The sequence below is a fragment of the Pongo pygmaeus genome, chromosome 2, assembly GCF_028885625.2.
Source record: "Pongo pygmaeus isolate AG05252 chromosome 2, NHGRI_mPonPyg2-v2.0_pri, whole genome shotgun sequence".
In the NCBI taxonomy this organism is placed as follows: domain Eukaryota; kingdom Metazoa; phylum Chordata; class Mammalia; order Primates; family Hominidae; genus Pongo; species Pongo pygmaeus.
The window spans coordinates 126840740-126912828 of NC_085930.1; the positions used below are offsets into that span (position 1 = coordinate 126840740).

Below are 72089 nucleotides of genomic sequence, written 5' to 3' on the forward strand. Positions count from 1 at the left end.
AGTTACAGGTGATACTATAGTTCTTGGATTATTAGGTGGTGAGTTCATAGATGTTATATTATGTAAAAAATAATACCTAAATTTAATATATAAGCCATGGATTCAGTTTAAACTAATTCTTCTCAACTAAAAGAGAGAGAGGGAGAGAGAGACAGAGACAGAGAGGCAGAATATGAATGCAGCAATTGTGTCTCAAAGGTATTGAAGTTTAGATATATTTATTAATTTACTTGGTGTTGTTTTACTTAAGACAAGAAAGACAGCACAGCTGTATAGAGAGCAGTAACAAAATAAAAAGGGTGGTTAAAAATATGTATTTCAAGGTATTCATTAATTTATATGGTCTTTTATATTTGCACATAGAGTCACTTTGAAAACTAGTGATACACAAAAAGTTGAGACATGACTGTTTCAAACTTTTCAACTCTGCTGCTTCCTGGTTGTTTCTTGAACACCTTTCCTAAACTCTATCTGATTTAGTTGCTTCATTTGAAAATGGAGACTATAATCCCTACCTTACAGGGTGATGGTAAGAAATTAAGGTAACACATGCACAGTTCCTGGGACACAGCATGGGCTGAGCAAATAGGAGTTGTTTTTAGCATGTTATTGCAACAGAATGTCCAGCCTAACATTCCTGATGCCCCAGAATTGGAAAATTAACCAAAGACTGAAGATTAAAAGGTATGAAATAAAATGGGATGGGACACTAGCCTCATAATCCAAATGAACCTGAAAAGAATTGGAGGCCCGATACTCCTTCTAGGGCTTATTAAGTGTGGGCAGCCAGACTGGTTTTGCTAATCTGCATTCCCCAGGATCCCTTCCCTGGTCAAGGACATTCAATCCATCACTGATTCAACAAATATCCATTGACCTATTCTGTGACAGGTACTGTATTAGGTGCCCAGGATCCAGCAGTGAATAAATAAGACACAGACATAATCAAAAGACTAGGATAAGGGCAAAAGAACTTTTAGACTTTAGGCAGATCTTTAGCTTAGTAGGATGGGCCATGGTTTTTCTCTGTGAGATAGGGGAGGGATACTTCCCTCTCTTCTGAGTAGAGAAAAGGCGGGGGGCATCAAGAGAGTAGTCCATAAAGATAGGGGTGCCAGCAAAAGGGGAAGTGGATTAGATGTCTGATTTAGTTGAATACACTCAGCTGTCCTAGATATAAGCTTATAGTAACTGAAAGTAACCATATAATTATGTAATCTTCCTGGAGTATTGTTACAGGACAGTAAAGTGATTGGGAAAAAATATACAAAATACAATATTGCATGGTTTAGTAAACCCATTATATCATTGTCAACATCATCATTGTTGTCATTATTATTGTCATAATCTTCCTCTTTACCAAGACCATTAATTTGGGGGGGGCACCTCTTGCCGAAAGGAAGGTAATATGAAGTTTAGGGAAACTGAAGAAAAATTCTTGTTTGGAAAATACAAGTTTTGCAGTTGCATGTGAAGATGGCCCCTGGCTCAGCCTGCCTTCTAGTATCTAGCTCCCTGAGGAGAGTTCTCAGGTCACTGCAGCAATACACAGGGGGAACCAGGGTTCATATTTCAGGCCAGTTTGAAAACATATCTGCAAGGATTTAGCCAGGGGATTAACGCCCTCCACAGAGCTGGTGTGACTTCTCTGGCAAGAACACAGATGGGTAAACAAGTATAAATTCCATTTTTTCATGAAGAGGGGATTAGGAATCTGCACGAAATAGCTTTCTTCTCAAAACAACATATGTTTGGATCTTGTCCTTGTTTCTCGAAGGGAATCTTGGGCCATTGGGAAATGAAGCTGTTGGAACACAATGGTCAGAATTTGGCTAGCATTCAGAAGCTGCCTCTTCAGTGGCCTGGCTGGGTCCAGGTGGGCTCTCTTATTGGGTTCCTCAGAGATGGCATTCTCTAAAGACTCAGAGATGGGTGCAAGACATAAACACTTTAGCATGAGGTATCATGGAGTCCTGTTAGAATTATGGAAGCTGCTTTCTGGCTGAGGAAAATTGGGTTCAAATACCACATCTGGCTTTTCTGGATTCTTACCTGCCATCTTAAGCAAGAAAGAAAATCTTTCCATTGCTCAAGCTTTGCCATGCTCATTTGGAGAGTTTTGATTGGTGTCTGTGGGATTATACATAAAGTTAAAGACAATTTGGATGGCCTCCCAAAATAACAAGAAATGAGGGAAAGAAGTCAGAGAATCCCAAAATAAATTTCTCTGTTATTTGCTCGTATAAAAGGAGCATGGGTTCTGTAGTCAACATCGTTTCTCTTAGGCACTTGTCTTTGTGATTTTGCAAGTAAACGTCCCAACTTATATCCATCCCTATTGAATTCATCTTCTATTTTTACCCTTGCTCGTTCCTCAAGTTTCAATTGGAATGTGTTTATTAAGTGGTAGAATTGGTGTACACAAATATACACACAAACAAACACACAATTTTATATACTCTCACCCCAGCCAGTGTTAAAAAAAAAGAAAAAGCATAAAACAATTTTCTGGAATCTTACTGCTCAAATCAACCCCGCAGAAGGATGATACCATCAATTTTGTACGGAAGCCATATAGTGAGTGAAGACCAGCTGCCTGAGCAATTAAAAATAAGTAAAATATCAAATTTGAAAGCCACTATACCCGCATTTCTTAAACTTTTTGGTCTCAGAACACCTTTACACTTTAAAAAATTATTGAGTACCCTCAAGGGCTCATATTGATGTGTGATATAGCTCTCTATAGCTATAATATTGGGAAAAAAGCAAAAAATTTAAAAGATTTATTATCAGTATATTTAAAATAATAAACTCATATCTTAATATAAATATTTTTATTAAAAACACTTTTATTTTCGAAAACCAAGAAAATATACTGAGAAGAGTAGCATTGTTTTACATTTTGTAAACCTCTTTAAACTCTAGCTTACTGGAAGACATCTGGAATCAAACATCTGCTTTTGCATTTAATCTGTTGGAATATATTGGTTTGGTTGAAATATATGAAACAATCAGGCACACAGATGCTTAAATTGGCAAAGACAGGGACTTGTGGAATCCCTAAAACCATTTTAGTAACCCTCAGGGATTCTTAGACTGTACTTTGAGAACTGCTGCTCGGTCTAACACCCAGGATTGTGAAAGATTCTGACTAGAATGCAGAGGACTCACCTCTTCAAAACAAAGATGTGCCCACTGGGCCCCTTCGCACAGCAGGCTGCACACAGAAGGGAATTCTAAGGAAGTACAGAAAGCAGTCTCAGGGCCAGGCATGGTGACTCACATCTGTAATCCCAGCACTTAAGAGACTGAGGTATGAGGATTTCTTAAGGTCGGGAGTTCAAGACTAGCCTGAGCAATATAGCAAGACTGTCTCTATAAATATAAAAAATTAAAAAATATTAGCTGGGTATGGTGGTGTATACCTGTAGTCCCAGCCACTCTAGAGGCTTAGTTGGGAGGATCATTTCAGCTCAGGCACCCTGAGCAACATCCTGGGTGACAGAATACATGAAGTGCTTAAAAATAGTGCTGAGAGGCACACAATAAATGGCTGAAATTTGCATTTTTAATTCAATGATAATAAGGCTAATACTTATGAAATGAAACAATAATAACAACTATCCTTTATTTAATAATATGCAGGGTAAGGTCTGTGGGCTTTACATGTATTATTAACAAATGTAGTCTTTGCAAAAACTCTGTAAAAGAGAGCATTAGTTTCCTAGGGCTGCTCTTAACAATGTACCGCAAATAGAGTGGCTTAAAACAATAGAAATTTCTCACAGTTTTGGAGGCCACAAGTCCAAAATCAAGGTGTTGGCAGGGGCATGCTTTCTCTGAGGGCTCTAGGGGAGAATCTGTTCCACGCCTCTCTCTTAGCTTGGTGTTGCTGACAGTCTTTGGTATTCCTTGGCTTGTAGATGGATGACTCCACCCTCTCCCTCCATTGACAAATGGCATTCTCCCTGTGTTTCTCTTCTTCTTACAAGCACACCAATCATATTGAATGATGTCATCTGCTCTAATAATATCTGCAATTACCATGTTTCTAAATAGGGTCACATTCTTAGGTTCTGGGAAGGATCTGAATTTTGAGGGGACACTATCCAATTCAATAGAGTTAGATATTATTTTATCCTCATTTTATAGATGAGTAAGCCATGCACAGAGAGGTTAAGCAATCTGCCCAAGATTACACAGCTAGTAAGTGACAGAGCTGGGGTACAAGCCGAGGCAACCAGACTCCCGAATCCATGTTCTTAGTCAATGTGCCATACTTAAGGAAAACAATTAAATACGTAAACTATGATATGTTACAGGATTTCACCTATTTTTAAGGGCAAATATTTTCTTCAGATGAAACATGATAGAAGTCCATGTTGTAAATCTGAAAAATATAGAGTTCTCTAGTTGAATTTGTTGCAGAAGGGCCCTAAAAATATCCAGAACGCTGAGGAGCATGCCTTAAAAACCACTTTATTAGTTTCTTCTTGTTGCTGTAACAAATTACAAGAAACATAGTCACTTAAAACAACACAAATTTATTGTCTTGCAGTTCTGGAGGTTGGAAATCCAAAACAGGTTCCACTGGTGTTGGCAGGCTCTAGAGGGAATCTGTTCCCGTGACTTTTCTGAGGTCTACAGGCCATCTGTATCCCTTGGCCTGTGGCGTCTTCCTCCATCTTCAAAGCTAGCAGTATAGCCTCTTCAGATCTCTCTTTGACTCTGAATCTTCATCTTCCCTCTTCCGTCTCTTAAAGACTCTTGTGATTACATTGGGCTCACTTGGAGAAAAGGAATATCTCATCTCAATTTAATCACATCTGTAGAATCTCCTTTGCCAAGGAAGGTAACATGTTCACAGGTTTCAGGGATTAGGACAGATGCCGTTTTTCTGCCTACCACAACCATTGGCCAGATAAGAAGAGGAGAGGGCAATCAGGAGGTGTGGAGTGTTGGCAGGAACTCACTGAGCAGAGGAGAGTCTGAGGTAGATCTTACAGATGGGGAAGCTTTCCATGATGTGGAGAGGATTCCAGGAAGGCTAAGCAGCATGAGAAAAGGCATAGCAGATAAACTGAGTCTGGCATGAGCACATTGGGTGGCAGGGAGATGGGTCTAAACCGAAGAAAAGAGATGTGAGTTGGAAAATTATGGAAACTGTGCAAAAGTTGGGTTCAATTCTTCTTCAACCATGAAACGTGGAGGGTAGTGCCTTCTTTTTAACAAGCAACATTTCAGTATAATTTGTGAATGGTCTGTGCTGGAAATTAGGAATGGATTAGCTAAGCTAAGATTCTATCACAGAGCTTTTTTCTTTTTCTGACTGGCATCTTTCTATCTGTCTTTGCTGATTCCTTTAACCCTTTTTTGCTTTAGTTCTTTCAAACTGAGTTTTAGCTTTGTAGCAGACACTGTCAGTACCCCCAATGCACACTTTCCTCCACCCTGCATCTGTTTGCCTTCAAAATGCCAGCAATTTTTTTTTCTAACATCTTTCTCTCGCCCCAAAGATTGCTTTGTGCACCTGCCAGGTGGTCAAAAATTTTGAAGGATTCACCACTCCTCCACTTCACAGCAGCTCTCTCCCAATGACTGAGGGGAGTTGACATATAAATTATATTTCTGTTTTACCCCTTCATTGGGATAACTGAAGCATGAGTCCTACACTGGCTCCCTGAGTTACTCAGCAACTCCTGCTCCAGTTGCCCCCAGTGGTAACTTGACTGATATTGAACCCTCTGCTGGCTCCTTCCCTTCCTTGTCTCACTTCCCTACTCCCCTACAGGTGTTTGCTGCAATCGACTCCCAGGTGAACTAGTTGCCCTGTGGATCCATATCACATGGGGCGTGAACTATGTCTTTGGGGAGACATACAAAACAGGCTTTCATCAACCCCCAATTCAACCCCTCTAAAGGGTTAAAAGAAGTAAAGGGAGAAAGTGTTCACTAGGAAAAGGTAAGAGAAGAGTTATGTGCAAACAGGAAGGGGTAAAAAATGTGATAGGAGGGACTATTGCATGTAAAGTGGTTGTAATTAGAAATATCCTGGAAAATAAATCTTGGTCCATTGTCAGGGGCAGAGTATAGCATAGAAAATATGGTCTGTAGAATCACTGGGAAGAAAGGTCCAGCCAAGAAGACTGGGCCCCTGTAGTAGACATGTTTGCAGTTCTTAACCAACCCCAATAACCTTGCAGTCTGAGTGTTAGCAAGAGGGTCAGTTGAGACCTGACTTGCCCGTGATTCAGATAGTCCAACCCTATTATGGAAGGACATGGTGCCAGAAAGTCCAGTTTCCTATGAAACTAATCACCTAGGGAATGCCTTGAGGAAGATCCAACATGAGTGCCCGCCTCTCAGATACTGGGAATGCCTTTTTTTTTTTTTTCTCACAGGGATTTTGGGAAGTATTGCCCTGGCAAATACACTATTGACAATTTCCTCAACCCCTGGAAGAATCCTCTGAACTAAGGCTTATTCCACAAGCCTCTCCTTTCATTGGTTGAAGATCAAGTGATTTATTATCAAGCAATGTATTGCTGTTTGAACAGAAACTCAAAATTACCTTTTGAATTTGTTGACGTCAGTTTTAGATAAATATTCAGGGTCTGGAAAATAATGTTGACTTCTTTGTTATACTTTGGTTATAATTCTTATTTCTGTTATCCTTTGCATTTAATAACACTGGATTAAATTGAATGTTTAAATGAATTAGAGGAAATTTGGGACCCTTTGACAAACTCCTTTTACATATTCTGAACTTTAAGAGGTGAAGTAAGAGAAAAGATTGGAAAGATTCTGAGAAAAGCGTTGGTGGGTGCTGGGAAGTAGGAATGGATACTACTGATGAGCAGGCTGAGGCCTCTCTAGAGGGGTTTGCTCTTCACTCTGGTGAATGTAAGCTAATAGTGATCAACTGAATATTTTTGAACATGGGACTGATGCAGTCACTATGATGAATAAAGGCCCTCTAAATATTTTATTTTTCTTCCATGATTTCTTTGTCATTCAGAGAGATCATACAGGATAGATTAGATTGAACCATCTGAGATTAGGTTTGACCATTTTTGTAGGCTAACCAGTCAAATATTGGCAATTTCATGTGATTTCACCTAATGTCTTCTAAGCGAAGTAACTAGAACTGGTTTAAAACTTCTAGTTGTGAAATGGACTCTAGAATATTTTCTTCTTCCTGTCCATTGGCAGCTGCAGAGGCCTGCCAGTTGGAAGATGGGCAACACCCAGGGTGGGAGCCCCCAGGGACTACGAATATTATCACATCCTTGCCTCCTGCCTGGTGGAGTCAGTTTTCAGGCCAATATTAGAGGACCCCTGCTGAGCTGGGGCTTCTTCCAAAGCCAGCTTTTCAGTGGGAGGAAGTGTCAGCATGTGGAGCTACCTTTTTCTAACTTCCAAGAAAGAGGAAGGTCAGCTGGCATCTTCAAAAGACTGTTGCTATTCTGTGGAGTCACTTAGACACATCACAAGCTTTTTGGCCTATGGTGAGCCCCTGTGAAAAGGAAAATAGACTGATCTGTCAAATACTTTATGGAAGTGTGAGAAAAGGAGAGAGGAGGATGGATGGAAAGAGGGAAAGAGGAGAAGAGAAAGCATGAGGAGGGGCCTCGATATTGAGAGAGAATTGAAATTGAAGCTTAGAAATGGAAAACTACTTTTCTACACATGTGCTTCCATGCAAATCTTCCATGGAGAAATTGAGGGTGGCAAAATGTCCAAATCCCAAACAAGAAATATAATCTGTTAAAAAATTTACTTTTTTTTTTGTTCTGTGGATTTATTGTTATTTTAAAAAATCCTAAAAATGTCTAAAATGTGTCATCTGGATTGAAAAAAATAAAACAGTATTTAATCAATTGTTGAGCAATAATTTAGAAAGACCATTGCACTTCTGAACTAGTTTTCTCTCTCTAGCTAGCTGTATAGCTTTGTTCCCCTCTCCCATTTTCTCCCTTTCTGGCCTCAGTTATTTTAATCAGCTACATGACCAGTCATGTAGGCTAATTGTTGAAGGCAGTAGGGTCTGAGAAAAAGCTGGATAGGCAGAACTTTGACCTCTCACCCCATGTCACTTGGATCATGTCAGTGCCAGAAACTTTGTCTCATTTAAAAAAAATTGTCTATCTTTCCACTTAATAAAGCTAGAGTCCTTTCGATGAAGCCCTTCCCTGTCCTGTCTGCAGTTCACCTAAGAAACCTCCAGACTTCTCCATGTTTCCAAGAACCTCTATCAGATTGCTTACTTAAGATTCCATGAGCCATTATCATACCTCCTTCAGTCAAGACTTGTCATCATTGATGGTAAAAAACAGAAAATAAGTGTGTCCTCTAAAAAAAGACATTTTCTTTTTTTTCTCCCTGATAGTATCTTGGTAGATATGGCCTGATTCAGTATTTGAATGTAATGGTTGGCCTGAAAATAAGACTTCAGACAAAAATAAATGAGATTGATGGAAATACATCATCAGTGCACAAAATCCAAGGCATCTGGTAGAATTCTATTACCCATTTTTTCCACTTGGGGAGAAAGATTAGTTTCTGCTGCTTTCTGTAAGTGCAGCAGAGGGAAGGTTGTGGTTTTGGTTGAGAAAGCACTCTTATTATCCACCTCTATTTTTAGAAGTTTTAGACGTCTCTCTTATTGACTTGGATTTATAATTTAGACCTGTAACCTTTAGAAAAATTAGGCCTTCCCCTTGAAATTTCTCATGCATGCTTTTAGTCCAGAGGAGAATTTTTTTGAAAGTTTAGCAAAACTTTCCTTATCATCAGGGTTATAGAGCTACTCAAAGAGAAAAGAGTGCTATTTTATCCATAATGTCTTGGGATACTCCCTAGATTCCCACTCCCTACCCAAAATTCATGGTATCCCTGAGGATCTGTGGGTCACTAAGGATCCACAGTATATGAATTCAAGAGTTGGAGAAGTTCTGAGTAGTACATACTGAACATTCACTCATCCAACTTATATTACTTGGTGTCTATTTTCTGTTTAGAGGTCATATTTGGAGTCTATAGGGTGGGGGTCGGAGGTGCTTATGTGAGACATAACAGAGATGGACTCTTTGGAACAATTGAGAGTAGCTTTAGTAGATGCTGCTGGCCCCATAGAGTGTTACACTCCTCCTCTTGCTGCTCTAGGTATTACCTGTGAAGAGCTTGCTGTGGTCTGAAGTTTGTGTCCCCTCAAAATTTATAGGTTGAGATGTAATTACCAAGTGTAGTAGTATTAAGAGGTGGTGCCTTTGGGAGGTGGTTAGGTCATGAGGGCCCCACCCTCGTGAATGGGAGTAGTATCCTCATAAAAGAAGCCTGAGAGAGGTTGTTTGCCCTTTACTCCATATGCAGATGCAGCAAGAAGGTGTCATCTATGAGGAATGGGCCCTCAACAAACCTAGAACCTGATGGCATGTTTATCTTGGACTTCCTGGTCTTCAGAACTGTGAGCAATGCATTTCTGTTGTTAAAAAATTTACCCAGTCTATGGTATTTTGTTATAGCAGCCTGAATGGACTAAGATAGGGCTGAAAGCTGGACCCTTCTACACAGACTTGTCCTCTACCATGAGGCCTATATTTCTAGGAGATGCTGAAAGGTATGCTGCCCTCCCGAGGAGTAGCCACAGCTGATAACTGACTGAAATAGGGCACAAAAGTCCAATCCCATTTCCTCAAGATGGGACAGCTCACGGTGCTGCTCATTCTGTAGAGTTTCTTGTGCTCAGGCTGAGATTGAATTTCTTGTTCAGCTTCTTCACCTGCCCTATCCTGCTCCTCTTACTCTCTTATGGTTGGTTTTCTTCTGGGGGCACTAAATCACCTGCATAAGAATCCCCATCTTAGGTTCTTGTAGAGAACCTGATTTAAGATAGTAATATTTGCTTTGTCAATTAATGTTGGCTTTGTTCTATATGCAGTGTATATTCTTTGTTAAAAATAAGAAAATCTAACTGTTAAATAAGAACAAAATAAATAGCTCTGGACTCTAGAAGTGACCTTTGTTGACCTTTGCAAATATCCCTTTATACAGAAATATTTATGTAGTAACCATTACATTGATGGCCCTGAGTAGACTATATCGCCCATATTTATGCCCTTGTTTAGTCCTTTCCCATTTTGTCTCTTGCTTTGGTCATGTGATTTGTTTTTATCAATGGGATCCCAGCAAACATTATGCAAGCAGAGGCATGGCAAGAGCTTGCATATCAGGGTTTGTATTGACTTTACTTTCTTATTTTCTGTATATTTGATGCCCTGGTATTTGGGGACTTGATCCTGGAGAGAACGTCCATTCCAGGGCTAGCTAATTCCTAGAAATAACAAATGACTCCCCTGTGACAGTGTCTTTGATATACAAACCAAGTAGCCCAGAGCCCACACCCCTAATCATCTTCTTTATCTCTCACATACCAATCCAATATTCCTTCTATCCTAAATCACCCCAGGGCCAGGTATCAGACAACTAGCAAGCACCCCTATAACCAAGAGTTCTCTGAAATGATTAAAACTCTCTAGTCTTAAGCTTACTCAGCATGCCTACCCTGCCCCTTCCATTCCTTCTTGTGAAAACCCCAACAAAGGGTCTCAGTCATTCTAGTCCTTCTCCCAGTTCTGCTTCCTAACTGACCTTAGTGCTTCCCTCTTTGGACCAGCACATCAGGCCATGCCTCCTGTTTCTAGAGGTCTGTGCTTATGAACTTCCTCCTTTGTGGCAGCTATTTCCTTGTCTGCCTTACCATATCTGATTAAAACAAATCCTGGGTACATATTTAGAGCAGAGTTTGTTTTCTTGGAACACTCCCTCTTTAAAGCCAGTCCCCATGCATAAAGAATTTCTAGTAAGTGTCCTGAATGATGAGTGAGACCCTGGAGAATGAGAAGCCCCGTAGGAGGCTCTACACCAGGTGAGCTCCTAGCTGAATGCAGATGCATGAGGAATCTCAGCTGTACTACATGGGGCAGAGCTGCACATTAGAGCACAGTAAACCCACAGAATTGTGAGAAATAATGTCATTGTTGTTTTAAGTCACTGAGGTTTGGACTTCTTGTTGTGCAGTAGAAGATTATTGAAACAATGTAGCAGGAAAGGAACCTTATGGTGCCAGGTCTGCCTTTCATTCCACAGGTATGCAGCATATCTCCCTCCGCACTACCCTACCATCCCAGGGAAGGAAAGCTTCTCATTTCATTGATAAAATTCTATGGCATTCATAGGCCCATGTTTCCCACTGGGCCAGGTTGCTGTATTTAAAAGGTGGTTCCCAGGTAGTTACCTTCATTGGCTCTCCTCATTCCATGCAGTGAGATCAATAAGCCAGGGCCCAACTCTCCTCTCTCTCTATGCATGGCTAAACAGAATTTTTGGTTTTGGCTGTGGTGATGTGGCAGAGGTCCCACTTAGGCTCCCAGTTCACCTTTAACTGTCTTTATGGACGTTTCAGACAGTGACCCAGCTAATAAACTGGTACTCTGTTTACTATTTGGATTTGTTCCTTGGATTGCGTTACCTTAGGAATGCTAACAAATAGGAAAACTTAGCAGGGCAAAAGCCAGGCGTTCCTGAGTTTTCTGACCCCAAATACTGAATACCATCAAAACCTCTCCACATTTTTACCTTTTACACTTTACATCTACCAAAATAAACTCGTAATTTCTGTAACCTTCTTTTTCATAACAAATATGCTGCAACTATATCTTCATGTGTATAAAAAATCTTCAGTGTAATTTTCAATGGCAAATGACATTCTATTATATAGATATAGAGTGATTCATTTAACTGACATGATTTTTAAAATTTAAGTTCTTTTTTTTTTCACTATTATAAAAAATACTGTGCTGAATATTCTTAAAGCCGAATGCTTATGCACATTCTTAAATATTTTCTTAGGATACATTCATAGAAGTAGAATTTTGAATCAAAAGCTTATGTGAATTTTTAAAGCATTTAGTAAATATTGCCAAGCCTACCCCCACCACCATCCATCACCACAAAAGACTGGACCACTTTGTACTCTTAGCAGTGGATGAATATGACCATTTTCTATCATCCTCACCATCACTGATATTTTTATTTTTACCATTTTTATAAGAAAGATGCTATCTCAATGTTTTAATTTCTATTTATTTGATTACAATGAGGCTAGTTTTTATATGTATATTTGTCATTTTGCTTCTTAATCTGTGACGTGACTATTGACAAAATATTTTAAAATATTTTAAAATATTTTAATTTCCATGTAGTATCATTTATCCAGAAAACTACATCCAATTGGCTATCAGTTTTGTGAATTATGGGAGAAATATGGACAACTCTTATTTGACCTGGTTGGAAGCAGAAAATTAATGTCCAAGTATATTTGTTGAACACATATTTGACTTGATGGTGGAAATCCAATGTGAATAAGCCACAGTTCCTATACTCAAGTCCTCTGCAGGCTAGGAAGGAAAAATCCTTAATGATATTTTTTAATTTAAAAACTATTATTTTATTTTGATAAGAACATTTAAATGAAATCTACCCTCTTAACCAAATTTTAAGTGTATAATACATTATTGTTCACTATAGATACAATGTTGTACAGAATATCTCCAGAGTTTACTTATTTTGCTTGACTGAACTTTATTCTGATTTATTAGTAACTCTCCATTTCCTCCTCTCCCTAGAATGTTGTTCTTTAAATTCCATTTTGATTCAAGACATGACTAGGGTTTAATACATAATTTTCCAGTTGTTTGGAGAAGTACTAAACCTAGAAAAATACCAGAAAAAAGTATTGATTTGGTCCCAGAATTGCCACAAGGGTATTGTGAACACCTGAGACATTTTTTCACAACTTTCTGCACCCAGCATGCATGATTCAGTTCTTTGGATCTAGGCCTTTGGTTCCAAGTATGGAAAGACCTCTGCAGTGGGATTTGTAGTATATGCGGTAAATCCGAAAACTTTTTTTTTTTTAGCTCTTCCTACAGCAGAGCTAAGAAGCCATACTGAGCACAATGTCTGAGTTGCTTTCATCTTTTCTTCTTCCATGTAATCTCTTCCTTCTTAGTCTTTTAGACAGCTCTATTTTCAGCTTTGCATCTGCAGAGTGAACCAGAGATCTCTGGAGGCCAGCAGTCATGTTCGATTTTGTGTGAGCGAGGACTAATTGTACATTTGAACATTGTTCTCATGGGGCATTTGCTTCTTATTTTAATAATAAAGCTTGCAGTGATTATAACTACTCCACAAAGGCAAATTTCATTCAGATTGCCCCTCAAATAAACATCATGGTACTAACAGTAGTTTAGTATGCTTTAGATAAGGATTTTGAAAAAAAAAATTCTGTCTTCTCTGTCATTCCTTTGTGTCTGCAAGAAATAAGAATGCAACACAGAAAACAAAGCATACTGAATTAGTTTTCTGATGGTATCGATAAGGGACCTTTTGTGGGTAGGTGTGCTTGGCATTTGTGACAATTCCTTGAATACCTCCAATAGCTCTAATTTGAAGCTCATGATTTCTTATGGCTCTCCTGTCCATAGATTTATTTAAAGCCTCTTTGTTTTTAGCTCACACCAAATTTCTGGTAATGAATTAGTTATGTTCCCACTTTCACATTTCAATATAATTTAGTATTTTCTTAAATTATTCACTAATAACTTTGTTTCTCCTTTTTAAAGAACTGTTATTTTTCCTGAACAGGAAGTATCTCTTACTTTAATTTCTTATTTCTCTTCTGAAAAGCAGTCCACTCCTTGCCAAATAAATGTGAGTTCTGAGGATTGGTAGGCATCTTTCTTGGAAGCTCTTCCCAGCCAAGTAGAAAGTCTCTCATGGGACCCAGTTTTATAGTTAGTTCTCTTCTCTACATTTAGTATGAGGCTCTCAAAAGCAAACTTTGGAACTTATTTTTTGCAGCTCTGCTTGAGCAAAGAGTATGTTTTTGGCTGGTCTTACCAGAGGATGCAGTTCAAACACAATAATTTTTGAAGACTTTTCAGGCTGTCAAGCTTCTTCCCATCTTTTGACTTCTAAAGAGCTACATCTGGGCTCTGAAAGTAGTTCAGAACAGTGCCTGAAAAAGAATAGCTTTAATAGTCAAAAGGGAAAAATATGTAAGGAACAAGTTAAAGAATGGGTAAAATCTTCATGTTTTTGCTCTTTAACCCATATAAACTAATGAGAATGCATTGTCAACATGTCATGTTTATCCTCTTGGTGTTGGCCCTCTTGTCGTTGAAGATTGCTTCATGAAAATAGTGGAGAGGACTTAGGAGATTGCCTCTACCTGCTGGCTGTGGAACAGGACACTGCCCTCCTCTGAAGACATTGTACACCATGATTCCATTCTCTTCCAACTCCACATTTCAAAATGTGCCTAGTAGACCTTTCAGGTTTTCTGAATGCTATTCTTGGAAGAATCATAATGGATGCTAAAAATAAATAAATTGTCTCTAAAAGAATCAAGTAAAGAGCTTGTAACAAAAGCAAAAGCCATCACCATTACCAATTTTGAGTCATTACTATGCATTAAGTCCTGTGTTTATTAAGACTATTACATCCATTGACTCATATAATCAACTCACCCAAATGCTAGAAGATTGGCGAGTTTTATTATTCTAGTTTTATAGGAGGGGAAACTGAAGCTTAGCAAGATTAATAAATTTTGGCCAAAGATCTACACAGATAAGTAGTAGAGCCAGAATTTAAACTCAGGTTAGACTAACTTCCAACTGCATACTGCATAATGATGTTTTCACCATGCTAGGAGCTAAGGACCATGGAATTTTACAATTGGAGGGAAACTCCTCTACCTCTCTCATTTTACAAGTGGGAGACCTGAGACCTGGTCTGGTTCTGGTGAGGGTCCTCTTCTGGATGCAGGCTTTTAACTTCTAGTTTTATCCTCACATTGCACTAGCATGAGAGAGTGTGCTAGTACTCTGGCCTCTTCTTACAAAGGCACTAATCTCATTCGTGAAGGTTCCACTGTTATGATCTAAATGTCTCCCAAAGATTCCACCTGCTAATGCTATCACATTGGTGATTATATTTCAACATATAAATGTTGGAGGCACACAAACATTCAGTTCATAACAGAGATCTTCTCACAGCATAGCGGTTTGCTTCTTTCAAGCCAGCAGCCAAGAAAATCTCACTTCAGTCTGCTGTAGGTAACATGGCATGATCATGGGAGTGATATTTCATCACCTTTGCCATGGTCTGTTGACTAGAAGCTAGCCAGTATTCATTCAATGGGGTTTTCTTCAAGGGCATAATTCATTTAGGGTCATGTTAGAATTCTGCTTTCCCAAGACAGAAGAAAAGTTCAGAGAGGATGAATGTAGCAGATGATATCAAACTGAAAGTGACAGAATGTTCATATAGGTGTGCATTCAGGAATTACCTGGTGTCATGGGTCTTAGCTGTGGCTGAACATTAGCATCACCGAAGGAACTTTAAACAAATAACCCCATCCCTGGAGAGTCTGATTTAATTAGTCTAGGTTAAGACCTGGGCATCACATTAAAAAAAAAAATCTCCCCACATAACTCAAATACATCCAGGGTTGAGAAACCTGATCTAGTCCAACTACCTTGTTTTTTAGATGAGGAAGTTGAAGCTTCATTGTTTTTTAGATGAGGAAGTTGAAGGAGAAGAGAGAGTGTTCTAAGAAAATAAACTCTGTTCTAAAAACCAGGTAGGTTATGTCTTCTTGAAATACATGCATCCAGCTACTTGCAGGAGTAGGGTAAGACCCAGTTGTTTTAGTTAAGGTCAGGTCTTCCTAGCATTGGACAAACATGTGAAACCTTGTAGAGGTTGTCCAATTTGCTGTGTGATTCTTTATGATCAAAAAATCTCTAAATTTTAGGTTTGACTGAAGTTATGTTAAATTCTCTCCTTTGATGTATAGTCAACTTCTTATTACCAATATGATTTTCCCAGATTGAGTTTTCCAGATTTAGGAGAAAAGTATTTTCCATTGTGGTTTAAACCTCACATTATTTGATCCTTATATAGGATGCTATTTATTTTCTGACATGGATGAAATGGGAACATGAACTGTGTCATTTAGAAGGGTGGTCGAACTCTTTGGGTAAAACATAATTAATCCGAAAGGATAAACTAAAACTAAACCACCTGTTGGGCTGATGGGTCCTGATCTAGTGATCAGTAGACAAGGCCTTTTTTGGGGGTTTGGCCACACATTAAAAAAATGAGTTCTTTACTTTTCCATGCCATTCACTCATTCTCTACCAATATAGAATCCCAGCCGGTAGAGAAAGAAATATATTCCAATCAAAGCCAAAATTTGCTATATTTAGCCCTGTGTATTAGTCAAGGTTCTCTAGAAGAACAGAACTAATATATATGGGAGTTTATCACATAGTATTAACTCACAAAATCACAAAGTCCCACAACAGGCCATCTGCCAGCTGAGGAGAAGGGAAGCCAGTCTAAGTCCCAAAGCTGAAGAACTTGGAGTCTGATGTTTGAGGGCAGAAAGCATCCACCATGGAAGAAAGATGTAGGCTGGGAGGCTAAGCCAGTCTAGCCTTTTCATGTTTTTCTGCCTGCTTTACATTCTTGTGGCATTGGCAGCTGATTAGATGGTGCCCATCCAGATTAAGGGTGGGTCTGCCTTTCCCAGCCCACTGACTCAAATGTTAATCTACTTTGGCAACACCCTCACAGATATACCCAGGGTCAATACTTTGCATTCTTCAATCCAATCAAGTTGATGCTCAGTATTAACCATCACACTCTACTTCCCCCTTGGCTTAGGCAAGCCTTATTTCCATTTTGAAGAGATGGTAGGGACACCAAAGCCCTAAACATGAGATTCCCTTGGCTCCCAAACTTGTCAGGAACAATCTTGAATAGCTGCTCTTTTACTTGACCAACAAAGTATTTCTGTATGTTTATCAAAAATAATGGGAGTCCCCAAGAATCTGGCACTAGCTTCTAGTTATTCCAGCCCAGTGATGTGGAAGGATCTAGACTGGGCACTTTGGCATTTCCTCACCCGACTAGCCTAATACTGAAAGTCACAACCTAGAACAGATGATCCCCACAAGATTTTCCGGATAGTGACAATGAAGACAAGTTATCTATAAAAAATTCTCATTGAAAAGTTCAAGGATGTGATCATGCATTTGAGATGCATATAACCATATTGAGTTTAATTTAGAATGAAGAAGAGTATGTTAACTCATTTTGATTAAAAACTCCTCTAGAAGAGCTGAAAAATGTCTGCAATATCTGTAGAGAACTAAATATACAGTTAAATGCCACATAATCACAATAATCACCATGGAAAGACTGCATAAATTCCTGGGAGCCTAAGGGCCATAGTAATTAATGCTCCTGCAATTTATGCAGGGCTTTTTTTTTTTTTAAATGGTAACTTGTTCTCTTCATTAACAGAAATAGTTACCTGTTACCAAGAAATGCAGTGACTGAGAAATACAGCCCTAACTCCACAGAGAAACACAGCAGCCTCTTCTTGAGTCTGAGGAGGAACCAGTTTTTAAAATCAGCTCTCTAGCCTGATGTAGGGTACTAAACATTGAAGGCTGAGAGATGTTTCTCAGAAGATTGAGCAATCGTATTAACTCTATAATCTTTCTTCTTGTCTTTCTTGTAATTAGCACTGCCCTTGGTGTCTTACCTTATGAATTTAAGAATGCAAAAGACTTGGGTGGGGCCAGGTATGGTGGCTCATGCCTGTAATCCTAGCACTTTGGGAGGCCGAGGCGGGTGGATTACCTGAGATCAGGAGTTCGAGACTAGCCTGGCCAACATGGTAAAACTTCATCTCTACTAAAAATACAAAAATTAGCTGGGAGTGGTGGCAGGTACCTGTAATCCCATCTTGCAGACAGATGGCTTTTTTGTTATTTAAAACACACACACACACACACACACACACGCACACACACACCTTTATTCTTTATTCTCATTGAAAGAGTATGGGGTGGGGAAGAGGATGGATTACTCTAAATCTTTTCAAATATTTATTAAATGAATTTCTGATTAGCACACACATTATACATAGTAAGTTTCCAAGGAGCATCTGCAAATGTAGCTAAGTTTAACATTCTTTTCCTATGATATTTCTGTATAGGTGGGGCAGTTGGATAGTCATGGAGACAAGCACTAGACTGTGTGCCCTGGTCCTGGATACAGTTTGTATCAAGAGAAAAGATGAATGACTATTTGGCAGGAGGCTTAAAATAAATTACAGCATCAATCCCCCCTCAATTCACTTTTCATATATATCTTCTTTTGTGGAAGAACTGAACTTATATCCCTGTGATAGTACTTAGAAGCATTAGATACATGATTCTATGAGAAAATTGAATCTGGAGGAGTGATGCGATTTGATCAATGTCATACAATGGCCAAATATAGGTTAGAACCTTGCTATTCAAGGTATAGATGCAGATCATGTGTTGAACAGACTGTTAGAAATGCAAAATGTAAGACCCCACTCCAGACATACCACATCAGAAATTTACATTTTAACAAGTCTCACTTGTGCAGATTCATATTCACCTAAAGTGTGAGACATATGCAAATTTTGAAGCTATAATTGTTTCTACTAGATGATTGTATTATGTGTTATGTTTTGGGCTGCAAGTAATAGCATCAAACAGGAATAGCATACATAAATAGGACTATTATTGTTTCCTATAACATGAAGTCAGGAAAAGGTGTTCTCATGATTGATTTTATCAGTGACTAAAATTCATTATCACCCTTCCATTTCATTATTTTCAATGTTTTGGCTTTATTGCCTCATTGACACAAAATGGCTGCTATAATGCATACAGCTGAGTCTGAAGACAAGAATAATTGGATGAAGGGAGAGGGTAGGAGAGGGATCCAAAAGACTTCTCACTTATTCATGTTATAGCCTGTTGCAAAATCTTTCTCAGAAAATATCCCAGGGCATTCATTCCCTTGGGTCTTCTTGGCCAAGTTTTGGCCACACGGTCATACTCTAGCTGGAAGAGAGATTCAGAAAACCCCACCAGGTTTTACAGTGGGAGCTGGCCACTGCCAGTGAGGAAGACAGTGAGGGATGCCTGGGTAAGTAACGTACAGTGTCTGCCTCATCATGCTGCCTTAAAGATATCCTGGATGTAAATAATTATGGAACATGAGAGAGCTTCTGTGTTATTATTCCTTTTTATTCCTCCCCCCCTTTTTTTTGCATGGGAAAACTGGAATCCTGAGAATTAAAGGGCTTCCCTTTAGTTAGATGTTTACTTTGATCAGAGGATTAGATAGAAGCCAGCACTCATTACTCCTGGTCTGCTACTGTGGCAGACATTGTAGTTACAAAGCAGTTAAGTGTAGACACTTTAGTTACAAAAGTTTTGTAGCTAAACATTATTAACAGCCACCATTCTTTATCTTTCTCTACTGAAGTGGTTGAAAAGCTAAAATATTGCTTGGTTTGTTGTGGCCATGTGAAAAGCTTTGGCTTAATAGTATATAGGCAGATGTCACTGAGGGGAACTTGCCCTTTTTCATACAAAGACAAGACTTCACAAGGAGAAGGCTTTAGGTGCTTCCCCCTTTTTCTGACCTGGAATGTCAATGTGATGACTGAAGGAGCAGTAGCTATATTGCAACCACATAATTGAAAGCCAGGCACTAAAGTTGGTGGTCTTGAAAAGATAGAGGGAAACAGAACCTTTTATGAAATTGTAAGACCCTTGTAATGATTTTGTTCTGTCAATCTTTGGACTTGTATGAGGGAAGAAAACCTTAATTATTTAAGTCATATTAATTAGATTTATAACTACATGCTACATAATATGTTCTAAGCTGGTACAGCTATGTCTCAAACATGTGTCCTCAGGGAAAGCTACTTTTCCCAGAATACTTTGTGGAGGGGACTATTGTATCAGAACAATTTTAATGCAATAGTCATCTTCATAAAAATTACTATGATCACTTTTTTTTCATTTATGTAACCTGGAGATGCAGGAGACGGAATGGAAGTATGAAGCAGGGAACTGTTTCAGAAGAGTTTTGATGTTCTTGGAGCAGGTACACAATTTTGTTTTTCTGTGGAATTTTCTCTGTCTGACATTCTTATCTTGTTGACTAATCACTTACTCTATGCTGAAGCAATGGAATTCCTCCATCTTCAAATAGATCATAAAGTGATGCTGTGAGTAATCCAAGCCTGAGGGGTCCTTTCCACACATTTTTCTCATTGGCCATTGTCCAGTCTTTTGATATTCTCTTCATTTTCTCTCATGCTAGTCTCTACAGTTCTGCAGAGAGTGGACACAATTATTATTTTCTTCCAAATCTGTGTAAGGAACAAACTAAAACCTTACTTTCTCATGAAAGTAGGTCAGGTTTCTGGGAAATGGAGTCCCTTTGTTTTGACTAGCAATGGAAATAGGATCAGGGGGGACAACTGAACTACTCTTCATAGTAGAGGGAGAAAAATTTGGAGCTTGAAGGGAATATGTGAAGAAGGCAGTAAGGAGGTAGGATAGGGAGGGGAGGGAAGAGAGAAGCCAATAAGATAATAAGATACTTCATGAGATTATCCCTTTGTAGCAAATTGTATTTTCCAAAAATAGTCACAAACGTGTGTCTTGTCCCACATTCTCTTTCAAAACTTTGCTATTCCCCCATCAGGAGGAGATAGCCTATCTCTTCTCCTTAAAACTGACTGTGACACTGTGACTTCCTTGACAAGTAACAATGTAGTGGAGGTGACTCCTAGGCTAGGTTAGAACAGGCAATATGGCTTCTGCCCAGCTCTCCCTCAGGATGCTTGTGTGGGGACTCTGAGCTGCCATGTATGAAGTTTGGACATCCTGAAGCACAAATGCTTAGAAAAGATCCTGTGGATAAATCATAAAGAGAATGACAGATGCCCTGAGGAGATCCAGCTGTCTGGTCCTCAACTATTTGAGTCTTCCCAGCCCAGGCACCAGACACATAAGTGAGGAAGCCTTTGTAACTCCAGCCCCAGCCTCTGTAAATGCTTGAGAGAGACTGAGTGGGAACCACCTGGCTAAGCCCAGCCTCAGTCAACCTGCTGAGCAGGAGGTGTTATAATAGTAATAACAATAATAGAAATAAATGATTGCAATGGTTTTACAGCACTAAATTTTGGGGGTGATTTATTTCAGATAGGCCTTTTTTTTTTTAACATAGCAATGGATATCTGGAACATGTTCCTTGTGATTCTCAAATTTTCAGTAAAGTCTCATATACTCAAGAAATTCTTGCGATAAGTGCGTATATATGTAAGGCAGAGACAGGAGTACATACTTTGCCTTGAAATTGATGACTGTCATTAGGATAGTGCAGAGATGGCATACTCACATATAGGAACAGAAGGAAGAGGGGGCCAAGAAGAAATTTGGTGCGGCTGGGCGTGGTGGCTCACGCCTGTAATCCCAGCATTTTGGGAGGCTGAGGCATGCGGATCACCTGAGGTCGGGAGTTCGAGACCAGCCTGACCAACATGCAGAAACTCAATCTCTACTAAAAAAAAAAATACAAAATTAGCCAGGTGTGGTGGTGCATGCCTGTAATTCCTGCTACTCGAGGCTGAGCTAAGAGAATCGCTTGAACCTGGGAAGTGGAAGTTGGAGTGAGCTGAGATCGTGCCATTGCACTCCAGCCTGGGCAACAACAATGAAATTCTGTCTCAAAAATAAGTAAATAAATAAATAAAAAAGAAAGAGAAAGAAAGAAAGAAAGAAAGAAATTTGGTGCAAAAATTGTGTGGAAAGTATTATCCTCTTACAGGCCTCTGGGGGTTCAGCCAAAGGGCAAGGTCCACCTAATCAGCATCTGGATTATATTCCATGGCATTGCCTATGAATTTCAAATGAGGAGTGGCATGAGATCTACTTTATGTTTCTCAGTTTATCTGCATGATTAAAAGCTGCTTCTCCAGAGGTTCTTTTGGTTTGTTACAATACTAAATGAGAGCAAGATCATTTGAAATTCTGGGTAAAGAGGGTGGCCTCTTGAAATGTATTGATCTGGGGTGAATAAATCAGCTAGTTGAATTTTAATCTCCAAGATGAGGCTTAAAGGAAGGGCTTCTTATGTGATAAGCAGGCACCTGCCATATATAGCTATAACTTAATACTTACTATGTTCCAGGTATTATGTTAAGATATTTAGGTGATTATTTAATCATCAGTGCAACTATGATAAAAGGTTTTAGGTATTATAATCTGTAAGCTATACTCTATAATAACACAAATATAACATATATATAATGTATAATCTATATTAAATATGACTATATATTCTTATATATCTATGCCTTAAATAAACACACAGAAATCTGTGAAATTAACTTATTTTTAATTTTAATTTTTCTATTACTTGGATTATTATCCTGTGAAAAGTTTAAATTAAAATCACACTTACACATATTTAGAGATACGTGCTAAAAGTGCCTTGCTGATAAAATGTAAATAATACTCAAAATATGTCCTAAATAAAAGTGTGTTCCTTATTGAAAAAGAACTCTGTCTCAGAAATAGCACTAGTTGGGATTGTATCTTCCATAGAAGAAACTATAGGTGTTTGATAATCTGGTTCTTTAGAAACATAATCTTCCAGTATGTTTTTTAGAAACATAATCTTCCAGTCAGGTTAAGACAGTGTAATAAAATGGAGGTATGAGAGTCTTTTCAGACAAGTAGATTTGAGCTTTTTCCTGTCTCTAGTTACTAGGTATGAATATGTGAGTAAAATACTCAACCAATCTCCATCTTATTTAGCCATATCTCTTTTAGGCATATGTATCAGCCACGTCTCATTAAAAGTAATGGCAAAAAACGCAATTACTTTTGCACCAACCTCATAAAATGGGGAGCTGCACATCTTGAAGGATTTCCACACAGATTTAAAATGATACAATATGGGATTGTTGCTGTATAGGGGGTACTTCCATCAATGTCTTTTTTCTTCTGACATATATGTAAATATTGGCCAGTGATTGCAGCCCCCATCAAATTCTACATAAAACTCACATTTACTGAAAGTAGTTGTACTTGCAGGTATTTTGCGGGGGCTGGATCTTACCTTGTCAAGGCCAGAATCACTATGACTCATTTTCTGGCTTTTGAAATGGGAAACTTCAGCTGAGGGATCTTTGGCTACTATAATGTTTCTTCAGTAGGGACTCTGTGAGGCAGGTCATATAGGATGAGTCAGTTTATGAATTGTAGCCTGAGGTGGATTGTACTCATGGTGCCAGGACTTCTCTCTATGAGGAACTGGGGCCATCAGTGCAATCCATGTTTTTTGGCATGTGGCTTTGCAGTTCTGCCCACTGAGAAGGTGAGTGTATTTCTCTACTCCTCCATTCTGAATTCAGCCATGTGACTTGCTTTAGGAGATTGGGATATTAGCAGAACTGATTCAAGCAGAGGCTTTAAAAAGCCTGCCTACAATAGGGTTTGTGCTTTGGAATCCCTGTGGTATCTATGAGAAAGATATACCCAGGCCAGTCTGTTGGTTTTAGGAGGGGGATTAGAAACACATGGAGCAGAGCTACTCCCAGCCAGTGTCAGCTTATGTCATTCAACTCCCAGCCTATGCAAAGACTCAAGAAATAATACATAACTCTTCTCTTAAGCCATTGAATTTTTGGATGGTTTCTTACATGGCAATATCTAACCAATACAATCCCTCTTCATTTTATAAATTTATTCCAGTTTGGATGACATATTGTCACACTAGATATGAGGGACTCCCTTTCAAGGATTTTTTCCTTGGCCTTTCTGCTAGTATCTTCTGGTTCCTTAGCATAGTATCTTCAGATATGACTTAAAACTAAGCATGATATTTGGTCACTTGCTTTGCTAAATCATTCATGCTTGCTCTCCACTGACTCTCAAGGCCATGAAAGAGAACAAAATTTATGGAGGTGATAATTGTATCTAATGAATTTTTCAGATGAAATTTCCCAGGAGGGTAATTGGAAATATTAATAGAAGGGACATTTTTACTTGAAAACCACCGGTATTTGCATATCTGGGAGCTTTTGCCTAACTGTAGTGAAGCCAATCAGCAGAGAACAGTTCTTAAGGACTCTTATGAAGTACACTGACTTTGTCATCAGTTTCTCCAATGCATCATTCATTGTCTTAATGTTCCTGGTTTGGGGAAAGCAAGCAGAGTACGAGCAGATATGGTCATTCTTTTTCTGCATAGCCTTTTCTTTCCCCCTAGGAATTGTCTCCCTTAACTCTTTGATATAAATAAAATATTTTTGGGAGGAAGGAACATTTGGAAGGCAATCACAGATAAACTCTAGATGTGAATTGCTGGTGCATTTTACTTGGTAGAGAATAGCCAGGTCAATTTCCTCCCAATATTTTGAGCTGATGTGAGTTGCATTCTGTTTTGACAGTCAGATTTTTTTTCAGGGTTTGTTCCTAGTCACTGGAGGCATACTCAGTTTCAGGAAACTGTTAAAATTACAAGCAAATTGGACAACTTGCTTTCTCATATTCTGATCATTAGTGTACCTTCAAATGGGGGTGAAGTATGTATTATTCATCCACTACCACTATTTATGACACATCCACACATTGCTGAGTGCTGCCTGAATATCATTAATTTATGTAAAAAGTGGATTGTTGAAGGCATAAGTAGAAATTTTTTTAATGAAGTTGAAGGACCAGAAAGTCATAAAAATATTTTGGTTATTTCCTAAAGTATGGTAGAACTACCACTGGAGACTACAGGAAATGATCTTCAGTGGCATATGATATGATTTTAGTTAGTACCTGGATAAGACATTAAATAACATTACCTCCTAAATGGTGTTCCCTGATTATGTTAAGTAGGAAGTTTCAGGATATTAGTATATATATATATATTTTTTTTTTTTACCACTTCTGGAATGCTTGTTAATCTCTATTTTCATCAAAATGAGAGAGAACATCATCTAGCTAGGATCGAATGTAATTGTTTAATTTATATTTATTTCTATGAATGTGTTTTATTTGTGGCAGATAGTAATGGCAATCCATTGTAGCAGCCAACTTTGAAAAAGCAAAAGTCATGAAGATGGCACACATGAATGTAGTGACTAAAAATTGTGAAATGACTAATCTAGTCTCATATAGATGAAGAGTTTGCTGCCAGTAAGGGGAACACATTTTTCATGACAATAAAGCCAATGGAGGAAATTTAAAGTGATATTAATATTTATAATAAGCAATCATTCATACTAATGCTAAAAAAAGAAGGTCATCTGTTTCTGAAATTTTGCATAATTTATGCGTGTCTTTATACAAGGGAATCAGCGTAACATACTGGGAATAGTATAAACTTTTATACTCGAACTAACCTGGGTTTGAATCACAGCTCTTTTAATGTGTGACAGGAGCAAGTGGATTAACCTCTCCAGGCTTTAATTTTATCATTCAAAGTGTGATGAGAATGATATCAAACTCACTGCCATGGAGATTAAATAAGGTAACATAAATAAGTCCCTAATATGGGCCCTTGTTGAAAGCCTGAGCTAGCCTCTAGTAGCTTGCAACTCTCTGGCTTTGGAGTGTAGCTTCATATGGTTGGGGCATTTTGATATTCTTAGTCTTTTTATTTCTTTAAAATTATACTTTAAGTTCTGGGATATCTTGCAGAATGTGAAGGTTTGTTATATAGGTATACACGTGCCATGGTGGTTTGCGGCACCCATCAACCTGTCATCTACATTAGGTATTTCTCCTAATGCTATCTCCCCCAGCCCCCCATTACCCCCCAACAGGCCCCGGTGTTTGATGTTCCCCTACCTGTGTCCATGTGTTCTTATTATTCAACTCACACATATGAGTGAGAACATGCGGTGTTTGGTTTTCTGTTCTTGTGTTAGTTTGCTGAGAATGATGGTTTCCAGCTTCATTCATGTCCCTGCAAAGGACATGAACTCATTCCACAGTGTATATGTGCCACATTTTCTTTATCCAGTCTATCATTGATGGGCATTTGGGTTGGTTCCAAGTCTTTGCTATTGTGAATAGTGCCACAATAAACATACGTGTGCATGTGTCTTTATAGTAGAATGATTTATAATCCTTTGGGTATATAGCCAGTAATGGGATTGCTGGGTCAAATGGTATTTCTGGTTCTAGATCCTTGAAAAAAAAACACAATGTCTTCCACAATGGTTGAACTAATTTGCACTCCCACTAACAGTGTAAAAGCATTCCTATTTCTCCACATCCTCTTCAGCCTCTGTTGTTTCCTGACTTTTTAATGATTGCCATTCTCACTGGTATGAGATGGTATCTCATTGTGGTTTTGATTTGCATTTCTCTAATGATCAGTGATGATGTGCTTTTTCTCATAAGTTTGTTGGCCACAAAAATGTCTTTTTTTGAGAAGTGTCTGTTCATATCCTTTGCCCCTCTTTTTGATGGGGTTGTTTGTTTTTTTCTTGTAAATTTGTTGAAGTTCCTTGTAGATTCTGGATATTAGCCCTTTGTCAGATAGATAGATTGCAAAAATTTTCTCCCATTCTGTAGGTTGCCTGTTCACTCTGACAGTAGTTTCTTTTGCTGTGCAGAAGCTCTTTAATTTAATTAGATCTCATTTGTCTATTTCGGCTTTTGTAGCCATTGCTTTTGGTGTTTTAGTTATGAAGTCTTTGCCCATGCCTATGTCCTGAATGGTATTGCCTAGGTTTCCTTCTAGGGTTTTTATGGTTTTAGGTCTTACATTTAAGTCGTTAGTCCATCTTGAGTTAATTTTTGTATAAGGTGTAAGGAAGGGGTCCCGTTTCAGTTTTCTGCATATGGCTAGCCAGTTTTCCCAGCACCATTTATTAAATAGAGAATCATTTCCCCATTGCTTGTTTTTGTCAGGTTTGTCAAAGATCAGATGGTTGTAGATGTATGGCATTATTTCTGAGGCCTCTGTCCTGTTCCATTGGTCTATATCTCTGTTTTGGTACCAGTAGGATGCTACTTTGGTTACTGTAGCCTTGTAGTATAGTTTGAAGTCAGGTAGTGTGATGCCTCCAGCTTTGTTCTTTTTGCTTAGGATTGTCTTGGCTATACGGGCCCTTTTTTGATTCCATATGAAATTTAAAGTACTTTTTTCTAGTTCTGTGGAGAAAGTCAATGGTAGCTTGATTGGGATGGCACTGAATCTATAAATTACTTTGGGTAATATGGCCATTTTCATGATATTAATTCTTCCTATCCATGAGCATGGAATGTTTTTCCATTTGTTTGTGTCCTCTTTTATTTCCTTGAGCAGTGGTTTGTAGTTCTCCTTGAAGAAGACCTTCACATCCTTTGTAAGTTGTATTCCTAGGTATTTTATTCTCTTTGTAGCAATTGTGAATGGGAGTTCACTCATGATTTGGCTCTCTGTTTGTATATTATTGGTTTATAGGAATGCTTGTGATTTTTGCACATTGATTTTGTATCCTGAGACTTTACTGAAGTTGCTTATCAGCTTAAGGAGCTTTTGGTCTGAGGTGATGGGGTTTTCTAAACATACAATCATGTCATTTGCAAACAGAGACAATTTGACTTCCTCTCTTCCTATTTGAATACACTTTATTTCTTTCTCTTTCCTGATTGCCCTGGCCAGAAATTCCAATACTATGTTGAATAGGAGTGGTGAGAGAGGGCATCCTTGTCTTGTGCCGGTTTTCAAAGGGAATGCTTCCAGCTTTTGCCCATTCAGTATGATATTGGCTGTGGGTTTGTCATAAATAGCTCTTATTATTTTGAGATATGTTGCATCAATACTTAGTTTATAGAGAGTTTTTAGCATGAAGTGATGTTTAATTTTATTGAAAGCCTTTCCTGCATCGATTGAGATAATCATGTGGTTTTTGTCATTAGTTCTGTTTATGTGATGGATTATGTTTATTGATTTGCATATGTTAAAGCAGCCTTGCATCCCAGGGATGAAGCTGACTTGATCCTGGTGGATAAGCTTTTTGGTGTGCTGCTAGATTTGGTTTGCCAGTATTTTATTGAGGATTTTCACTTATTGTAGATGTATGAAGGATACTGCCCTGAAATTTTTATTTTTTGGTATCAGGATGATGATGGCCTCATAAAATGAGTTAGGGAGGATTCCCTCTTTTTCTGTTGTTTGGAATAGTTTCAGAAGAAATGGTACCAGCTCCTCTTTGTATCTCTGGTAGAATTTGGCTGTGAATCCTTCTGGTCCTAGCTTTTTTTGTTGGTAGGGTATTAATTACTGCCTCAATTTCAGAACTTGATATTGGCCTAATTCAGGGATTTGACTTCTTCCTTGTTCAGTCTTGGGAGGGTGTATGTGTCCAGGAATTTATCCATTTCTTCTAGATTTTCTAGTTTATTTGTGTAGAGGAGTTTATAGTACTTTCTGATGGTAGTTTGTATTTCTGTGGGATCAGTGTCTATTTGACTCTTTTCTCATTTCTTCTTTATTCATCAGGCTGGCGGTCTATTTTGTTAATTTTTTCAAAAAACCAGCTCCTGGATTCATTGATTTCTTGAAGGGTTTTTCGTGTCTGTATCTGCTTCAGTTCTGTGCTGATCTTAATTATTTCTTGTCTTCTGCTAGCTTTTGAATGTGTTTGTTCTTGCTTCTCTAATTCTTTTAATTGTGATGTTAGGGTGTCGATTTTAGATCCTTCCAGCTTTCTCTTGTGGGCATTTAGTGCTATAAATTTCCCTCTAAACCTCACTTTAGCTGTGTCCCAGATATTCTGGTACATTGTGTCTTTGTTCTCATTGGTTTCAAAGAACTTATTTATTTCTGCCTTAATTTTGTTACTTACCCAGTAGTCATTCAGCAGCAAGTTGTTCAGTTTCCATGTTGTGCAGTTTGGAGTGAGTTTCTTAATCCTGAGTTCTAATTTGATTGCACTGTGGTCTGCGAGACTGTTTGTTATGATTTCTGTTCTTTTACATTTGCTGAGGAGTGTTTTACTTCCAATTGTGTGGTCAATTTTAGAATAAGTGTGACATGCTGCTAAGAAGAATGTATATTCTGTTGATTTGGGGTAGAGAGTTCTGTTAAAGCCAGCCAGAGAGAAAGATTGGGTTACCCACAAAGGGAAGCCCATCAGACTAACAGCAGATCTCTCTGCAGAAACCCTACAATACAGAAGAGAGTGGAGACCAATATTCAACATTCTTAAATAAAAGACTTTTCAAGCCAAATTTCATATCCAGCGAAACTAAGCTTCATTAGTGAAGAAGAAATAAAATCCTTTACAGACAAGCAAATGCTGAGAGATTTTGTCACCACCAGGCCTGCCTTACAAGAGTTCCTGAAGGAAGCACTAAATATGGAAAGGAAAAACCAGTACCAGCCACTGCAAAAACATACCAAATTGTAAAGCCCATCAATACTATGAAGAAACTGCATCAACTAATGGGCAAAATAATCAGCTAGCATCATAATGACAGGATCAAATTCATATATAACAATATTAACCTTAAATGTAAATGGACTAAATGTCCCAATTAAAAGACACAGACTGGCAAATTGGATAGAGTCAAGACCCATTAGTGTGCTGTATTCAGAAGACTCATCTCACATGCAAAGACACCCATAAGCTCAAAATAAAGTGATGGAGGAATATTTACCAAGGAAATGGAAAGCAAAAAAAAAAAAAAAAAAAGCAGGGGTTGCAATCCGTCTCTGATAAAACAGACTTTAAACCAAGAAAGATCAGAAAAGACAAAGAAGGGCATTACATAATGGTAAAGGGATCAATGCAACAAGAAGAGCTAAATATTCTAACTATATATGCACCCATTACAGGAGACCCAGATTCATCAAGTATTTAGAGACCTACAAAGAGACTTAAATTCCCACATAATAATAGTGGAAGACTTTAACACCCCACTGTCGATATTAGACTGTTCAACAAGACAGAAAATTAAGAAAGATATTCAGGACTTGAACTCAGCTCTGGACCAAGCAGACCTCTTAGAGTCTTTTTCAACTGAATACACAAAGCCACATTTTTCACAGGAAACACTATTAAGCCAACCAGTTTCCAAGTTGGAAATATGTAGAATAACCCTCTCTACCACGAAGACTTTACAGGTCTGCCTTGATCTAGTTAGCACTGACTAGTAACGGTGGTAGAGTCTTGTACTCCTAAGTGCTTCTAAGAGTTCCATGGACCTCCTATGTGCCAAGTAATGTATGTACTTTATATAATCTTCATAACAGCCCTACAAGCTAGAGGCAAAAACTTTGGTTCAGTGATGTTAGGTACCTTGCCTGAGTTTCTACAGAGAGTAAATAGTAGAGCCAGGGCTTGATAAAATTTAGGCAGAGTGAATAATTTATGTGCAATAAGCAGACTATATATATTATTACAAACAAGTATATAAAAGGCTCTCAGTTATCATAGGGAGCAATGTAGTGTAGTAGTTAAGGAAACAGACAATATGCTTCTTGGGTTGACAACCTGGCTCTACCACTTGCCAGCGAGGTGAGTTTGGTTGTTAATTAACTTTGAAATGGAAATAATAATAATACTCCCATAGTGAATAATTATAAGGATTAAATGAGAAAATTCCTTTTTTTTTTTTTTTGAGATGGAGTCTCCCTCTGTTGCCCAGGCTGGAGTGCAGTGGCACGATCTTGGCTCATTGCAAACTCTGCCTTCCGGGTTCACTCCATTCTCCTGCCTCAGCCTCCAGTGTAGCTGGGACTACAGGCACCTGCCACCACACCTGGCTAATTTTTTGTATTTTTAGTAGAGACAGGGTTTCACTGTGTTAGCCAGGAGGGTCTTGATCTCCTGAACTTGTGATTCACCGGCCTTGGCCTCTCCAAGTGCTGGGATTACGGGCATGAGCCACCATGCCTGGCCGAGAAAATTCTTATAAGGAAGATGTGCCTGACATGGAAAAAGGCATATTACATATTAGTTATTAATATTATAATGAGGCTAGTGCAAGTATTTAAGTGTTCAACAGATGCAGGTTGAATAAATGAATGATATTGAGCAGGCTTGTTATTTTGAACACCTGGAAACCTTGACTGTTTTCATCCCCTTCAGGTAGATCTGTAGTTGTAGCTTTGCACTTACTTATATGCTGGTGTGAGCTTTAATAGGGGTGTGTGTGTGCATGTGTGTGCATGTGTATGCACATGCACATGCCAGAGAGGGAGAAAGAAACCATTCAGCTACTTATTCATATAACAAATCACAAGATTCCAGCTCATTTAATAAACAGTGCAATTGTATGGCTTATATATAAAAAAATTATCTGAACTTTACCTGAATTCTAAGGTGTTTAGTGAAGAATTTAAGTTTTTTTTTTTTTTTTTTTTTTTTTTTTTCAGTTGCAAGATTTAATAGAGTGAAAACGGAGCTCCCATACAAAGGGAGGGGAGCCAAAGAGGGTAGCCATTGCCAGCTCGAATACCTGGGTTTATATCCCGATCATTGTCCCTCCCGCTGTACTCTCAGGTGATAGATGATTGGTTATTTCTTTACCTCCTGTTTTTGCCTAATTAGCATTTTAGTGAGCTGTCTTTACTACCTGATTGATCAGGTGTGAGCTAAGTCGCAAGCCCTGTGTTTAAAGGTGGATGCGGTCAGCTTCCAAGCTAGGCTTAGGGATTCTTAGTTGGCCTAGGAAATCCAGCTAGTCCTGTCTGTCGGTCCCCACCTCAACAGGAAAACCCAAGTGCTGTTGGGGAGGTTGGCTGACGACCACTCTGACTGCTTCCTGCTGAATTGCAGTGTAGTAGGGGTTGTGCAGTTGAGATTTCCTTGGGAGGGGTGTCTTTGATGTCATTAACATTGGAGCATGGGCTAGCAGGCCGGTCCAGGGGTCCATGGTAGATCTTAGTCACGGACTGCCTCTGGGGCACCATTTGAAGAACGTTTTGTAACTTTACAGCTTCGATTCTGGAAGAGACAAACTTAACAAGGAGGTTAAAGGTCCAAAGAGGAGTAACAATATTATAGCTGCTAGAGGTTCCAAGAAGGGGAGAATCCAGGGCATCCATTGGCTGAGGAGGCCCCAGGGTCCAGTGTTTTGAAGCTTCTCTGCTCTACATTGTATTTGATCTCGAATTTCTTTAACTTTCTCAGATTGACTAACTCCAGATTGATTAACTTTCTTGGATTGATTAACTCCCGATTGATTAACATAATAACAGCATTCTTCCCCTAAAAAAAAACAGGTTCCCCTCTTTCAGTGGTTAGCAAGTCTAAAGCTCTTCAATTTTGAAGGACTACTGCTGCTAGGGAATTAAGTTGATCTTGCAAGGTGACCAGGGAGTCGGTGACCCGTTCCATGTCACCATTTAATTCTTGAGATAGTTTGTTGTAGAACTGAGTAGAGGTTGTGATACCGCCAATGCCAGTACTTAGCCCACCTAGTACTCCTGCTCCGATAACAAAAGGAAGAATAGGTACTGTTTTGTTGTGGGGCTTAGATACGACATAATTGTATAAATCTTGTTCAGTGTAAATGGTCATGGGGGCACTAAGAATGAGAGGAAGCACATAGATTCTGAAGAGCCATTCAAACAAAGATAGGCTAAGCTATCAAAGACAAAAAATATTCCTAAGGGTAGACAGACTATTCGTGTGGGAGAAGTTACCTACCTGATGCATTGGGATTTGGTTGTATCTATAGTATTACTAAATTTTACACAGGTGAGGTTTGAGGTATGGGTTATTTCCAGATTGGAAACAAGAGGTCCTACTAAAATGGAAGTGGTGTTTATTTCTGTGCTGAAGTTGTTCCATTGTTCAGGTACAAGGATTGAAATACATGACCTGAAGTGCAGGGGGAGGCACATTTAACAGTTAGTAGAGTTTTGGGTCGAGACCTCATGGAGCCCAGTGAGGGTGCTATTAAATAGGCTTACCAGGCGAGTATGGGTACAGAGGGTTTCATGTAGTTTTGAGAGATCTAGTCCTTTGTAGGGGCTAGGGGTATTATGTACCCGGGTCAGTTGGGAGATTACTTCCTTTATGTGTTTTTCTCTTGCCTGATCTTGAACTCCACTCCCATCAGACGTACCTGATCTTGAACTCCACCCCTATCAGACATGGGTGAAGTCAGTCCAACAGACAGTGGCTCCAAGTCCTCCAGGACAACTAGGAGTAATCATTTTCTCTGTCCGATAATGAGTATTTGCATGCATGCAAAAAGTGGCAGAGTTACAGCAGTTGCGGGGCATATGGGTGTGGGCGGTAAAGGTGGGGTTTCCCTTAGATAAACTCCTATACGATGGGACATTAATATTTCCAGGAAGCCACATTCTCCATAGAAACTCTTGGTAAGGGGAGCTACTGGTCGTACAGTGGCATGGAGGGGGTGCAGTGAGAGTGAAAGAGGGTAAGAAAACAGTAAAGAGAAAAATATGATAAGGGAGGGCCATGGGGATTTATGATTTTAGTTACTTTCCTCATGGTTGTCTGACAGCCACAAGTCTCCTTTAGCAGTGAGTATGCCGTTCACATCATGAGATGTCCACACAGTAAGATCTCTTCCTTGTATTATTTTAACTGCTTCAGATACTAAGACTGCTACTGCTGCCACTACCCGTAAACAATGAGGCCAACCCTTTGCCACTATATCAATTTCCTTACTCAGGTATGCCGTGGGTTGCAAGCTAATCCCTCAGACCGATGTAAGGACTTTTAGAGCTATTTCTGTTTTTTCTGTGACATATAAAGAAAAATCTTGCCCTGTTGGCAAACTTAACACTGGGGCTTGAGTTAGGGCCTTCTTTAGGGCCTGGAAAGCTGCTTCTGCTTCAGGTGTCCATCTTACTGAATGGGTATTGACTTTCTGAGTTTCCTTAATTAGTGTATATAATGGTCTGGCTATTTTGCCATACCTGGGGATCCATATTCGGCAGAAACCTGTTATGCCAAGGAACCCTCTCAGTTGCTTTAGGGTTTTGGGATGAGGATAAGCCAGTATAGGCTGGATACGTTCCTCACTGAGGGACCTGGTGCCTTTGGATAATTTTAGCCCTAAGTATTTAACCTGCTGTGAGCAGAGCTGAGCCTTTGGTTTGAAAATCTTGTAGCCACATGTAGCAAGGAAATTTAAGAGCATTTTGGTGGCTTGATGGCACAAGGTTTCTGAACGGGCGGCTAAAAGTGATTTCATTCACGTACCAAAGTACAAGAGTGTCTAGGTATGAGAACTGGCTCAAGTCTTGGGCTAATGGCTGGCCAAATAGATGGAGGCTATCCCCAAACCCTTGGAGTAAAACAGTCCAGGTGAGTTGAGACATTGGGTTCGAAGGATCTTCAAAGGCAAATAAGAATTGAGAGTCAGGATGTACAGAGATGCCAAAAAAGGCATCCTTAAGGTCCAGGACTGTAAACCACTCTGCTTCCTCTGGTATTTGGGAAAGCAGAGTATAAGAGTTAGGTACAGTTGGGTATAGAGGGACAATGGCCTCACTGATAATCCTGAGATCTTTCACTAACCTCCACTGTCCGTTGGGTTTCTGTACTCCTAAAATTGGAGTATTGCAGGGGCTACTGCAGCATGCTTTTATTAGGCCTTGGGCTTTTAGGTCCTTAATCTTTTGAAGTCCTTGTTGGGCCTCGGGTCTAAGGGGGTACTGCCTTTGGTAGGGAAAGGAGGTGGAATCCTTTAGTTTTTTTTTTTTTTTGAGACGGAGTCTCTCTCTGTCGCCCAGGCTGGAGTGCAGTGGCACGATCTCGGCTCACTGCTAGCTCTGCCTCCTGGGTTCCCGCCATTCTTCTGCCTCAGCCTCCTGAGTAGCTGGGACTACAGGTGCCCACCACCACACCTGGCTAATTTTTTGTATTTGTTAGTAGAGACTGGGTTTCACCATGTTAGCCAGGATGGTCTGGATCTCCTGACCTTGTGATTCCCCGCCTCAGCCTCCCAAAGTGCTGGGATTACAGGCATGAGCCACCGCGCCCAGCCCCTCTAGATTAACTTGAACAGGATGGGCATTCTTTGCTCATCCATATTGTCCTGTTGCCCAGACTTCAGGATTAATTCCTTCCTCAAGCAGGGGACAACAAACGGGTGTTCTCCTATGTTCAGGTGTACAATGGCTCCTGCTTTTGCTAGAATGTCTCTCCCTAACAAGGGAGCGGGGCTTTCAGGCATAATTAGAAAAGCATGTGAAAAGAGTAAAGTTCTCCAGTCACAACTTAGTGGCTGGGAGAAGTATCTAGTGACTGGCTGTCCTAGGACCCCTGGGATAGTGACAGATCTAGAGGACAGTTGTCTGGGACAGGAGAGTAAGACTGAGAAGGCTGCACCAGCGTCCAGGAGACAGTTAACCTCCTGGCCCTCAATGGTCAAGCATACCTGGGGCTCCGTGAGAGTGATGGCATGGGCTGGCGCTTGCCCCGGGCACCTTCGGTCCTGCTGCTGGATCATCTGTTTAGTGGCTTCTGACTCAGAGGACCTTCATTACCTGGGGCAGTGGGCCTTCCAGTGATTCCCTTGACATAAGGGGCATGGATGAGGGGGTGGCTTATTTCTACTCGGACAATCTTTTTTAAAGTGTCCTTGTAGACCGCACTGGAAGCAAGCCCTATTAGGCATTTGATTTGCCCAGCTTTTCCCTTTCCCAGAGGCTCCAAAGTCTGCTTGCCTGAGGGCCATGACTAAAGTGGTGGCCTTTTTTAAAATTCCATTTGTCCTGTTCTACCTGCTCCTCCTGATCTCTATTATAAAAAACCGAGGTTGCCAAGTTCAATAGGGTTCCTAAGTTTTGCTCCAGGCCTAAGGTGGCCTTTGGAAGTTTTTTTCTAATGTCTACAGCTGACTGAGTGATAAACTTATCCTTTAAGACTAGTTGGCCTTTAATAGAGTCAGGTGACAGAGAGGTATGCTTTCTCAATGCCTCTTTTAGTCTCTCCAGAAAGGCGGTAGGATTTTCTTTCTTTCCCTGTGTTAGAGTGGACATCATTGAGTAATTCATAGGCTTCTTCCTAGTTTTCCTTTGTCCTTCTAGCATACAAGTTAGCAAATGTCTGCAGCACCAATCTCCATGTTCTGATTCTGTGTCCCAACGAGGGTCCACACTGGGAACTGCCTGCTGGCCTGTGAGGAATCGTTCTCTTTCCTCTGTTATCCTATTATTGACCTGACTGAGATAGTAGAGATCGCCAAACTCTCGGGCTGCAGTTATGGCAGCACTTTTCTCATTTGGGGTTAGTGTCTGATTTAGCAGTAACATTATATCTCTCCATGTCAGAACAAAGGATTGTCCTGACCCTTGTAAAACATCAATATAGCCATCAGTGTTATCTGAGAATTTACCTAGGTCTATTTTAATTTGCTTTAAGTCTGAGAGAGAAAAAGGTACATGCACTCTGGCTGGGCTGAATTCTCCTCCTCTCACTGCTTGGAGAGGGCATAATCAAGGAATATTGACACTCTTTGGTTCATTGTTTATCCCTTTGTCTATCTCCTTTTGGACTGTTTGGGTTGAAGTGGGGTCCTTATTAGTTGGGGAAGGAGTCAGGGAGATGCCAGGGTAGGGAGGTAGATCTGAGGGCTTCCTGTAGGGCACAAATCACACTGTTTACATAATTGCAAGTTGTCTTTGAATGAAAAGAAAGTTTGTACATATGGCACTTCACTCCATTTGCCTCCTTTTCTACAAAAGAGGTCTAGCTGTAAGATGGTGTTATAATTTATACTTCCCTCAGGAGGCCAGACTTCTCCCCGTTGAAGAGGATATCGTGGCCAGGCAGTACTGCAGAAGAATATAAGTCATTTTTTTCTTAGTGTCTGAGGGTCAAATTGGTCCCAGTTCTCCAGAATACATCTTAGGGGCGTTTTTGCCTTGGGAGGAACATTTCCAATTGCTTTGGCCATCCCTTCATGGTTGCAGGTTCAGGTCCCTTCGTGGTCACCAAATTGTTACCTGGGGGTCCTTGCTCCCATAGCTCCCAAGATAGTGGTGGGCTGCTTCCAAAATGGTGGTGGGCCGCTTCCAAGATGGTGGCAAGCCTTGTGTTCTCTGACCTGGGGTTCTTGGCCTCATGGATTCCAAGGAATGGAATCTTGGGCCATGCAGTGAGTGTTATAGCTTTATTAGAAGCCATGGGTCATGGAAGAGAACCGTGGAACCCAGTGACTAATGTTCAGCTCGATTAGGATGAACCCAGTCACTTAGCCATGCAGGAACAATGGCAAGCCTTTAGCCAAATTTGGAGAGGCAATAGGCACCTGCGCTGGATCAGGAGCACAGCGGACACCCCGCTGGATCTGGAGGGATGGAAGTCAGCTGCGGGTCTGTGACTGTGGCAAACAGCAGTGGTGGACGGCAAGCAAAAACTCAGCTTAAGCCATAACAAACACGGACCAGAAGAGTGCAGTTGCAAGATTTAATGGAGTGAAAACGGAGCTCCCATACAAAGGGAGGGGACTCAAAGAGGAATTTAAGTTTTTTAAAACAATTTCACATGCAGAATAGTCATGGTCATGATATTTACATGTCTGGTGTAAGAAATGCATTTGTACTAGGCTTAGTCCTATCCCTTACTGCTTATTGATACATAAAACACTTGTCAAAGGAGGCTAGCATGATTTCTTGTATTACTTATTGCTCTGTCATTCCTGTGCTCAATTAGTAGTGTCCACGTGATACTCATCTATATTTTGGTACAATCATCTACTAGCTCAGGTGGTGTCCTGTTGCTGCCTAAATTTAAAACAAAAAAGCTAAAATTTTGTAAAATTTCTGACTTTTAATACAGGGAATTGTGTCGGTACTGTATTCTGGGATACCCTACACCTGTGGCTGTCAAACTTTAGCTCCATCAGTATCACCTACAAGACTTGTTAAACATAGACTGCTGGGCCCCCTCTCTGAATTTCTAATTTAGTAAATTTAAAATGTGACCTAAGAATATGCATTTTTTAACCTCCTCCCAGGTGATGCTGATGCTGTTGGTCTAAAGATCACACTCTGAGAGCTATTATTCTGCACTAAAATTTTATATGGTCCAACTTAAGAGAATGTTAAAAAATATTGAGCCTCTTGAACCATACTTGATACTACAAAGATTAGCACTTCACCTTGAAAGAAAAAGTAGAGTCTTGCCTAGGTGAGCCTGGATGGTATTTCTGCCTGTGGATTTCCATATTCTAGAAAATCTGTTTGTCTGCAGTCTACCCTGACTCTGAATTATGATGATCTCAGTGGTTTTGATAGTGATGACACTGGTATATGGAACAGGCAGAACTCATAAGGGCCAAGCTCACACATCAAAGTACAATTTATTTTCATTTCCCATCAACTTTAAGAAATTTATTCAGGGGAAATAATTTTCTCTTTCAAATGAAAACTCAGGCAGGCCTTTGACTTTTGTGTTCACTTTTATTAATAGACAGGTAAAAACACAGTTTGCTTGCTTTTAGTGATTAAAATGTTCAGTCAAAGGTACCGTTCAATTCCCTGAACTGAACTTATAAAAGCTCTTCTCTCCACCCCCACCCCAGGTTTGGTCTGCTTCAGGGAGCAAGTCTGTGAATGAGAAAGTGTGGTTTGGTAATGTAATCTATGTTTCTCGGCCAGGTGCTTCTCCTTTTTTCCTTGCCAGCTGCTGCTTGGGATTCTGGTGGAGAGGGGTGAAGTAGGAAGGAGATGGGAGGAGATTCAGAGGACAGGATGGTTCTTACTTGAACTGGCACCTTTATCAGCTAGCTTTGTGCTCTTGGGTCAAGCACGTTTTTATTTTATATTATTTTATTTTATTTTATTTTATTTTGACAGGGTCTTGTTACATTACTTAAGCTGGAGTACAGTGGCACAATCATGGCTCACTGCAGCCTTGAACTTTTGGGCTCAAATGATCCTTCTGCATCAACCTCTCAAGTAGCTGGGACTACAGCCATACAACACTATGTCTGGCTAATCTCTTAGTTTGTGTTTGTTTGTTTGTGTTTTTTTGTAGAGATAGGGTTGCCCAGGCTGGTCTCAAACTACTAACCTCTAGTGAGATGTTTAAAACTAAGTCTTTTTTGTGTGTGACACTTTCATTAGCTCATTGGAGTTGTTTTTTTTTTTTAAATTTTCTGCTGGGTTCTACTTTTTCATAGTTACCTGGACTGGGATGGATACATCTCTATTACAGATAATTTTATGGGATTGCTTCCTCAGTGCTCCTCAGGAATGGGCCAATTTGCCTCCATATTCTTGCTACTGGGGACCACGACCCCTGAGGAGATCCTATTGGAAAAAGTCTTACTACTCTATGCTTTGTCTCTCTTCCATTACCTGATCCTATTCTTGATCACAGGAAGAATTCATGTATCCTTTGCCCCACTGAACTCTGAGAGCCCTAAGAATCCCAAGCACATAGACTTCTTTTCACACCACTAAGGCAGCTGTGTTCTCACTGGCTAAATTTCCCTTGGTGGAGAGGGGAAGGAAAATCTAATTCTCCAGCTGGAAAATATTGCATTAGTGCTATATACCCTTCCCCCTAGGGGGTGGTAGACTCACAGCAGAGAAACAATTTTATGTAAAGAAATCTCTTTGCAAGTCTTTTTCTTCCATATTGTAACTCCTTGATTTGGCCAAGAGGTCCAAAAATTATAGAACCGTTTCTCAGAATTCTTTTATAAATTCTTCAAGTGCTAATTTGGCAACTTGCTTTGTAGTTTCACATTTATTGAAACATAGGTGCCTAGTTGAAATTTCAATTTTATACTCCGTTTCTTGAGTTCAATCTACCCACCAAAAATTCATTTTCTTACACGTAGCTATATTATCTCATTCAGAATCAACTCAGCTAAATCCAGCACAATTCAACTGAATCTAATTATTAAGTTTATTCTAGGCATCTGTGCTAACACTGGTGACACAAATACAGAAATATATAAGTCCTCACATCAAGGTGGTTCACAGGTCTAATAGGGGAAACAGTCATGTAAAAAAACAGGATCAACAAAGAAGAGTTTGCACAGAAAAAAGAAGTAGTTTAACCCTCTCTATGATAAGAAATGGAGGAAGTATTGACCCCCAAGTTGAGACTTGAATGTGAAAGTTTACCAGGCAGTGGGGGTGGGGGGTGAAAATGTGAGATGATGGGAAAATTACTCAGTATCCCCAAGCCTCAGTCTAGAGATTTGTAAAATATTAGTACTTATCTGAGAAGACTTTGCGAGGATTACCTAATTTGTACAGCATGCTTGGCACAATATCCTGTGTTCAAATTGAGGTTCTCTGAGAAGCAGGCACCAAGATAAAATTAAATATGCAAGGATCTTATTTGATGAAATGCCTTAAGAGACTACAGGGAAGAAAGTGGGTGAAACTGGATGAATCTTGAGACTGTGATGGGAATCTGACTCTCAGTGAAGGAGAGAGGGAAGGGGGATTGGATGGCAGAGTCCTAGACTTCCATGCAGCTAAGGAAGGTTCAGCAGGGCATCAAGGAGTCCTTGAGTCAAAATTGACAGATGAGTTCTGTGTCTCTAATTAACAGTCCTTCGTTAGTATTAGCTGCAATAATGGGGACAGTCGGGGGAAGCACGAGCTCCCTACTGTGGGCTTGAGAGTGCAATAGCTGGAGCCCTGCAGATGGAAGTCCCTGTAGTTGGAGGTCTGTGAGATGTGTTTTCATAACCAGCATATCTGACCCATAAACAGTACTTATTACATTTTTTATATTTCAGAAAGTAGAAAACATATGAACAAATGTGCACCAGCAGTAAAAAAAAAAAAAAAAGAAAAAAATGGAGATTTTTTTTCAGAGCAAAGCAAATAGTTTGGTATTGTTTTAATGTAAAGTGAGAATTTGGGAATAATGAATAATTGAGAGATAGCAGGAACCATATCCTTTGCATTAGCTAGTGTAAGTCAACTGCTGTAACAGACCCTAAATCTACAATAGCTCAACTACAACAGGAGCTTATTTCCTATGCATGTGATCAACAGGGCAGATGCCTCCATGTGGTGATTCACAGACCAGGTCCTTTCTATCTCATGGTCCTACCATCTGTCAAACCTCATCATCTGCATCCAGCTGATGAAGGAAAAAGAAAGCAAGGAGGAGCCTGTGAATCACAGAAGCACCCATCACATTTGCTCACTTTCCACAGATCAGACTTTGTCAACTGGCTTATCTAGATGCAAGGTGATCTAAGAAATCAATTTCTTTCCGAACTTCTATAAATGCTCCTGATAGCAATAACTTAAGCATACCCTTAGAATGGCCCTATATGGCAGACACTTCTGAAGGTGTGTGTTCTGAGCCAGGGAATCCTGGTACAGTCAATCAGGAGATTTGTTCCTTTTCTATGAAGACCATCTGAGACCCCTCCCCCTAGCCCATTTCATAGAACATGGGTGATATGGGGGATTGAGGCCCTGAGTTTTGGGTTAAATGAAGGTTGCCAGGTCAAAGTAATTAATGGGAGGGTGTCAAATGAAAATGCTCTGTCAACAGCATGCTGTTTTTCAGTGGTTGCAGTTTTCCTGTCACACCCACCACCACTGGACTGTCCTGTATATAAGCCCCTAATAGAACCCCATGTCTTGTTTCCTGGCTCTGAGTCTCTTCTTTGACCTCTTGAACCTGGCATTTTCCCTATTGAGGTTAATAGGGTTTGACACAATAGCATCTATCTTCAAGCTAAAACTCTATGCTAATGAAGACAAAACTTCTGGTGGTCAGTTAGCCTCCCTTTTATGTCACGAATCTCATTTGCTGCTAAGTTGCTTAAATGAATTATAGATGCTGGGAGCCACCAAAAATTCTAAGCTGTAGAATGACCTGATGATACTCACATTTTAAAGGTCATGAGGGTAACAGTGTGTCAGTGGATTAAAAAGAATCATAAAGGCTGGGCCGGGGGCCTCTTGCCTGTAATCCCAACACTTTGAGAGGCTGATGCAGGTGGATTCCTTGAGCCCAGGAGTTTGACCCCTGTCTCTACAAAAATAAAAAAAAACAAAAAAATAAAAACCATGAAAATGGTGGCAAAGGAACCAATTTTGAGACTTTTGCAGTAATTCAGGTGAGAGATAAGGATGACCTAGATAAGTGAGAATTAAGAGGAATTTGACAAGTTCTAGAGAAATTTAGGAGGCAGGCCTTGAAGACTTGTTAAATATGAAGGGAATGGGAAGAGATGGTGTAAGGAACATAGCTGTGCTGCAGCGAAGCAGGCATAGAGCAGCAGGCATAGGCCAAGGTAAACAGCATAGGTAACTCAGCAGGATTGGGGTGCAAGTGCACAGTCCCATGTCTTAGATAATCATAGCCATGTAGACACAACATAGAGAAGCTCCCCACCTGGCTCTCAGCCACTATTTTTTGTGTAGTGTATAAATGTAACACTGACCCTGTGAAGGCTCTGCTGAATACAGCCATGTCTCATTTACCTGCTGTCTCTTGTGTGTTCTTCCAGCTCCCTGACCCACATCCACCCATTCCCCTCAGCTCTCAGCTGTGGCTGGAACCTAGCCCTGAGCATGACAAATGGGTAGCTGACATTCTGGCCTGGGTAAGTGGATAAATGTGTTATCAATCAAATTAGAAGGAAATGGAGTAGGATCCCATTCAACTACTATGGTGCTTCTGAAAGTTTTCTTTCAAAATTCCTTTAACAACAAAACAAGGTAAATGCATATTTTGTGAGTCTCTAATATGTAATTTGCACCCCAAATAAAACAACTTCTTCAAGGTATTATGTTTTATTTTGAAAATTTATGCAAATTTTACTTTCTATTTGTATGTATAGGTAACATATATGCTTGTTGCAAAATAAAATAATGGTTTAAATTACTTTGAAAAGAAAAAGTTAATTAAACAAGTGATTTACCAATCTATCCTCCCAGCTTGAAAACATTTAGAAGATGATAGATATGGTTAAAGTCTCCCTTGACTGCCACCTGTAATCCCAGTCTTCACTTGACTTCCCACAAATAATTACTACTTTTTATTTGTGGTTTTTCCTTATAGATTTGCATTCATTTTTTTTGTGCTGGGAAAAGATACTGTTATGGACTTAACATTTGTTGTCTCCCAGCTCCCCATCCCCAAATTCATGTGTTGAAATCCTAACTTTCAAAATGATAGTATTAGGAGGTAGGGCCTTTGGGAGATAATTTAAATCATGAGGGTAGAACCCTCATTAATGACATTACTGCCCTTATAAAAGAGACCCCAGAGAGCACTGCAGCCCCCTTTCTCCCACGTGAGGATTCAAGGAGCGAGGGTCTGCAACCTGGAAGAGGGCAGTCACCAGAGCCTGACTATGTTGGCAACTTGACCTCAGACTCCCAGCCCCCAGAACTGTGAGAAATAAATTTCCACTGTTTATGTCAGTCTGTAGTACTCTGTTATAACAGCCAGAACTAAAATAGATATAGTGTTTTGTGTTTCAAAAATAAATATTATATTATACATAATTTTGTACCTTGCCTTCACCCAAAAATGACTTTTTTGAGATCTATACATGCTAATACAGATAGATGAGTTCATTCCTTTAAATTACTTCTTAGGAGTCAAACTGATACTTTGTGAAGATGAATTACATTTATCTTGTCGCTTTGAATGTTCCAGGCATGCTGCTGCCTACCTTGGTCTCACATTAGCTCAATTAGAAACCAGTATGTGGAGTTTAGATCTTCTATTCCTGAGCTGGTGGGAATCTGCTTATCCATGTTTTGCTAATCACTCATATTTATTAGTACTGTGTACCACTTTTCTAAGTACGGTATGTGTATTACAACTCTATGAAGTAGCTACTATAATATCACACTGTAATTGCGGAAGAGAAAATAGAGTGTGTAGAGTTCAGTTGTCTATGGTAATTTAGGCATTATATGGCAAAGACAGGGACCTTACCTACGCAGTCTGATTCCAGGGTCTGTGTTCTTAATCACTTTACAAAACTACCTGGGGAAATATGTGTGATGCATTTAAGAATCCCAGTTAATTTCTCTGTGTTCCACAAGGCAATGAGATATCCAATGAGACATATGCTCTTAATGCTGAATTTGAGCCAGATAGCTGCAGCCAAGTAGTATTTTCAATGACCCATGTTATGAGAAGCTCTTGTCCTTTCTGAGGTTATGCCTTGGCTTATTTACAGATGACATGCCTGCTAACTTATCAGGTGAACTGAAGCAGGAGAGATAGTTAATGTGTTTACCCAGTGGATGATGTGAAACATGCAATAAGGTGCCAAAATCCACAGTTAAGCAGCTCAGTCTGCACAATTGATCCAAAGAATTGGGGGAGCAGTGAGAAGTCAATTTTCATGAAAAGATGATGCTGAGAAGCCCTTCAGTGCCTGCTGCTTTCCCTTTTCAAGTGGCCCTGAGAGGACAGTGCCAGGCTGTGGACAGGTTTTCAACTGCTGCTGCTCCCCAGGGACAAGGGTGAAATGACACCAATGAAAAGGTGTGGCGATGTGAATGTCATTTGTCCTGCCATTTACTTTTTCTCCAATGTGATTGTGAGCTTTGACACCTGTGGGGGAGAAGGAGGCAATCTTTTAATTAGGTTCCTTCACTGATTTACACAGTGCTTGAGTATCAAAATGTTGGATTGAGTCAGCTGTGACTTTGTTTTTCCTTTTCTTGTACTCTTTAAATACAAAGTAATTTTAAATTTTGTTGCTGCATTCTTTTTTTTCATTTGGTGGTATATTTTGGGTGTCCAAACAAGTGTAGCAGGGTGAAAAATAGCATTGTTTAAAGAGCTGGCAGCAAAGTTTTTCTTAGGGAAAGAACAGTATCAATTTAGGCTAGTGCCCTGATAAAACATTTAAGATGTAGAAGATAAAGATGAAGCCTAGGGGAAATGACTAAGAAGGCAATTGTATGATGAAGGAAAAGGCTCTTACGTGATATTTTTCCTAAGACATAAACAGGAATTTGAGAAAGGACAGAAGTGAAGGAGAGGGGAAATCTGGCAATTTGATGGGAGGATAAGATGAACGTAGTGGCTAAGAGAAGCACAAAGGCATCTAAGGACTGAGAAGTCTAATGTCCAATTTTAATTCCCCCTTGTCCTCCCTATCTCTCTCACAATGTAAACAGCAAACATTGGCCCTCAAGTTGTGTGCAATATACAAACCATCATAGGATAGATTTCGAGTAAAATTAAGGAAAGGGGACTGACTTCCTGGTCTGGGCACACCTGGAACAAAAAGATGTGAGTAGACCAGTCACAGGAGGGAAAGTGAAATTGAGACCAAGGTTAAAACAACAGCAGAAATTTATTTCAGAGAAGATGCTCCACTTTCCACAAGATCTGTGACCCAAGTCTTGAGTCCATTTCCTTTAAACGTTGAAGAGTTGCCTCAGCAGACACTTGAGTGACACAAAGAAAAAGTAGACTAAACTAAAACTTGCAGGGATTTTTCATTGGCATATACAGAAAACCTTATAATTAAATAGCCTGCTAGGTTTTAGGTCAAAGCAGATATTCTACCATCTCCCATCCTCTCCTTATTTTCATGATAATATATGATTTGGTGATTTTTAAATCAGTTTCTTAGATTAAAGAACAAGATGCTGAGAAGGACAGAACTCAGGCTCTGCATCAGAAACACGTGGGTTGGAAAAATGCCTCTACTGTTTGTAAACCACGCATTCTTAGGTTGTTTTGACTCTATGATTGTTATTTTTTTTGCAGGAATAATTTGTAATTATTTTTTATTTGGCTTACTTGTTTCTTGTCTGTTTACTTGGTAGAGAACAGGCTGCAAAACCCATGAAAGAGTGACAGTGGCTGTTGTGTTGTTATTGCATCCCTAATGCCTGCCCCATCAAGGATACTCCAATATGAATACATTGAGTGGATACATAAAGTTTTTTTGATCTTCTGTTTATGAAACTGAAAAGAATGAGGGTGGGAATAATACCACCCCTACTATAGGTCGCTGTGAGAATAAAACAACCCAGGTGATGACACTTAGTACAGAATCTAGATTCACAGTAAATGTCAACTTTCTTTGCCTTCCAAAGTCATAGGTTTGTTCCCTTTCTGGAACAGTGAGGCCACTCTTCTCTATGACCATACTCTATGATCTTTGCTACCCTCCCACAGTATGTTCTGGGTTTATAAAGATCTTAGAGAAAAAGAACATAGGAAGTTCAACATAGCTCTGCCGGGAGTACTAGAAAAACATCAAGCACCTGCCCTTCAAGTAGGGAAGATCCACGACATTAACTACAATGACCAAAGTTTATTACTGGCATGTACTCCTGTCCGTCTACCAAGCTTAGAAAAAAGGTGCTAGTTTGGCCTTTGACTCCTGAGGGCTCTTCTCTGCATGGTTTTTTTTTTTTTTTTTTTTTTTTTTTTTTTTTTGCCATGAGAAGATCTGTGAATGAATGGTATTATTTTGTTAATTGATAGTTACCAAAGGAGAGAGCAGTTACCAAACCCATATCAGAAAATTAACGATAAGGGATGAAAGAAAGGATCATGCTCTTGGAAAGACCAAGAATGAGGCTACGTGGAGGAGAAATTAGAGCAAACAATTCAAACCCATCAAAAAGAAAAAAAAATAGGAAAAGGAACAGACATCACAAAATACAAAAGTGACTAAGAGGAGAGGGGGCTCCCTGTTTGGGTATGGGTGGCTTTTGAACTGCAGGTCCCTATTTAAGATTTACAAATAAGCAGGTGTCACCACCTCAGGGAGATAATAGGAGAAGCAGGCTGGATCTGTTTGTGGAGTTTAAGACTAAAGACCAAGAGACCCAAGAAGTCTGGCTGCTGGAGAGTGTGAAGGGAAAGGTTAGCCTAGGCTTCCATGTGAGAGAGTCAAAGGATTCCAGGGAGTCTGTCAACCAGGAATTCACTTCAACAAATTTTGAGGTTGCCTATCCTGACCTTTTTAGGTTGTGCTTATTAAAAATATTTTAGGATAGGCACTATAAGTTATAGCAATTGTAGACATATTATTCATGTCTGACCATGAACCCAGGCAACTTGGATTCTAGATTTGGCTCTGTCTTTACTGTATTCTGTGACTCGGAAAAATCATAAACCCTCTGTGAATTCTCATTTTCTCATATCTAAAGTAAAATATTACTGAAGAAACACTTCACATCTCTTACAGTCTTAAGATTTTTCATTTCAGCCCCTCCAATTGTAGGGTTCCTCCCCTTCTTTGGGGTTCCCAGGTTCTTGCTGTGTTTTGAGGGGTGTCTGCAGGAAGTTATCAGAAGCAGACTGTTGTCTGTGATATCACATGTCACTCCTGATCACAAATCTTTGTAAAAGTGACGCATACTGTCAAAGTTAAGTCCTCAGTAGGGGCTCATGGGGAGGCACAGTTGGCAAAGGCCCCTCGACCTGGGTGATAAAATATTCACCACTATGTGGAAGCTTGATAGTTGGAGATGAGAGATCGGTTCCTAGGTAGTTCCTGGGCATTTGGACAATGCAGTGAACTTGATGAGTTCCACTTGCCAGGCTCTTCCTATATAGCTGACCTATCCTGCTATGAAAACTTCCTTAGGAGCTTCCTTCTCCTTGTCCAATGAAGCTTGATAACTTATTTAACTCAGGCCCAGGACCATTATAACTCAACAACTTGTTCTGTTCTCAGCGGGTAGTACAGGCTTAATTCTCAAACGTTTCTTTGAGATGTGGGGAAACATGAGCCTTCTATTCTGCAAAGAAAAGGAAGAAGGCAAAACAGTTTTTGTATTAAAGCTGTCTGAACTAGCAACAATCTAGATGCTAGATTGGATCATCTCTAAGGTCTCTTTCAGGTGTGACATATAAATTTGAAGCCAGGAGCAACAGAAGATTGCTTTTCTTTCTGGCAACACTATGGTGAGAAAACCTTAGACTCTTTAGGACTTGGAAGTATTAAAACTTTTAGACTCCAAGATACAGAAAAGAATGAATGGTAGCATGTAACCCAAATCTTTGGTATCATGGTTTGGTGGATTTTTCATACCAAACTGCTATGTGCCGCTATTTAGAATGATGGTCTTGGAAAAGCCAGACTGTAAATGTATTTCTTATGAATTTGATGGTTATCTAACTTAATCAGCATGCTGATTCCTTACTTTTAGAGTTCCCAGGAATTGTTGGAAAGGGTTTATATGGGCAAGTGAGTTAGGAAAAAATGACAGAGAAACCATAATCATTACTTCACAGTTTGAGAGTCATAAGCAAACATCTGAGACCTTCCCTCTATGTAGACTGACATTTTCCTTTATAGCTCAGTCTGTTTAATCTAGTTTCACAATGCTGCCTGAATCATGACAAGCATTGCCATTCTGATTTTTTCAGCCAACTGAAATAATCTAGAAACATCTGTGGGCCATTCCTCGATGCAGAGAGAATATAGGATACAGTCTTTGACTCAGTGCTTTATGCCTGTCTTGAAGAGAGCTTAGTTTTTCATTCACTCATTCATTTAAAAAATTTCATGCATTCATTAATCCAACCATTTATCCATCTGTCTGATACTGGGCATTAATTATGTATTAGGCACTCTGATAGGCAACAAAAGTGTCTTAGATATTTCTATCCGGAAATAAAAGGCAGGAAGCAAGAGAGGGACACATTTTTTATTTCAGTGTCAGGTGGTGGTGAGGCATCAAAGATGTATGCATTTGCAGCAGAGTTTATTGAGGGGAAGTGGCTGCTGTGAGCAATCATCTGAAACTAGGCTGCCCTTTCTGCCACTGTGGCACATGAGTCTTAATGCTGTTCCTGGGAAGAGGCAGGGAGCCTCCAGGGAGCAAGGAGGACTCCCCAGTTTCTCTTTGTATTCTAGGCTCATAGAAAGCACCATTTAGGACTCCTCATGGGGCACAATCTCCCTAGGCTCCCCTCTGCTACTATCCTCTCACTGCGTATTCTTAAGGAAATTAGATGAGGCTCTAATGTAGTACAAAGTTGATTAACAATTTAAGCACACACTCTCTCCAAGGGAGGCACTCAGATGAAACTACCTAAATGTGCCTGCCTAAAATTAAAGCAATTAACCTAGAAAGGTGCACACCCAGGACTTCAATCTCTGAGCTATTTTCATCCACAGAAGGAGTTTATGAAATTTATATTTTTATCTGGGATATTGTCCATTCTTATTTCTTTTCCCCAAAAGTCAGATAGTTCTTTACTGGCCTAGAGGGAGTGGTCTTGACAGCTATATTCAAGGCCTTCTTGAATGGATATTTTGTGAGAAGTCTTAGAAAAACTTCAAGGAATAAGCAAACTCAAATTTTCATGTTCAGCAAAAGCTCATCTGCCTCATCTGAAAAATGGGAATAATAGAACCTCATTGGACTGTTGCACAGAGAAGATAAGATAATGTAAAGCTGATACGAAAAGGCTTAGCTCATAGGTGGTTCTCAATAGCTATTACTGCCCCCCTTCTATTTGTTTGAGGAAAATGCCAATCCCCTTTGGATTCTGGGAAGGGCCTGTAAAGGGTGCCTTAACTCAGCCTGGGAGGAATGCTTATTAGGCATTCACCTGAAGAGTGGAGGGAGGAAGAAAGGTGAATAAGAAGGAATTAGACTTTGCTGGATGATGCTGGGCTCGCTGAGGCAAGTGGCTACCTTTAAAAAAACATTATGTGGCACTCGTCCTTTCCTAGGAATGCAGATAGCACTACTGGTTTACCTACACCTTCCTGGCTAGCAGAAGTATGTTCCAGGCTCCTGAGCTGTCCAGGATGTTGAAACTGAAGAAGTAGGGACCAGGTTTGAACAGAAAGGTCTTCTTCCTGGGGAACTGTCTTCTGTAAGAAGGAGGCTTGCTGTTCCTTCACGTTTTGCAGATCCAGGACTCTGTTGTTCCTGGATTTTGTATCTTTGTTTTCCTAAAATTGACATCCATAGGAAGGCAGCCTGTACTTCTTCACTAGCACCACAGGAGAAGAACATGGCTTATTGAGAGACCCAAACTCACTTCTTCCAACACAGCACAACCTAACATGATAGTTAAGAATGTCTTCTATGTATTATAACTGACTAGGTTCAAATCCTAGTCCTTCATGTAATCCTTTTAAGCCTTAGTTTCTTTGCTTCATTATGGAAATAGTAAGACCTAACTTGTAGTGTTGTTGAAGGATAATAGAGCACATAAAGCAATTAACCTAACACTTGACTCTTAATAAGGGCTTAATACATAATGGCTATTATATTTGTGGTTTGTCTCTTCCTTTCATGCTTTCTCCTATGCACAAAACGTTTTGGATTAAACAACTCCATGGACTTCGTGAGGGAAAATGTTTGCAGAACCTCTTTAACAGATGATCATTGGAATGGAGCCTGCAGTTTCCCTAGGCTTGTCTTTTAGCTAAGGATCTCCTTTACAAATTCAGATGAGGCTCAGGAAAGTCTGAAATCACCCAAAGCTAAGTAGTAAGGGATTCACTATTTTAGGACATGGGGCAGATGCTGCCTGTTCTCTCTTTATATCCCTTGGGCCTTTCTACTTTAATAATCTTCAGTTGAATTCTAACTGTCAACATCTACATCTCTCCCTGCAAGGGCTTTCACAGAAGCTGGAGAAGGTCTCTTGGCAAGATAGGCTAGGAGTGCTGGGAATTAACACCTGAGGAAAGCTGTGTATAAAAACCTCAGCTCCCTTGCTGCTCAGGTGGGATTACCCTGAAATGTGTGTTTTACAGTTTCCCAGAGGTTTCTCATGGGATGGAGCTTCAGTCTATCTACAGTGGTAGCTGGAATGATAATGCATCATGTATTTGCTGCCTTTCTTCATCTGTTATGCCTCTCCCCTCCCTTACTGATATTTCCTGTACCTCCCAAATAAACTACTTACACTTGAATTCCTGTTTCAGGATATGTTTCTGGGAGAACCTAACTTGAGAAGATAGGATTAAATTCAGAGGAGAACAAAACACTAGCACGTGGTGCTCTTGAGGGCTGAGAGTGTCTCCATTGCCATTGTATCCCCAGCACTTAGGGCATCATTTGGCTCAGGTTAGTCACTCAATACATACTTCATTCAGGGAATGAGAAATAGAGGTAATAATTTAGCCTCTGAGGGAGCAAAGTAGAAAACTCTGCATTATTTAACAAATAACCTGCATTAATTTATATAGGAATTAACTATTTAGAATTTTAGAAGGCAATTTTATATATGTCTTCTGCAGATATTAACAACTTTATTTTACAGATTAAGAAACTTAATTTGATCATTATATTAACTTGCCCAATGCTGTGCTGTAGATCGTAGTGCTGGAAATCACAGCATGGTCCTTGCAGCAAAGTCAAGCTTTTCCTGTCACCATCAGTGTGTTAGCTTGCCAGCAGCATGATGCCTTTGCCATTCAGTTGTCAGGTTTCAGCCAGACACCACACTGAGCATGATCCAGGTTGCTTTTCTTCTCTTCTCTTAAAATCTTCTGACTTAGAGGTCCCTAACCTGGGGCCCACATGGCCTCTGAGGCCTTAGTATTTATATGTGCTTTTTTTGTTTGTTTGTTTGTTTAAACAAAGGGATCCTTAGTTTCCACCATTCTCAAAGAATTCTGGGATCAAAATAAACAGCCATTGTCCAAGCTGCTGCTGCTAATAGTGCCTTAGTTTCTGAAGATAAAGTGCTTTTACTATTATCATTTCACCTACCTGCTTCACCATCATTTATTGGACTTTGGGACAGTCTAAGCTTTCTTTATGAAGTCAGTGATTTTCAGAAAGTCAGTAGGTTTCTTTGTTTTTTTGTTTTGTTTTGTTTCATTTAGAAAAAAGTTGGAAAAATCACTCAGGATCCTTAATATGCATATTAATATTTTTTTTCCTTATGCTTGAATGTCACTCAAGCCTCAGTTTTAATTCAAGACTCTCCAATACTGGGCAGCAATCAACTTTCCCATCATATCCTCCATTGGTTCTCTCTAGCTTCCCAGCTGCCCAGTGACACTTGACCAGTCTCATTTCCTGAACCTTTTCTTCTTTCTACATCATAAATCCCATTTGAAATGCTGTCCCTTAGACCTCTTGCCAGTTGAATTCCTGCAAGTATGTCAAGGCATAACTCAAATGCCATTTCCTCAGGCAAGCTTTCTCTCCTAATATAGAATGATATTTATAATGATAGCTAACATTTATTGAGGGCTTGCTATGGACCGGGTGTGATGCTAAGAAGTTTTTGGCAAATATTTGAACCAAAACCTTTCAGGCTTTTGAAAGATTAAGTAATGTTAGCTTCTATAACAACAAAACAAAACAAACAAAACATAATCTCAGTGGCTTCACGGAATTGGAACTTATTTCTCATGTATGTAAAGTCTCGATAAGTGTTTCTGATAAGCAGGCACTGTGGGGATTTAAAGACTTTGGATCTTTCCATCCTGTGGCTCTGCCATCTTTAACAAGTGGCTTCCAAGCTTCCTGGCTTGGAGAGAAAGGATAAATGCTCACATATGAGAAGATTTTATGGGCCAGTCCTAGAAATGGCACATATCACTTCCACTCACATTCCATTATCTACAATTTGTCTTATAGCTGGGAAATGTAAACTAGTTTATGTCCAGGAGAAAGACACAATTAATTTGGTATAAATTTAGAAGTTTTTGGCCACAAAAGTACCTACTAGTGTTATTGTCTGAATGTGTCCCTCACAATTCATATGTTGAAATGTAACTCCCAATGTGAGAGTATTCAAAGGTGAGACTTTAGGAGGTGATTAGGTCATAAGGATAGAACACTCATTAATGGGATTAGTAACCTCATAAGAGAGGCCTCAGAGAGGTCCCTTACTCTTTCCTCTATGTCAGGATGCAACAATAAGACAGTTGTCTATGTACCAGGAAGCAGACCCTCATCAGACAACGAATCTGTCAGCACCCTGATCTTGGACATACCAGTCTCCAGAACTGTGAGAAACAAATTTCTACTGTTTATAAGCCACCCTACCTATGGTATTTTGTTATAGTAACCTGAACGAACTAAGACTGAAATTAACAGAGCAGTGACAATGTTAAATTTGACCTGAGCCCTATGATCCTGGAAAACAGCAATTATTAAGAAGTCCTCCTATCCTTTTGTATTTCAGAAAGTGGCTTACTGGAAAAAAAAAAAAAAAAGCCAACCTTTTTCATAGGACTTAGGTAAGACTCATGGATGCCCCATGTTTATCTGTGATTAAGGCCAGACATAGGTCCTCCAAATTCCCACTCTTTACCTCACAAATGAGTAGCTGAATTGTTTTGTCCCCACTGATCAATCAGAACAAAATGCTTAAGTGAACTGAGTTTCTCTCCTTCCTCAAGGATCTTGAACTTCAGCCCACCCTCAGCCTAAGCCAGCATCTAACTCTCCCTAAACAGCCCCTCCTGAGAGTAGGCTAGCCTCAGTGTAAACATGCTCTTGTCTACTGTCTCATCACCCATTCATCCTGTTGCCACTTCCCTTCACTGGTTCTTTCTAACATTGTTCACTCTTCCCTATTAAAGGAAAGTCCTTTTCTGCTTAACTTCGAGACACTTGCAGATCTCATGGTCAGTGCCTTCTCCCTACAGCTACAACCCCATTGCTTGCTCTTGTAATAATCCTTTAGAATAAAGTCTTTCCTTATGTATGCCTTGATTTTTTTTTTATTTGACAGCAGAGACTTGAACTTGAGTTCACTCTCACATTGCCTCCTATACTAGCTGCCTGCCATGGAAGTGGCCCCTACCCTTCCATGGTGTAGAGTAGTTGTGCTGGGAATTGGCTAGTCAGTTGGGCACTACAGTCTCCAGACCCTTGCTTTTAGGCATGGGAGCAAGTGACTCATTCTAGTAATTGAAATGGATTGATATAGCATTTTAGGCAAAAGTGGTTGTGTATCTGGTATACCTTCCTCTAGTTCTGGTTCCTTTCTCAGGAGAACTTGGAAGACGTCAGCATCATCAAATTGGAAAGCACTTGATGCATAAGTCATTGCTTAGGGAAGAGGCATCAAAAGAGCCACCTGACTAAAAACACCTGCATTGATCTTTTGAACTTGGTGGCACATAACAGAGTACTCTAATACAGCTTGCAATGCTAACAACACATTGAAAGCAACAAAATCCTATGATGGGGAATTAGAAATCATTGATTTCTCATACAGGTAGATACCTGAGAGAAAGGTGCAGAGAAAGGTATTGTATTTTGTTTGTCCCTTACAGTACTTACCACTTCCTACTTTGCCTTGCAATTAGCTGTATCATCTCTCTCTGTCTCCTCAATGTATGGTTTTAAAGACAAATATGGCCTTATTAAACCTGCAGGATTTAAATGTTTTTGGCATGTGTCAGGATCTGAATGTTTGAAGAATGAATAAATCAACTGTAATTTTATTTTTACAACAACCTTTTCAGATAAGCAGAGCAGATATTTATTTTTATTATGGTAGTAAAAAAAATAAAATGTTTAGAAAATAAAATTTAAAAGCAATTTAAATCTCATCACTTCTTTGTTACTATATTTGTGTATTTTATTTTTCATATTTTAAAAATATTTGCAATCATACACATGCATTTTTGTATCCTTTTCAATTTAATTTTATAGCATGGTTATTTTTGCATGCTGCTACTTTGCTTACATAATCATTGTTTTTAATCCTTATTTAAACAAGTGAATATAGTATAATTTATTTGTCTTCTCTCAATACATACTATGCAAATATAGCCTCAGTAAAATTCCTTTTGCATAGAGATTTTCCGTGTATTTATTTATATCATTTCCTTAGAATAAATTTTTAAATGTAATACATATGACTATGTCAAAGGGTGTGAACATTTTTTATTATTGTTGATAAATATTACCAAATTGCTGTCTAGAAGATTTGTAACTAGTTACAAAGAATTATTGTACTATTGCTAGCATGATTGAAAATGGAACATTTTAATTTAGATTTATTATATAAAATATTGTTTTAAAATCTTATCTTTGTTTATTTAGGAGAGGGAATGCTTTTGTGTGAATTTCCTTTTTTTCTTTTCTTTTTCTTTTTTTAAGAGACAGAGTCTGGCTCCATCACTTAGGCTGGAGTGCAGTGGTACAATCATAGCTCACTGAAGCCTCCAACTCCTGGACATAAGGAATCCTTCCTCCTCAGTCTCCTGAGTAGCTAGGACTACAGGTGCACACCATCACACCTGGATAATTTCTTTTTGCATATTTTTTTGAAGGGATAGAGTCTTTCTATGTTTCCCAGGCTGGTCTTGAACTCCTGGCCTCAAATAAACCTCTGTCCTTTCATCTTGGCCTCCTAAGGTTCTGGGATTACAGGCATAAGCCACAGCACCAGGCCTTTTTGTGAATTTTATATTCCAATTTCTTTTAACCATTTTTTACTCATAAGGCATTTATTGTGTCAAACAATGTGCTGGAGGGTGTGGTGAAAAATGAGATATTTGCCCTTAGCAAATGTTTGTCCTAGTGAGAAGAGATAAAAAATCAACAAGTAAAGATAAATAAAATAATGTGTGTCATTATAAGATATGTCGGGGAAATTCATAGGATTGATGAGTGTTTAACTTAACGTGGTTGGAGAGTCCTCTCTGAATTGGAGAAGTTTTAGCTTGCGATGTGAAAATTGTGAAAGAGCCAGTCACGTCAAGAACTTACCATTCAAATATCTGGGAGATGAGGATTCTAGGCAAAGGAATAAGAGGAAACATAAAGCCACTGAAGTGCAAATAGTTTTGGTATGTTCATGGAAAAAAGAAGGTTATAGTGGGAACGCAGTCAGGGATGGAGAGTGGTATGAGGTAAAGTTGGAAGTTTGGGTTGGGACTAGAACATCAAAAACTTTATAGGCCATGGCAAGAAATTTGGGTTTTCTTCTAGGTGTAGAAGGAAACCATTAAGGGTTTTAAGCAGAACAGTGATATGATATGACTAAAAAGGTCATTTTGAATGCTGTGTAGAGAATCAATTTGAGGTCAAAAAAGCAAATCTGTTGAGAGGTCATTGCAATATTCTAAGGAAGAGATAATGGTGACATGGACCAGGGTGCCAGCAGAATAGATAGGGAGAAAAATATATTGTCTTCTGTTGGGTCATACCTAAAGCAGAGACTGAGACAAAAATTCAGGTATAGATAGTTTACTTGGGAGGTGATCCCAGAAAGTGAGAGTGAGAGAACAAGGAGAGTGAGATAGGAAAGAAAGACAAGTCCAGGTAAGGATGCAGCAAGGTCACCACTACAGGCAACAGAACTTGATTCTCATAGGACTTACAAGAATAGGATGCCTTCCAGAATTGTCCAACTAAACACCTGCAGTCTGGGTCATTTGATGACTGCCTCTGAGACATTAATTTGACACACTTCTGCACTGCAGTCACACTGAGTAGGCTTCCATAGCTTTGGAGGACCTGGGATGAAAAAGTGGAAAGAGACAGCTTGGTCTTGAGGTGGGATGCCATTAGGGTGCACAGAGGTGGCCTGAGGGTATGTGGTATAGGGTATCAAAAAAGATCTGCTATCTATAAATGGATGCAAATGATAGTTTTCAGTGCAAACATTATTCCCTTTTGACAGTAATGGAAACTGGTGGGAAAATCTGAGAGACTTCTTTGATTCCACAGTTATTTGGTTATAGCACTGAGACTGGGATGCAGATCTTTTGCTAAAAATGGTAGGAAACCAATCGTTTGGACTGGACCTCTGATCAGGTAATGCAACTGATGTTTGTCATGGATTCTCCTTCCTAAGGGTTGATTTTTTTCTCCTAAAAATAAATGAAGAGAAAGGAAGCCCAGGTTTGAACATTACGACTTAAGCTCTCCAGATCATCAGACCTCATAATTAGAACATCACATTTCCTTTAGCAAGTTTTTCTTAGATAATTTAATCTATAGCTTTGTTCCTTGCCATTTCCTAGAGAACAGAAATACTTGTCCAGGAAAATAACTCTAGGACCTGGGAGAACCTGCAGAAAATCAACCAGCAAGTGTTAGCCTTTTTTCCTCCTATGTCCCCCTCTTGAAATTTTAGTCTTTCTTTTCACATTTATAGTCCAGAGATTTTGAAAATTACTTCGTGGTCCCAATTTAACAAAAAAACTTTCTTGAACAAAAACGAATTAGAACAGGGTTGTCCAGAATTTCCTGGGTTTAAAAATTTGTTTTTCTTTCTCCATTGGCCAAATTAATTTTAATAAGCACAATAATGTGATACCGATACTACTATGATGTAGCATGATGTAGTAGAATGTTAATATCAACAATGTATTGAGTACCACAATGAGCTAGATATTTTGCCAGGTGCTTGATATTTTTATCTGAAATTCTCACACTAAGAAATACATATTATCTTCTCCATTTTATGGATATAGAAGCAGTCTCTGAAAGATTACATGAAATACCAAAATCAGCAGCTGCTAAACCTAAAATCCAACCTTATCTGATTCCAAAGTACATTTTGCTAACTTCTCCAACTGTGTTCTCAGCCACACAGGATTAACTTGTATGTTGAATAAGAACTCAGGGTGTAATTGAGAAAACCAGATTTTAAACCTTAGTGATGGTAGTTTTTTTCTTCTTCTGTTTTTACCTACTTCCCTACCCCGTAAAAAAACCCTGCAGATAGGCTCATACTCTTTTTTTGGTCCATATCAATTAACTAAAACTTTAAACTACTATTGTTTTATGTTTTTGTCTTTATGCACCAAATAATTTTTATTCATGTAGTTTCAGGCAGAATGTCCCAGGTGACATCTGATTAGCAAATGGCCACAGGAAATGTTGTCAGTGCAACAGAGAAACAACCAGCTAGAGAAGCAAACCAGAACCAAATTGGTAATTGAGTGTTAGGACCTCATTCTACCAATTCTTGATATAAATACAGTAATTTCAAAACTCAACAACCCACATTTATGATAAAGAAACATCGGAATAGTCATTGCTTCTGGAAGTGAGTGTGGGCAGGGATAGACTGAGAAGGTACATGAAGAAACTTTCTGGGCAATTGTTCTGTATTTTGGTAGGGGTTTGGTTTGCACAGGTGCATGGATATCTCAAATATTATGGGTTGTGCATTTCATTCTGTATAAATCTCAAAACAGCATCATAAACCAATATTGAACTATAGTTAATAATATGTACACTGAATTATTTAGGGGTGAGGTATACTGATATCTGCAATTTACTTTGAAATGTATCAGAAATATGAATCAATTGGTGAATAGAAGGATAGATAGACAGCTAGGTAGCTATGTGACAAAGCAAAAAGAGCAAAATGTTTATAGAATATACATATTTGGTATGAAGGTGTTTAGTGTATAATTCTTCCAACTTTTCTGTATGTTTGAAGTTTTTCATTAAAAATAATGTGGGAGAAAAAATAATCTCAAATCTAGGAGTCTCTAGTTTCACTGAGGACAACCAATAGAAGGTACATTTATGTGTAGTTGTTCGTTCTCTCTCATTGTTCTGGATATTTTTGTTTATAGAAAGAAGATGAATTGTTCATTCCCATGAAGGAGTTTGAAAAAGTGGTCCATTAGGCAAGGGCCTTTACTTTATCTTTGTGGTAGGCAGAATAATAGTCCTTCAAAAATGTCCACATCCTAATCCCTGGAACTTGTGAATATACTATCTTACATGCCAGAAAGGACTTGGCAGATGTGATTAAATGAAGAATCTTGATTATGGGGGGATTATTGTGGATTATCCAGGTAGGCTGATGTCATCACAAGGGTCTTGTGAATGAAAGAGGAAAGCTAGAGAGTCAGAACTAGAGAAGGAGATGTGATACTGGGGAGGAGAGTTTGGTGTGATGTGATGATCGACTTGGAACGTGAGGAAAGCAGGCCAAGAGCAAAGGAATGCAGACTGCCTCTAGCTGCTGGAAAATGAAATTAAACATTCTTCCTTAGAGCCTCTAGAAGAAATGCAGTCCTTCCAACAGCTTAAGTGAAACTTGTGTCAGTCTTCTGATCTATAGATCTAGAAGTAAATAAATGTGTTGTTGTAAGTCACTTAGTTTGTGGTAATTTTGTTACACCAGCAACTGGAAACTACTGTAAGCACAGACGGGAGGTTGTTCACATCAGCATATTATTCCAAAGCATTATGGAGGAAAATTGAGGCTGAGTGGCAGGCAAACCATTTGACATTAATGTTTGTTTTAGGCAGACTCTATGGAAGGGCTAACTCACAATAAACATTGCTATGATTTATTTTAAGCATATACCTAGAATAAGGAAAACAGAAGTCTCAGCCAAGGCTCATGGGAAGCCAGTTCCCATGGGATGGAGCCAAACATCTAGGCCTCATGAGAAGTCTCTGAATCACAGAAGGTCCAGGTCTCAAGGAGTGTGGAACTGGAACGTCATTCAGCAACTGGGGAACATCTAGGGACCTCACCAGCATAGGTCTGTGTAGCATTTATGGGACTTGACTTTTTTAGATTTTTTGCTGCATTCTGAATCAGTCTTTTTTTCTTCAATGCCTGTGGCCAGCACTACTGTGTTCATCCTCCTCTGGTTGGCACAGCCATGCCTGGGTGGGCACAATTTGGATCAAGCAGCACACACTGGATTTCCATCCGTACTCCCCCTGAGCCAGATTCCCTGTGTAAGGAATACCTACTCAACCTTATATATGGCCCTGCCTTATACATACTTAGTTCCTCACCTTTCTATATCTTTTCTGTCCCAATAGCTTCTTGCTTCTTTATAATTTCTGCTCCTAATACTCTTGTTTACTTATAACCTCAGCTCACCTGTTCCCCACCTGAAGTCTCTGCAGGCTTTTCTGTGTGACTGCTTTTAATTTCAGCTTTTACTGCCAACTGCTTGATATTCTTATTGGTCCACAGTTTAATTCCTGGAAATCAGATTCTGATTGGTCAAACTGGTCTCTATTCTGGAAAAGCTTTTCATGTTAAGTAATCTTATAAACGCGAATGCTTGGCTACTTTGGAATCTGGATTCCATCCCTAGTCTGATTTTTAAAAAAGAAAAGAAAAATCTTTTTGAATAGTGGATAAGGCCACTTAGAACCCAAGGTGGTTGCCTAAACTTGCCCCCCCTTTAAGGAGCTTTGAGAAGGTAGGATCATAACTGACATTTCTGGTACAAGGTTCAATTATAATAGATGTTAGTGGTATTCATATTTTGCCCCTCTTCAGAGAGAATTTGAAGAAGCAACATAGATATTACATTCAATGGTATAGTCAAGAAGAAAATATAAACAGAAGAAAAAAATCAAGGAACTAGATATTGAAGAGCCCCAGTATTTTGATCAGTGTGATCAACATGCTTAACTGTGCTTCAGAATTTTTTCCCAGCTTCCTGATATTCAAGGAAGAATATTACATTTTAAATACTGCATTTAAATATTAAAATTTACAATTCTTATTACAGAAAAGAAAGTGATTGTATTTCTTGATTGGGTGGCAGAGGCCTTAAGCCTCTTTAAAATGAGTTTCCTTAAGCAGCAGGTAGGGCTTGGGGAAAGAGCCATGTCAAGAGATCTGGCAAGAGCAGACACTTTAATATTTGTACATCATCTGTCTTTTTAAAGAACTTCTTCACAAGAAGAAAGCTCCCACATGGGATAGTTAAAAGTTTAGGAAATCAAACTGCCATTTTACTAAGTGGTCAGATTTCTTCTATGAGTGGTGGCTCATAATCAACTCAACATTGTCCTTACCTCACCTCCACTCAAAAACCTGGGATACTTGATGAGGACGACTTTGCCCCATGTGGCTTTGTTTTTTTTACCTCTAAGAAAAGACAAAATTACTGGCCTTCCAAAACTCAGAGTTATGATGAGGCTAAAATCCAATGAGCAATGCACAAGGCTAAAAGCTAAAAGTTAATATTTTCTAATGTCAGTTGTTGATATGACATGAGCTGTCCATAGTGGGAAAGGCTCTGATATACGTGTCAAGAAAAGGTAAGGGACTCTACTTCTAGGGTAGATTTGCTCTGTGTCCTTGGACAAGACATGAAGTCTCCCTGGTCCTTGGTTTCATCATCTCTAACATAAGGGATTAAATTAGAATCAATGTTTTTCACAAAGTATTTTGCTCTTTAAAACAAAGAAGTATGTGGTAAAATAAAATTAAGAAAATGCATGATCTATGCCTCTTTTAACAATTTACCAGGCACATTAACATATTATATGCTTTGGGGAGTTCTGCAATAAATAAGAACTGTTTATTTTAGTGTAATTAAGATTCCAAAATCTATTTAAATGCATGCTTTTCCACCAGTTTTTTTTTCAAAGACTAAAAATATCTCATGGAAAACACTTTGGGGAATGCCAGATTACATGAATTTTATATTTGCAAACACAAAATTCTACATTTTTTTTTCACTGTCTACTGCTGGTTGGATGATCTTTAGGGTGAAGGTACATAGGTAGAAAATACTGGCCCTGACAAAGTGAAGCTACTATATGTGGGAGATAAAAATTAGAAAGGGAGAAAGTGAGGTGTCTCATTTATAGTCTTAGCACTTCTGAGACGTGTTGAGTTGAAATGTGTGTTGTACTGAATTGAATTGAATGCCTACAGAGAGTTTTCACTTATCTAATTGCCAGAAGACAGTTAACATTCCCGGCTCAATTTTGGAAAAGTTACTGAACTCATCAGACAACAACAATTAGCTGACCTCTAAGTATGGACCAAACCTCTTAAGAAAGGTGCTATAACCATTAGTTCATCCACTCAGAACCTGCGGCCTCCTCCTCTGGAATGAACTGTGAGCATCTACTCTTGATGCTGGCTGTGTATCCCCCCTTTTGGTAACTAAACAGGTTTTATGCTCAAGTTTTTAAAACCCAATTCCAACTCTCAATAAGAGAACAGTAAATAAATCACAACTTATTGATAAACAGTTGAGGTTTCAGGAATAGAAATGAGATGTGGAATAGAGTTCAGAATTGAAAGTGTTTTCCAGTTACCTATTGAAAATCTCTCCTACAGGTTCTGTTGTGAATTTTTGGTTGAGCTCTTACAGGAATAGGTGCAGACACTTTACATCCATCACTGCAGCTATGCAGCTTTGATATCATAATAGGTATTTTCTTTTATCTTATTTAATTAATCCGTTGGTCCAAGAATGATGACTGCTATTGCTACATGGAACAAATGTAAAAGCAATACGTTGTCTACTGGAAAAGGTTTAATAGGAGGCTTTAGTGAAACCTTTTTGTCGTCAGTGTTCTAATAACATTGAACATCAACTCTCTGTATTTACTCTCTTCATCTTGATCATAAAGGCAATATTTCTCAAACAAATACTCAGAATAAAGTCATTCTAATTGTATCTTTATTCCTGTTGACAGATTTTAGAGCTATTTTGAACTTTCTAAATTTTAAAACCTAAGCAAAAGTAGACAGAATAAGATGCTGAATCTCTATTTACCTATGCTGCACCTTCAACAATTATCAAATACGGCCGATCTTATTTTTTCTATACCTTTTTACTTTTCCCACTCCCCACCACTGGATTATTTTGAAGCAATTCTCTGTCATCATATAATTTTATTCATAAATACTTTAGTATATGCCAGTAAAATGCAAGATTTTTTAAAAAAGAATTACAACACCATTGAACATTTAAAAACTTACCAATGACTTCTTAATATCATCAAATTATTAGTCAATATTCATTTTTTTCTGATTTTCTCATAGTTTTTTAAAATTATTTATTTATTTTTACAAAAAGTAAGGTCCATCCATTGCATTGGGCTGGTGTGTCTTTTTGTCTTTCAAGATTCTTTTAATCTTTAGGGCCCCCTCTCTTCATTTCTCTCTCTCTATTTGTTAAAAACACTTGGTCATTGTTTTCTGTAGAATTTCCTATAATTTTGTAGATTTTGCTAATTGCCTGTCTGATACTGTTGATCACATTTCATGTTCTTCTAACTCTACTTTCCAAAACTAGTACTTAGATCTAGAGGCCTGCTCTGATTCTGACTAAATATATTTTAAAAATTTTATTGGCTGGGGGAGGAGCCAAGATGGCCAAATAGGAACAGCTCTGGTCTACAGCTCCCAGCTTGAGCGACGCAGAAGACTGGTGATTTCTGCATTTCCATCTGACCTACCGGGTTCATCTCACTACAGAGTGCCAGACAGTGGCGCAGGACAGTAGGTGCAGTGCACCATGCGCCAGACTAAGCAGGGGGAGGCATTGCCTCACTCAGGAAGCGCAAAGGGTCAGGGAGTTCCCTTTCCTGGTCAAGGAAAGGGGTGACAAACAGCACCTGGAAAATCGGGCCACTCCCACCCGAATACTGCACTTTTCCGACTGGCTTAGGAAACGGCGCACCAGGAGATTATAGCCTGCACCTGGCTCGGAGGGTCCTGCGCCCACGGAGTCTCGCTGATTGCTAGCACAGCAGTCTGAGATCAAACTGCAAGGCGGGAGCGAGGCTGGGGGAGGGGCGCCCGCCATTGCCCAGGCTCACTTAGGTAAACAAAGCAGCCAGAAAGCTCGAACTGGGTGGAGCCCACCACAGCTCAAGGAGGCCTGCCTGCCTCTGTAGGCTCCACCTCTGGGGGCAGGGCACAGACAAACAAAAAGATAGCAGTAACCTCTGCAGACTTAAATGTCCCTGCCTGACAGCTTTGAGGAGAGCAGTGGTTCTCCCAGCACGCAGCTGGAGATCTGAGAACGGGCAGACTGCGTCCTCAAGTGGGTCCCTCACCCCTGAACCCCGAGCAGCCTAACTGGGAGGCACCCCCCAGTAGGGGCAGACTGACACCTCACAGGGCCAGGTACTCCTCTGAGACAAAACTTCCAGAGGAACGATCAGACAGCAGCATTCGCAAATCACGAAATTCCATGGTTCTGCAGACACCGCTGCTGATACCCAGGCAAACAGGGTCTGGAGTGGACCTCTAGCAAACTCCAACAGACCTGCAGCTGAGGGTCCTGTCTGTTAGAAGGAAAACTAACAAACAGAAAGGACATCCACACCAAAAACCCATCTGTACATTACCATCATCAAAGACCAAAAGTAGATAAAACCACAAAGATGGGGAAAAAACAGAGCAGAAAAACTGGAAACTCTAAAAAGCAGAGCACCTCTCCTCCTCCAAAAGAACACAGTTCCTCACCAGCAATGGAACAAAGCTGGACGGAGAATGACTTTGACAAGTTGAGAGAAGAAGGCTTCAGATGATCAAACTACTCCGAGCTACAGGAGGAAATTCAAACCAAAGGCAAAGAAGTTGAAAACTTTGCAAAAACTTTAGACGAATGTATAACTAGAAAAACCAATACAGAGAAGTGCTTAAAGGAGCTGATGGAGCTGAAAGCCAAGGCTCGAGAACTACGTGAAGAATGCAGAAGCCTCAGGAGCCGATGCAATCAACTGGAAGAAAGGATATCAGTGATGGAAGATGAAATGAATGAAATGAAGTGAGAAGGGAAGTTTGGAGAAAAAAGAATAAAAAGAAACGAACAAAGCCTCCAAGAAATATGGGACTATGTGAAAAGACCAAATCTACGTCTGATTGGTGTACCTGAAAGTGACAGGGAGAATGGAACCAAGTTGGAAAACACTCTGCAGGATATTATCCAGGAGAATTTCCCCAATCTAGCAAGGCAGGCCAACATTCAGATTCAGGAAATACAGAGAACGCCACAAAGATACTCCTCGAGAAGAGCAACTCCAAGACACATAATTGTCAGATTCATCAAAGTTGAAATGAAAGAAAAAATGTTAAGGGCAGCCAGAGAGAAAGGTCGGGTTACCCACAAAGGGAAGCCCATCAGACTAACAGCAGATCTCTCGGCAGAAATTCTACAAACCAGAAGAGAGTGGGGACCGATATTCAACATTCTTAAAGAAAAGAATTTTCAACCCAGAATTTCATATCCAGCCAAACTAAGCTTCATAAGTGAAGGAGAAATAAAATACTTTACAGACAAGCAAACGCTGAGAGATTTTGTCACCACCAGGCCTGCCCTACAAGAGCTCCTGAAGGAAGCGCTAAACATGGAAAGGAAAAACTGGTACCAGCCGCTGCAAGATCATGCCAAAATGTAAAGACCATTGACGCTAGGAAGAAACTGCATCAACTACCGAGCAAAATAACCAGCTAACATCATAATGACAGGATCAAATTCACACATAACAATATGAAATTTAAATGTAAATGGACTAAATGCTCCAATTAAAAGACACAGACTGGCAAATTGGATAAAGAGTCAAGACCCATCAGTGTGCTGTATTCAGGAAACCCATCTCACGTGCAGAGACACACATAGGCTCAAAATAAAAGGATGGAGGAAGATCTACCAAGCAAATGGAAAACAAAAAAAGGCAGGGGTTGCAATCCTAGTCTCTGATAAAACAGACTTTAAACCAACAAAGATCAAAAGAGACAAAGAAGGCCATTACATAATGGTAAAGGGATCAATTCAACAAGAAGAGCTAACTATCCTAAATATATATGCACCCAATACAGGAGCAGCCAGATTCATAAAGCAAGTCCTGAGTGACCTACAAAGAGACTTAAGACTCCCACACATTAATAATGGGAGACTTTAACACCCCACTGTCAACATTAGACAGATCAATGAGACAGAAAGTCAACAAGGATACCCAGGAATTTAATTCAGCTCTGCACCAAGCGGACCTAATAGACATCTACAGAACTCTCCACCCCAAATCAACAGAATATACATTTTTTTCAGCACCACACCACGCGTATTCCAAAACTGACCACATAGTTGGAAGTAAAGCTCTCCTCAGCAAATGTAAAAGAACAGAAATTATAACAAACTGTCTCTCAGACCACAGTGCAATCAAACTAGAACTCAGGATTAAGAAACTCACTCAAAACCGCTCAACTACATGGAAACTGAACAACCTGCTCCTGAATGACTACTGGGTACATAACGAAATGAAGGCAGAAATAAAGATGTTCTTTGAAACCAACGGGAACAAAGACACAACATACCAGAATCTCAGAGACTCATTCAAAGCAGTGTGTAGAGGGAAATTTATAGCACTAAATGCCCACAAGAGAAAGCAGAAAAGATCCAAAATTGACACCCTAACATCACAATTAAAAGAGCTAGAGAAGCAAGAGCAAACACATTCAAAAGCTAGCAGAAGGCAAGAAATAACTAAAATCAGAGCAGAATTGAAGGAAATAGAGACAAAAAAAAACCCTTCAAAAAATTAATGAATCCAGGAGCTGGTTTTTTGAAAGGATCAACAAAATTGATAGACCGCTAGCAAGACTAATAAAGAAAAAAAGAGAGAAGAATCAAACAGATGCAATAACAAACGATAAAGGGGATATCACCACCGATCCCACAGAAATACAAACTACCATCAGAGAATACTACAAACACCTCTATGCAAATAAACTAGAAAATCTAGAAGAAATGGATAAATTCCTCGACACATACACTCTCCCAAGACTAAACCAGGAAGAAGTTGAATCTCTGAATAGACCAATAACAGGCTCTGAAATTGTGGCAATAATCAATAACTTACCAACCAAAAAGAGTCCAGGACCAGATGGATTCACAGCCGAATTCTACCAGAGGTACAAGGAGGAACTGGTACCATTCCTTCTGAAACTATTCCAATCAATAGAAAAAGAGGGACTCCTCCCTAACTCATTTTATGAGGCCAGCATCATCCTGATACCAAAGCCTGGCAGAGACACAACATAAAAAGAGAATTTTAGACCAATATCCTTGATGAACATTGATGCAAAAATCCTCAATAAAATACTGGCAAACTGAATCCAGCAGCACATCAAAAAGCTTATCCACTATGATCAAGTGGGCTTCATCCCTGTGATGCAAGGCTGGTTCAATATATGCAAATCAATAAATGTAATCCAGCATATAAACAGAACCAAAGACAAAAACCACATGATTATCTCAATAGATGCAGAAAAGGCCTTTGACAAAACTCAACAACGCTTCGTGCTAAAAACTCTCAATAAATTAGGTATTGATGGGACGTATCTCAAAATAATAAGAGCTATCTATGACAAACCCCCAGCGAATATCATACTGAATGGGCAAAAACTGGAAGCATTCCCTTTGAAAACTGGCACAAGACAGGGATGCCCTCTCTCACCACTCCTATTCAACATAGTGTTGGAAGTTCTGGCCAGGGCAATTAGGCAGGAGAAGGAAATAAAGGGTATTCAGTTAGGAAAAGAGGAAGTCAAATTGTCCCTGTTTTCAGATGACATGATTGTATATCTGGAAAACCCCATTGTCTCAGCCCAAAATCCCCTTAAGCTGATAAGCAACTTCAGCAAAGTCTCAGGATACAAAATCAATGTACAAAAATCACAAGCATTCTTATACACCAATAACAGACAAACAGAGAGCCAAATCATGAGTGAACTCCCATTCACAATTGCTTCAAAGAGAATAAAATACTTAGGAATCCAACTTACAAGGGATGTGAAGGACCTCTTCAAGGAGAACTACAAACCACTGCTCAAGGAAATAAAAGAGGATACAAACAAATGGAAGAACATTCCATGCTCATGGGTAGGAAGAATCAATATCGTGAAAATGGCCATACTACCCAAGGTAATTTATAGATTCAATGCCATCCCCATCAAGCTACCAATGACTTTCTTCCCAGAATTGGAAAAAACTACTTTAAAGTTCATATGGAACCAAAAAAGAGCCCGCATCACCAAGTCAATCCTAAGCCAAAAGAACAAAGCTGGAGGCATCACGCTACCTGACTTCAAACTATACTACAAGTCTACAGTAACCAAAACAGCATGGTACTGGTACCAAAACAGAGACATAGATCAATGGAATAGAACAGAGCCGTCAGAAATAATGACGCATATCTACAACTATCTGATCTTTGACAAACCTGACAAAAACAAGCAATGGGGAAAGGGTTCCCTATTTAATAAATGGTGCTGGGAAAACTGGCTAGCCATACATAGAAAGCTGAAACTGGATCCCTTCCTTACACCTTATACAAAAATTAATTCAAGATGGATTAAAGACTTAAACGTTAGACCTAAAACCATAAAAACCCTAGAAGAAAACCTAGGCATTACCATTCAGGACATAGGCATGGGCAAGGACTTCATGTCTAAAACAGCAAAAGCAATGGCAACAAAAGCCAAAATTGACAAATGGGATCTAATTAAACTAAAGAGCTTCTGCACAGCAAAAGAAACTACCATTAGAGTGAACAGGCAACCTACAGAATTGGAGAAAGTTTTCGCAACCTACCCATCTGACAAAGGGCTAATATCCAGAATCTACAATGAACTCCAACAAATTTACAAGAAAAAAACAAACAACCCCATCAAAAAGTGGGCGAAGGACATGAACAGACACTTCTCAAAAGAAGACATTTATGCAGCCAAAAAACACATGAAAAAATGCTCACCATCACTGGCCATCAGAGAAATGCAAATCAAAACTACAATGAGATACCATCTCACACCAGTTAGAATGGCAATCATTAAAAAGTCAGGAAACAACAGGTGCTGGAGAGGATGTGGAGAAATAGGAATACTTTTACACTGTTGGTGGGATTGTAAACTAGTTCAACCCTTGTGGAAGTCAGTGTGGCGATTCCTCAGGGATCTAGAACTAGAAATTCCATTCGACCCAGCCATCCCATTACTGGGTATATACCCAAAGGACTATAAATCATGCTGCTATAAAGACACATGCACACGTATGTTTATTGCCGCATTATTCACAATAGCAAAGACTTGGAACCAACCCAAATGTCCAACAATGATAGACTGGATAAAGAAAATGTGGCACATATACACCATGGAATACTATGCAGCCATAAAAAATGATGTGTTCATCTGCTTTGTAGGGACATGGATGAAATTGGAAATCATAATTCTCAGTAAACTATCACAAGGACAAAAAACCAAACACCGGCATGTTCTCACTCATAGGTGGGAATTGAACAATGAGAACATATGGACACAGGAAGGGGAGCATCACACTCTGGGGACTGTTGTGGGGACGGGGGAGGGATAGCATTAGGAGATATACCTAATGCTAAATGACAAGTTAATGGGTGCCGCACACCAGCATGGCACATGTATACGTATGTAACTAACCTGCACATTGTGCCCATGTATCCTAAAACAAAGTATAATAAAAAAAAAAAAACAATTCCTGTCTCCCAGAAATATCAGGGGAGATAGGCTGAAAACATTTAATCAAAACTAATAATATAAAAAAAAATTTATTGGCAAAAATTTGTAGGAAGTACTTTTCATTATATAATTTCAGGAGGCACATAATTTCTGGTTGTTTTTCTTCTGATGCTAAGATCAGTTCATAGAATTAAGTGTTACTAGCCTGATCTATTCATTATAAAAATTGTTCATGAATTTTATAATTTATAGTTTTATCAGTCATTGATGATCATCTAAAACCATTATATTTGTAGAAGTTATAAAATAGGGATAATCTAATGCATCATTCCTTCTGTATTAATTAGTTGGAATTTTATAAAAAAGAATTTTGTCTTATCAGCTGTTTGGTTATCCTGTGGTACAGGCCACATAGGAAAGGCAGAATAAATTTCTAGATAGTTCTGTGTCCTGGGTTCTTGTAAAAATTACATGCTTGGGTGGGATCTGTGGTCTTACCTTTCCTACTCCTGTTGATAGAGATGTCAAGAGGCACAATCTCTTTTGTTTTTTGCCCCAGTTTATGGTATACTATAATCCTACTTCAGATTCCTGATAATTTTATTATTTTTTACCTTCCCTTATAAGCACTTGTATTAAAAAAAATAGCACCTGAATAATGAATGTACAATGAGTACAATTCCTAACCTAGAAATACAAGTGTATGGGAAATCCAATTCAAGTTCATTTCTATTTCAAATTTCTAGTCCATTGACACGGAAGTTCATATTTTGGTCAATTTGGCTTTTCTCCCCTATTTGCTCTGGGTTTGTTTAAGTTCCCAGACTTACCTAGTGGCAAGAACTGAGCTTGTGTTTGGGAGGGAGACATTATATTTCAACCCTGACACCGTCTTTTTTCGTTAGAGTTAACTGAGATGTCCATCTTCCTACCTTGTTCTTGGTCACCATTCTGGGCAGGCTAGTCTTACTTGTCCTTCCTTCTCACCTGCATGGTTCCATCAACCAGGAGACCACTTACTACTCTTTTGTCATGATTGGTACATAGGACTCATTCTGGATCCATGCTGAAGCACAGTAAACTGATGGGCTCTAGCATTACGTTGCCTAGTCAGAGTCTGTGGTGCTTTCCTTTCTACATCATTTCTGCCTTCGTCTATGGTTTCCCCAAGAAATTGGCCCAAGGTCCTTCTGTGGTGGATCCCACAAAATGATTTTCTTTTTTACTGCTCTCGATTATAAATTTTATGGTGTCCTTGAGGGCATCTTTCATGCACAAAATATTTTGGTTTTAAAAGTTAATGTTCACAGTTGTTTGATATTTGCCAAAGGCTCCAAAGCAATCCAATGGGGAAAGGAAATAACACTTGGATAAATGGGTCTCTATGTGGGAAAATAATTGACCTCAACCTCTGTCTTACACCAAACATAAAACAAATTAGAAATGGGTCCCGTACCTAAACATAAAAGCATTGAAAAGCTTTTAGATGAAAACATTAGAGTATCTTCATGATATAGCATAGACAAAGGTTTCTTAGGCTACATAATGTGATAACCATAAAATTAACATTAATAAGACTTCCTTGAGACTAAAATGTGCTCTTTAAGTAACATTGTTAAGAAAATGAGTAGGTAAGCCACAGTTTGGGAGAAAATACTTGCAAAACATTTCCAGAATATATAAGAATGGTATCCAGGATATCTAAGAATGGCATGCAGGATATGTAAGAAACTCCTAAAACTTAACAACAAAAAGACCAATAATCCGATTAAAAATGGGCAAAAGTATTTGAACAGACACTACAAAGGAAAATTACTCAATATCATTAGTCATCAAGGGAATGCAAATCAAAAACATAATGTGATTCTACTACACACCCACCAGCATGGCTAAAATTCAAAAGATGGATAAAAGTGTTGATGAGGATGTGGAGCAAAACAGTACTCTTAGACACTTTTGTTGAGAATGTAAAATGGTACAGCCACTTTGAGTAAAGATCTGGAAATTTATTATAGAACCAAAGATGTATGTTCCCTATGACCCACCAATTTCATGCCTACATATTTTTCTAAGAATAATAAAAACATATATCACAAAAGACTTGTATGACAATATTCATATCAGCTTTATTCTTAATTACTCAAACTGGAAATAGTCTAAAAATTTATTAATAAAATGCAGAAGCAAACTATGGTATAGTCATACAGGAATACTACCAATCAGCAATAGATAGAAACAAACTACTGATACATGCAACAACATGGATAAATCTCAAAAACATTTTGTTGAGTGAAAGAAGTCTTATACAAATGAGTATATACTGCATGATTAAATTTACATAAAGCTCTAGAAAAGTCAAAACTGTGGTAGAAAAATTCAGAACAATGATTGCCTCTCAAGGTGTGGGTGGGGATCACTTGGAAAGGTGCCTGAAAAAACCTTCTGTGTGATGAAAATATTAAGAACCTTGACAAGATTTGGAGTTGCACAGGTGTGCTTTTGTCCAAACACACTAAATAGTACATTTACAATTTGTGCATTTCATTGTATATAAATTTTATCTCAAAAGAAAATATACTGAACTATAGTTAATGATATATATGCTGAGTATTTTAGGGTAATGTACTGATGTCTGAAATTTACTTTGAAATTCATCACAATAAGATGGACTGCTGATTAATAGAATATAAAAATAACAAATATTTGATAAAGCAAGCCTGGTAATTCTTAATTGTACATTCTATGTGGTGGGCATATAGGTACTGACTGTAACAATTTTCAACTTTCTATAAGTTAAATTTTTTCTATAATAAAATGAGAGGTGAAAACTAGTGCTAAATTTACTAAAGTTACAGATTTAAGTATGTAGCTGTTCCATAACATTTTTTTCTTTCTTTCTTTCTTTTTTTTTTTTGTGTGAGATGGAATCTTGCTCTGTCACCCAGGCTGGAGTGCAGTGGTGCGATCTTGGCTCACTGCAACCTCTGACTCCCGGGTTCAAGCAATTCTCCTGCCTCAGCCTCCCGAGTAGCTGGAACTACAGGCGCGTGCAACC

General features: G+C 39.2%; 2 pseudogenes; both read right to left on the bottom strand.

Moving 5' to 3' along the window:
• Positions 1-31683: 31683 nt before the first annotated feature.
• On the bottom strand, positions 31684-33411 carry LOC129032915 (syncytin-1-like; annotated as a pseudogene).
• Positions 33412-35571: 2160 nt separating this feature from the next.
• Positions 35572-36860, bottom strand: LOC129032916 (uncharacterized; annotated as a pseudogene).
• Between the last annotated feature and the right edge of the window lie 35229 nt (positions 36861-72089).